At 37.8% G+C, this 72,089-nt stretch overlaps 1 protein-coding gene across 7 annotated transcripts; it reads right to left on the reverse strand.

Annotated features, from left to right (window-relative positions):
• Positions 1-7,342: 7,342 nt before the first annotated feature.
• LOC108695218 (zinc finger protein 236-like) lies at positions 7,343-28,322 on the reverse strand. 7 transcript variants are annotated; one of them, XR_005962283.1, is made up of 5 exons: positions 28,236-28,322; positions 24,162-24,268; positions 19,634-19,773; positions 9,717-9,960; positions 7,347-7,908 (listed from the first exon to the last, which is right to left on the reverse strand). XR_005962283.1 is itself a non-coding variant. In XM_041567774.1 (3 exons), exons 1-3 carry the CDS (start codon positions 28,047-28,049, stop codon positions 7,766-7,768), a joined length of 462 nt encoding a protein of 153 aa, XP_041423708.1. In that variant the 3' UTR covers positions 7,343-7,765. The 7 variants fall into 7 exon arrangements, 2 of the variants coding, with proteins under 2 accessions (XP_041423708.1, XP_041423709.1); XR_005962282.1 differs by having other exon boundaries at positions 28,157-28,282; XR_005962284.1 differs by lacking the exon at positions 19,634-19,773 and having other exon boundaries at positions 7,343-7,908; positions 28,157-28,282.
• Positions 28,323-72,089: the final 43,767 nt, after the last annotated feature.

Here is a 72,089-nt window from a genome sequence, read left to right on the forward strand (position 1 = left end):
TGTTCAGTATTCTCTCTCAACCCAGTTTATTAATTTACTACATAATTTAACTAAATATTATAGGAGCTATATTGTATTAAAAAAAACTATGAGAACAGTTACTCTTGAATATCTTATTATTAAATCTAAGCACTATACACTGGTGAGATGGGCTTGAGGAAGCAGCCCCTGTAATGATATTCATCTTCTGCTGGAGATACATAGGGGCAAATTCGCTAGCGTGAATTCGCCAGCGTTGGGCATTTTCGTTTCTTCGCCGATTCACTAACGGACGCTGGCGTAACTTCGCTAGTGTTACTTCACACCCTTACGCCTGGCGAATTCGCGCAATGGACGTAACTACGCAAATTCACTAATGCGCGCATTTTTATGAACGCTACCTTTTACGCCAGACTTCCTTCGCCACCTCAGACCAGGTGAAGCGCAATAGAGTAGATAGGGATTGCTTCAAAAAAAGTTAACATTTTTTCTAAGTCCCAAAAAAAGTCCCAAAAAACGCTGGCGTTTTTTCTTTATTATGGGTGATAGGCTGAAAAAGATCGAAAAAATTTTTGGGGCTCCCCTCCTTCCCCCCTACATTTCCTAACTCATGGTAACTTAACTATACAGTGGCCACATGTGTAGGGCAAAATACTAATTTTATTTGCTGTTTTGAAGGTTTCCCAGGCTTGTGTAGTTCTGCTACATATTCCTCCATTGTAACTTCAATTTGGCGCCGTATGCAAATTAACCATCGCTAGCGTAACTTCGCTATGCTTGGCGAATTAACGCTAGCGCAACTTCGCAACCTTACGCAACTTCGGATTTTAGTGAATTTGCGCAACTATGATTCTTAGTGAATGTCCCACATAATCTCCCTTGCAACTTGATTATCCTCTTCTTTGTTCACTGGCCTACCATTTGAGTATTGGCACAGCCAGGGCAGTCAGTGTCCTATTCTACACACTGTAGTATTTTAGCTAAGTACCGTGCCTTTGTAAAATTTTAAGATTTACATTTTTATTTGACTAATTTGTCTAGTGAATGTGGATATAAGTTAAAGGATACAGCTCTCACACTGCAGTAAAGGCACCTATACATGGGCAGGTATAACACCCAATATGGTCTAATTTTGACTAAAAACAACAACATTAACACTCGTTCCTAAAAGATATGTGAAAGGGTATTTGGATCAAGAGACTGTACAGATATACAAGGCAACACAGCTCTGCTGGAATACATTCACTAAAGCTTATACAGGAATGGGATCCACTATCCGGAAAACCGTTATCCAGAAAGCTCTGAATTATGGAATGACCAACTTCCATAGTCCATTTTATCAAAATTTGTAAAATGATTTAATTTTACTCTGTAATAATAAAACAGTACTTTGTATTGATCCATACTAGGATATAGTTAAAGGAATACTGTCATGGGAAAACGTGTTTTTTTTTAAAAAAAAGACACATCAGTTAATAGTGGTGCTCCAGCAGAATTCTGCACTGAAATCCAATTCTCAAAAGAGCAAACAGATTTTTTTATATTCAGTTTTGAAATCTGACATGGGGCTAGACATATTGTCAGTTTCCCAGCTGCCCCCAGTCATGTGACTTCTGCTCTGATAAACTGTAGTCACTCTTTACTGCTGTACTGCAAGTTGGAGTGATATCACCCCCTCCCCCCCCCAGCAGCCTAACAAAAGAACAATGGGAAGGTAACCAGATAGCAGCTCCCTAACACAAGATAACAGCTCCCTTGTAGATCTAAAAACAACACTCAATAGTAAAAGCCAAGTCCCACTGAGACTGATTCAGTTACATTAAGTAGGAGAAATAACAAGCCTGCCAGAAAGTAGTTCCATTCTAAAGTGCAGGCACAAGTCACATGACTGGGGCAGCTGGGAAACTGACAATATGTCTAGCTCCATGTCAGATTTCAAAATGAAATATAAAAAAATCTGTTTGCTCTTTTGAAAAATGGATTGCAGTGCAGAAGTCTGCTGGAGCAGCACTATTAACTGATGCGTTTTGAAAAAAACATATTTTGCCATGACAGTATCCCTTTAATTATTTTTGGAAGCAAAACCAGCCTATTGGGTTTATTTAACACTTTAATGATTTTCTAATAGACTTAAGGTATGAAGATCCAAATTATGGAACAATCCGTTATCTGGAATACCCCGGGTCCCGAGCGTTCTGGATAACAGGTCCCATTCCTGTACTGACAATATTTTCTTGCAGGTAACACCAATCTGCCTGTTCAGTCAATGACTAGGACAGGTCCCTTCCAGGTTTAAATATTAGCTTTAGAAAATAATTGATATTAAATGGTTGGTCTCCTTTAAATTAACTTTTAGTTTGATATAGAGAGTTATATTTGTAGCTTTACAGAGCATTTTTGTTAAAATGGGGTCAGAGACCCCAATTTCAAAGCTGGAAAGAGTCAGAAGAAGGCAAATATTATACAAAAAAAGATAAAAAATAAAAAAATGAAGACCAATCAAATGTTTAGAAACAGCCATTCAATAACATACTAAAAGTTACGTACTAAACGTTCAGAAAGGTGAACCACAGATTCTTCCGTTCAGCATAAGCAAATCTAGCACATGGTAACCAAGTTCACTGACCCCTGATGACTGTGCCGCATGGCTCTCCAAAATGACCTGCTGGGGACCTGCTCCATTTGGTCCAGACAAAGGGGTATATTTATCAAAGAGTGAAGTTAATCGTGAAGTTCCGCCACTTGAGTGAAATTCCGCCACTTCCCATTCATTTCTATGGGGTTTTTAAAGGCGTATTTATCAAAGGGTGAAATTTCACTTTCACCCATTGATAAATACGCCTTTCAAAATCCCATAGAAATGAATAGAGAGCTGCGGAATTTGACTCTAGTGGCGGAACTTCACTCTTTGATAAATTTAACCCAAAGTGTGATCAGAAAGGATTCCAGGGAATTGCTGAGCCTAATAAAAAGTAAACGTTAAAATCGAAATGCTCCGTTTTGTTGTAAAAGGAAACAATATACTGTACACACTGAAAATGAGAGTCTATGTTAAACTGGCTCATTTTCTATCTTTAAAATGTTTGTAGGTCCCAAAACCAGTGTTTATATCACTGGGACATTCTGGGTGTAGGGTGCTAAGCAGCGTGATGTAGAGCATAGCAAGTAATATATAAGACGGTTCAACAATAATAAAAAATGGAGAGCAATGTTGGGGCTGATATCTATTTAAATATATATTTAAATAAGAAACATAATGTTTTAACATCAGAACACATTTATAGAAAAATGTACCGCTCTGTTGTACAATATTAGGATAATAGAAGTCACCTGTATAAGATCATGGAACTCCTCAGTGACTTCTAATGATCCTTATACTTTACAATAGAGGTTACATTATTCCCAGTACAAGATTGTGCACATACTGTATAAGGCTACTAGAGTCACGGACTAGTTCTATAATCATATATAGTGATATGTTGAGTTTTTTTACACAGGTCGTAACATTCCAATGTGAATGTCTTTTATATCTTACAAAGGGAGTCAATTATTTTTCACAATACACGTTTAACTGACATCAATTAGCACTAGTTTACAAGAGCAACTGCATCTGATATTTTTGCAAATATTCACAGAATGGATATATCAATGCATCATAATATTTCCAAAATATGTAAGTGTACAGTGATTTCTAAATTAGGTCACAAATGGGCAGGGAAGAGGTTAAACGTGTTCATTATTAAAAAAAACAGTGATCAAAGATGAATTTAATGTTATTGTAGTTCATGAATTATTTTATAATAATCAGTTTTGTAGATCAAATCGTTTCCCCCCATCCCTCAGCAACGACTAATTGCTCTTGCCATAATGACTGTAAAATTGTATGTGTGAAAATAAGCATTAGTTTGTCTAAACCTGCTGAGATAGAAACAAGGCCCCTGCTTAATTATATTTAAAGCCTTGCTTTTTTTGAGTATACACCCCGAGTCTGTCTGACAGAAAGACATCAGGGGGCAAAATATCAGTGGGAATAATGCTTTTTCACTGCTGCTTTACATTTAAAAAAGTAAATTACAAGTCATGGCACTTATAGTTTGACTTCCAATGCTGCTACAGAAACACTTTAGGTTTTTGCACTGTTTCATTTTGTTAATGTAGGGCAGGGGTGTCCAAACTTTTTGCAACAAGGGCCAGATTTGGTGAGGTGAAAATGTGTGGGGGCCGACCTGACATTCTGTGAACCATTAACATAATTTAACTCATTTAAAGTTATCCCGTAGCCGCAGCAGTAATATTTGGGCACATTAGTGAAATGATCTGCCACTTGGTCTATACTGCTGCCTGTGTGCTGAAGGTGTTAACAATAGACACATCCTGGCACGGAGTGACGCGCTGCTCTCTTTAGTTTACTGTTCTGGCACGTCAGAACGTCTATTTACACCTTCAGCCCTGATGCGAGATTAGTGCGTCACTAAGTGCCAGTACGTGTCTATTGCCAACACCTTCAGCACACAGGCAGCAGTATAGACCAAATGGCAGATCATTTCACTAATGTGCCCAAAAATTACTGCTATAGAGACGCGATTTCTAATCGCACTATGCTGGCGGGCCACATTATTATTCATTTCATGATGGAGGCTGAGGGCCGGTGTAAATTTGAAAATGGGCCGTGATTGGCCCCCGGCCTGACATTGGACATGCCTGATGTAGGGGGTTGTTTATTAAAGTCCGAATGAGATTCATTGTGAACAGCACCACAATATCTTGTTGAAATTTAAAATGCCTTTATTGCACACTTTTAGGGCATTACCGCAACGTTTCAGGCCTCATTTGGCCCTTTGTCAAGCTAGATATATTTTTCAAGCTATAATATATATTAAAGACCGAATGCCAAAAACTTGAAAAAGTTTTTTTTACTAAAAAAAACCAAAATTTTAGTGGGAAAAAAACCCTCACATTTTTATGTTTTATTTATTTAAATTTTTTATAATTTATTTTATTTAGATTTATTATACCCCGAGGATGAAAAAAGTATGAATCCGAAAATCCGGCATCCAAGGTTCTATATAAGTCAATTAGAGAGGTCCCAATCCTATTTGGAAGTTTATGTTTTCTGGGCTGGAATTAGCCTGAAAATCTAACTATTTATGACTTTTCGGGCAAAAATCAAATGATTCTGGAAAAAACTCCCAAATCAGATTAGATCATGGTTTTTTTGTAATAAAAATAGGTCTAATAGTGGATTCTAGTTTGGTCTGATTTTTTTTATTTAAATAGTCCGAAAAATTCAGATTTTGGTAAATAAGTGTATGAAAATCAGCTTTGTTTACAACTTCCCCACCTGCATTTCTCCTGCATTTCCATATTACATTTTTACCATATTAGATGAAATGAATACTTAATTAATTGTTTTTACCCACAAGTCTCTTTGAATTAGTACTAATGTCTTCAGCTGCTCCGAGACTAGGATTTCATTTAAGAAGGCTTACTAGAAATGAAACCCTGCAAGCTGTGTCAATTAGCCGAGCCTTGAAAATGTTATTTCTGGGACATATTGAGCAATTCATTTATGTTCAGTCAATATTTTACTGTAATCTCTCTCATTATTTTACTTTACATCAACAAAATCCAAACTGTTACATGCAAAGTAATTGTGTATGATAGAAAAGAAGAGGTAAAGAGACACAGCTGGGGCATATTAATTTATTTTAAAAGCCCTGGATTCCAATTTGTGAGCTCTTCCTGGATGTAAATGTTATCTACAGCTCTTCAAGTTAATGGCTGTGCAAACTAGATTGGTTCTGAGCACTAGCTTCTAAGAAATACTTGCCATGTGCAATACAAAATGATTAGGTACTTATACTGTTTACTGTTAGAATAAAATGGCATGCATAAAAAATGCCTCCTAGAGGGGCAGGGCCCTTTCAAAGTACATACATGTTCTAATTATGGATCAGGATCAGAGTAAATGACCTCAGAAAAAATCAGCCATAATTAGGAACAGACATTTGCTCATTTAAAGAAATACTGATGTTTTTCCCTTAAATGCTCTTTGCAAGGCATGATATTCCAGCCACAAAGGAAAATGGGCAACCATTACAATCCTTATTCTTTCATATTATGAACAAAATAGGTGTAAAGCATGAGTCACTTCAATTTGTTGCTTGAATGAGTAATTTACATGTTAAAGGGAAACTATTACGAAAATGAAAATTTGAATAAGCTTCCTCATACTGAATTAATACATTTTCAAAATACAATCAATTAAAAATTCTGCATTGTTTCTGAAATAATCAAGTTTATATTCACTATTTCTCTCTCAGCATCTGTTTCTCTTCATTCTGTCTTCATGCAGCAGTTGGGTGTCAGATGAATGATCCAATATATCTTATAGGGGGGCTCCTTTTCCTAGCAGATGTATTAGAACTCACTCAAATAACTGATTCCAGTACAAACAAAGTCTAACAAAATAACTGCCTTTTGCACAAATTCTGCATGTAGAGAGACAGGCTTTCTGGTGATTTTAATAGAGTGAGCAATAATACATCTTCTAGGTAAAAGATATATTGTATCATTCATCTGACACCTGACTCCTGAATAAAGACAGAAAGAGGAGAGGGATAGTGAAGATAAACTTGATTATTTCAGAAACGGTACAGAATTAATAATTGATTGTATTAAGAAACTTTCTTATTTCAGAGTGTTGATGCTTATATAAAATTGTCATTTTCGCGATTGTTCCTCTTTAAATTCTGAAAACGAATTTACATACAAATATATACCATTTTTTCATATGAATTGGTACCTGCGAGGTGATATTGAGAGTCATGGCATCAAGACCTCCAGAAAGCATGCTTTGTGTGTCAGACAGTGTTCTGATCATAGTCTATACAAATCTGCTTAAAGCAGACCTGTCACCTACACATAAAAAGCTGTATAACAAAATTCGTTTGCAAATTACACATGGAATCCAAGTTTTTTTCATTTAAGCATCAATACCTGTTATAAAGGCGTTTAAATATCTGAGCTGTTAATCATATAACCTGCCCTCCCTCTATGCCTGAGTCATAGAGGTGGGGCAGTCAGTTACTTTCACTTTCCATTCAGCACTTAATAGATGTCACTGCTCTCCCCACATTCCCCCTCCCTTCTCCCACTCTATAATTGTGTAGGGCACTGCTCATGGGCATTAGGTCCCCCATTGGGGTGCATACACAAGATGTTGGGGTGATACACAACTTGTCTTAATAACAGTGTCCACAAAATGGCTCCTGCCTGCGTGCTGTGATTGTGTAATTCCAAGACTGAAGGAAACCAACATAATAAAAAATTATTTGGAATAATTTCTTAGGGTGGCAGGTCCCCTTTAATGTGAATTTTACTTAAATATATAGTTTAGAAACAAAAAAATAGCTAGCAATAGATAAACTAAATTGACTGAGGTAGTTGTCAAAGTATTGACTTGTGACAGTATTTGATCATTGCTTAATGATAAAGTGGTCTCGAGTGCCTGATTTGTGATTGCTAGTGTGTTCAGTCTCAGATTCCCATTAAGATCATTGTTTCCTGAAGGTCAAAGCTGCATTATATCTAACAGAGTAGACATGGCATGTTACTGTAGAGTTGGTGCTATTTTATTTTTTATTATGCTATTTTGAGGAAAAAGAATGAAAGTGTTATTTCCTGTGGTGATCCAGTGGAGGTTGTGGGCGTGGAACCTGTAGCATGAGCCAGTACGTGGCCGACATTGGAATTATTAATGGTCAATGTGATCTCATGTTGTCCATTAGAAGAAGGCACCAAGCATTGGGAAGCCATCACCTGAGAAAGATCTTGGCCAGCTGAACAGGAAAAAAGGCACAATGCAAATAATTATCCAATTGTGACTTGTTATTCCTCCACAAAGCTGCTTCCATTTCGACTCAAGCACTGCAAAAAAAGAATTTCAACTGATGACTGGTGATTTCACGACTGTATGTTGTGAAAGGACTTGTAAAACACTTTTTAACTGCCCCTGTTTCTAAACAGATATTCCACAGCTGTTAGTGTGCAACCTCACAAAAAACAGAGCAGTATATAAATAGATAAATTGGGTACCGACATGTAAAACAATGTAGGTCAACATTTACAAATCAGAATAAAAAAAAAAACAACTTTATTGGCAAGGCAGAGACATACTTAGGAGGTTATTTATCAAAAAAAATACTACTCAGACCAAATCCACATGGACTTTCCTCCCATTTTAGCAATACATTTTCATGAAACTTTCTTGTGCGGGAAAAGACTCGATAAAATCATGAAAAAATCCAAATTGTACATTTTTCTGATTTCGACTAAAACTTCGACTTTCTTACATTTGATACCCAAAACCATGAGAGCTTCAGATTATTAAACAAAACCCAGCGCAGATCAGGGTATCTTCAAAATGTCAAAGGGACATCAGCCATTGACATCTACATGATCTCAGCAGGTCTGAGTTGGAGTAATTTTTTTATTCTGACTTTTAAAACCATCGGGGTTTAATAAATCTCGAAAAAATTGTTTTTCCCCTTCAAAAGTCAGAACCTGAAAAAAAAATCGGTCTTTAATAAATAACCCCCTAAGTATTAAAGTTTACAAAATTCCAAAAGCAGTACACTTTTTTATTTACATACTTATTACAATAATTACTGCATTCGCATGAATCAATGTATGTATACAATGTACAAATGTACAGAAATTGTAATGTACAAATATACAATAAATGGAGCTCCAGAAATATTTAGCATTTCTTTATTTTGCACTTATATAGGATTTCATCAGCCATTGTTTATTAGAATAAAACAAAAAAACTGCTACCACTCCTACCCTATATTCAGTGTGCATATGGAATTAGCACCTGGTCCTATAATAAAATGAGGCATTGAACAGCAGGACACATCAGCATAAAACAGTGCAGAGCTTTGGGCATCTTGCATACTGTAATGCTTGGAGTGTCTACTTACATTAGATCTAAGTAGTATGCATTGCTGATCATATATTTATCACTAAACACAATGTACATATACTATGTACCTTTACAGTGTTCTAGATATACTGGGTTCTTATAGAATGCTAGTGGGGGGCTCCTTACTGTTCCAGGTTTTTTCTGGGTTACATACTTTTGCACTGTAAGGGGCAGATTTATCAAGGGTCGAATTTTGAATTGAAAAACTTTGAAATTCTAATTCATAAAGACCAACCGAAAAATTATTAAAAAAATAAATCAAAGGGTTTTTTGGCTAAATAGGTCCATTTTAGAGTAAATAGGTTCGTTTTTGATAGCGCAAACAGCAATTAGGCAGGTTTTAGATGGCGAATGGTCGAAGTCAAATTTTTAAAGAGTCAGTACATGATCAATTTCAATATTCGAATTTTTTTCAAATTCAAATCAAATTTCGTATTCGAATAGTCGAAGTACACAAACATTAGCCGAAATTAGAAATTTTTTAATTCTAATTTTCCCTTCGACCTTTGATAAATCTGCCCCTAATTGTTCAGCTGCCCAGTCACTGACTTTTCACCAAATTTTCTTGCTAAATGAGCAACGTAATGGTTGCTCAAAATAAAAATGCATACTAAGCTGTTTACCTGTAACGATGCCCTAAACATTGTCACAAACTTTGGAAAGCAATTTCTCAGTTATGAACTAAAGCTTAAGTTTCACAATAAACTGTTGGAGTCAATCTTTGCGCTTTGAAGGAGTTTCAGTAACTTACGTGAACTGCTGGGGCTCAACACTGACTCCTGCTCAACCATAGGCCTTATTGTCAGACTGGAGGGCGAGGATGTTGCAGGCTGTAGAGACAGGCTTGCTATAGGCTGAATTACATCATTAGCTGGCATAGAGTTGTCACTGGTTTGCAGGCTGCTGCTTGGCTGGTCTGCATTGGGATCTCCAGGAATCTGCTGGGGCATTATACTGGTATGCTGAAGAGTTTGCTGTAAAAGGCTAGGATCAACCTAGCAGGTTCAATGAAAATTAAAGGAAAATATTTATAGAGAATTCTGTTATTATTGGTCTTAAATGAATAAATTATTACTTTACTTAGAGTTGAGTACAGGTATGGGACCTGTTATCCAGAATGCTCGGAAACTGGGTTTTTACGGATAATGGATCTTTCCGTAATTTGGGTCTTCATGCCTTAAGTCTACTAGAAATTCATTTAAACATTAAATAAACCCAATAGGCTGGTTTTGCTTCCAATAAGGATTGATTATATCTTAGTTGGGATCAAGTACAAGCTACTGTTTTATTATTACAGAGAAAAAGGAAATAATTTTTAAAAATATGGACTATTTGGATAAAATGGAGTCTATGGGAGACAGCCATTCCGTAATTCGGAGCTTTCTGGATATCGGGTTTCCAGATAAGGGATCCTATACCTGTAGTGTTATGTTGTTTATGCTTGTGGCATCATCGCCAGAAATCAGAACATTCCGTCCAACAAGGTTAGCAGCAAGCTGTAACTGAATTCCTTCCAGAGTGGCCAAGCTACCATCTTTCTTATTCAGCAAAACATGACATTCTGCCTCATTAACTCTACCATATATACAGTATTGCAGCTAATGCTGAATAGCCTGCACATAATCAAATAGTAAAATGTTAGAAATATTATATTTTTGGCTACATAACAAGAGCATGATATATTCCGAGCATAAACGCACATTAATAAGTAACATAACCATGTCGTTATTTGAAAATATGAAATATAACGAAAATACAAGTCTGTGTTTTTTTCTCAAAGAGTTATGGGGTTCTGGCCAGGTGTGCAAAAGGGTGTCTGAGCAATTTATTGGTAACTTAGTTTTGTAATAATGGAATTTACTAGGCAGCAAATTTCAAATGTCATGAGCATCTTGCTCTTATATATGTTTATCAAGGTACAGAATTTAACAGGAGTTTCTATGGAGCCAACCCTTTAGTTTCCCTTTAAAGGCTACTAGCAAAAGAAACCAGAAATTTCTTTCTTAACATTGTACAGCAACTCTACAGCAACTATAATCCAAACTTTAACAAACGTTAATTTATTTTTCATTTGCTATTTTTATTTTATTTTATCGGTGAATGAAGAGATCCCCCTATTGGCCCTTTCTATTCAAAACACTGCCATGTTTACATTCTACAGAGAGCACATTAAAGCTCTCACTCATAATTATCGGTAATAGCATTGCATGTTTATTTTGAGAGACTTGCGTTTGAGATGGAGATGTAATCAGATGTATTTGCTTGGTGAATTGCTAGCTAAATTATGTTTTGTAACCATCTTGGATTAACACATTGTATAGAGGTGAATGTTTTAGGAAAACATTTACAAATTGTCACTGCTAAACAAATATCATCTTCTAAGCTAATGTATTATTGATGTTAATAAAATACTTCTTAAAAGCTTCTCAAGATAACAATTTTCAGTTTATAAATTTGCATAATTTTAGTAAAGGCAGCAAAATTGTTACTTTTTGCAGCAGATGTGTGGTGGTAGGTTCACACACACACACATATATATATATATATATATACACACCCACACACACTATAGAATATACCTGTGGGACACTTTCTTACAGGTAATGATACACAGAAAATCAGACATATTCCTTAGGAATGAAAGTCATCAGGATACTCTTGACATTTCCTAAAACAGTTCAATTTGAGGAAAATGTTCCTCATTCCTGAGAACAGGTTTCATGTTTATGCATGTGATTATGATTGCAATCATTATTGTAGTGCTTCATGGACCTAATTTGGCAAATAGCTACCATTTGGGAGTTATTTATCTCAATATTTTCTGCTACAAACTCTGCTCTGGTTTTTCTGCTTATTTATTATTACATTTACCCGAAAATTCTTTGCAGGAAAAAATCTGGTTTTCACGATTTATTCGGATTTTTTATCCGATTTTCAAGATTTTTCCGGATTTTTCAGTTGAAAACTGAACGAAACCCAGCGCACATCAAAAAATCATAGGGACTTCTACCATTGACTTATATGCAACCTCAACAGGTCTGAGATGCTGGATTTTCTGATTCAGTCTTTTCCATCCTTTCATGTTCATGATTTTTTAAAAGTCCGATTTTATATAAAAAATAAAATCACGGAGTTTAGTAAATAACCCCCTTAGTGTATTTAGGGAGTCAATGGTTGGTGAATCGGATACAGAATCAACATGAACGTCTGAGTAGTGGTCTGAACATTGACCAGTCAATCAAATATCACTAAAATCCGCTCTGTCTGGCCAGCTTTAATATAAATACACAATAATAAATGGAATATCAATGGCTTGTTTTACCAATATTTTAATGAGATTATTTTGAACTCTAACACCTAACCCCTTTTAATGCAGTCATGTATGAAAGACCCATATTGCAAAGCTGAATAGCAATCAATTTAGGTGGCTGTTACCTGGTTACTTAGAAACAAGTAAATTCTGCAGGATGTTATCTAAATACCATTAAACCGGGCAGCATATGAATTTCATATGTACTTGGTATAAAAGCAAGGAGGTGGCAATGCAAAAGAAGGGTAAGGTTTCTTCAGCTCAGTCAAGTGAAATTTGTCATCCATTTAAAGACTATCCCTTTAAAACTAGATACTAATAACACACAAAGCTGGACACTGAAATATTCAGGGGCCTATTTATCATGTTGCATAAAACAATGGAGAAAAACATCACTGGTGGTGTTGCCCATAGTATTCAGCAAATGTACTGACAGATGCATACAGCTTAAGAATTAAATGGGAATATTTAAGTGAGCAAGTGCCTGCATCAAGGTTATTTTAAAACAATTATGATTTCTTAATGCTAAGACACACAAACCCCCACTTGCAATAAAATGAACTAAGTTTGCCCAAGTGCTGTAACCCATGGTAACCAATATAGTATTTGCTTTTAAACTGGTGACCAGTAATTGATACTTGCTGATTGGTTGCTATTGGTTACTGCAGAGGCACATTTATCAAGCACCGAATTTCTAATTCATTTGAGTTTTTTAAAACTCCCATAAACTCAAAAAAAACTCGAAATTAAAAAAACTAAAATGTCAAGAAGGCTGCAAACATCACTAAATTGATCCCTGGACCTCTATGATTGACAGCAATTTGTCAGGTTTAAGGTGGTGATAAGTCAAATTTGAGTTCGTAAATGGCCAGAGTATAAATATCCAAATTCTAATTAAAACTTGAATTGAGATTGGATAATTCACAATTTGAATTTGAGAGTTTTGACCCAAAAAAAAAATTGAAAATTCGAATTTGAATTTTCACTTCGACCCTTAATAAATCTGCCCCTTACTGTCTTTGTTACATAGCCCCAAAAGTGTTAAATCACATTTCTGGATTACCATAGATCTTCTCAAACTTACTGTAATGGAAAGTGCCTGAAGTAGCTCTCTGGAGGTGACTGACACCTAAAACACTCTCTAACACAATAAAAATAGATAAAAGAAAATATTGTTTGTAAACCTGATTAAATCATTTGGCTTTTTAAAGCTTTTTGGACAGTAAGCACCTTTAGATAGAGCCTTTAAAAAAACAGCTAAAATAAATAGAAAATATTTGTTTAAAAGATATAGTGCTAATACTGATAATATAGAGACCAATATTGATACTATAAAGAACCCAAAGAAAACAAAGAAAGATGAGTCTGAAACTTGATCATGTATACTAACATACAGCCCACAATTTAATCAAATAAGGAATATTATTAAGAAGAATCTAGTTATTTTAGAAACTGGACATTAAAGCAAATCCTTAAAAAAGGGCATAAATATATTCCTAGGAGAACAGAAACATTAGGTAATAAACGAACACCCAGTTTTATTGGATTTAAAGAACAACACAGTACTTGGCTACAAACGAAAGGTTGCTTTAAGTGCGGTGCAAGTAGATGCATCACTTAATTCTTCCACTACAAATAAGACATACAAAATACAACATTACATTAATTGTAATACGAGAAACATGATTTATTTATTAACATATTAACATGCAATAAATGCCAGAAACAATATGTAGGTCAAACCAGTCGGAAATTGAAAGATAGAATTAGGGAACATATACTTAACATTACAAAAGAAAATTGTGTAACTCCTGGATTTACCGCAATTCGTTCGATCGAACAATTAAATCCTTCGAATCGTTCGATTCAAACGATTTTAATCCATCGATCGAACGATTTTTCTTCGACCAAAAAATACTTAGAAAGCCTATGGGGACCTTTCCCATAGGCTAACATTGACTTCGGTAGGTTTTAGGTGGCGAACTAGGGGGTCGAAGTTTTTTTTTAAAGAGACAGTACTTCTACTATCGAATAGTCGAACGATTTTTAGTTTGAATCGTTCAATTCAAAGTCGAAGTCGTAGTCGAAGGTCAAAGTAGCCCATTCGATGGTCGAAGTAGCCAAAAAAATCATTCGAAGTTTTTTATTCTATTCCTTCACTCGGGCTCTCGAGCTAAGTAAATGGGCCCCTAATAATCACAGGTTAAGAAATAAATGGGGAACAGCCCGGGAAGCACAGGGATTGCTAGTGGCAGTCAAGTAGATTAAAATACAGCTTAATTGTTCTGTCACTGATGCAGGAGAGGTAAAACAGTTTAATATGAACAGTTCTGTTGGATTTTGTTTATTCGTTGTATTCATTGTATGTAGGAGACGTCACTTTTTTAAACTCAAATGTCAAAGTGTTCTGGGTACATTATAGAACACCTAATTACTGCACTCTGTTTCCTTGCAGTTCTAAAGTTCTAAACTACAGAAAATAAGATACTTAAACCCTATTCTGTTTTCAAATAGGCCCCTGTTGCGAACGTGAACTTTAAAACATTAAAAAAATATTTTAAGAAATCTGTTCTAAGCAGAAATTCGCCAGTTAATATTTTTGCTGGCACTAGGGTGACCTCTAGTGGTCTACAGCATAGATAAAATTCATTACAGCAAGCACTGTCAGCATAGCAATAGCATAGAATAGGATAGGCTGACAGTCAAAACTGTTCACATGAATGAATACCTGTAGCATCCAGATCAAACAGCAAGGAAGAAGAAAGCATGATTGATATAACAGCTACCACTCCTGATTTCTTTTGTTGCTTAGTCACTATATGAACTTACAGAAAGCTGGGGCCACTTGCATTTCCAGATGATGGCATAATGTTCCATTCTATTCATTCCTATGGATTTTTGGAAGCATATATTATAAAATGGTGAGTTACAATTTTCACCCATTGATAAATATCCTTCTAAAAAATCCCATGGGAATGAATATTTTAAGATTTCTTAAAATCTGAATTTGCATTTTGATAAATCGGCCCCTAAATATTCAACGTTCTTCAAAGCAAAATTTATTCTTCTAAAATATCGACTTATGGGGGGGTATTTATTAAAACTAATTTTTTTCTCATTTTTATAAAAAAAATTAGACCAAACTCCCAACCATGAATGTCCTTAATTTGTTGCTTGAAAACCACAACTTTTTCGGACTGTAGCACAAAATCCATAATCAAAATGCCGAAGCCCTCGAAGACAACATCTCCCAATTGTAAAAGGGACATCTGCCATTGACTTAGACACAGAGCCGGAACTTGGGGTCGGCAGAGTAGGCACGTGCCTAGGGCGCAAAGCTGGGGGGGGGCGCCAGGCACGTACGTCCTCTGTCACCTACCCCAAGTCTGGTTCCCTTATCTGCCCAACTCGATGCTTTTTCTACCTTGTTTGCGCTCCAATTCCAACTCCAATTAGACAGGCTTAAGCTGGAGTACTTTTGGATTCAGATTTGTCTCAGTTTTGTCGCATAAAAAATCCAGAAAAAAGTTGCACTTTTTTTTCCGCAACTTTTTTTTTGCAGATTTTTGGGGACCAAAAGCCTGACCAGAAAAATCCAACCTTTAATACATGTGCCCCATGATGTGGAGGTGTGATATGCATTCGATTTCACACCTGGAGTGAGATATTCAATCCACAACATGGCAGGACCTCACTAATAGAAAACATGTAAGCCTGTAGTACATATGTCAGAACTGCTTATTGCGCAACTTATTTATGTCATCCATTTGTAGCATTATGCAAGGCTGCATAATTTCTATATGACACACCTTCCACTTTTTGCATCATAACATAGATAATAAAGGTTTTCTGGCAAGACCAACCAAATATCAATCTGTATCAATTGACTTTGAACTGAGCCAAAAAACCTGGGCGGTTGCTCCGCCTGTGTCTTTTAGACAGGCGAAGAGAAGCGGATCTAATCTCTTCTGCAGCTCTGTGTACCTACACTGACAAGTACAGCTTCTGCCTGAGTGCAGGTACAAAGAAGAAACAGAGCACAGATCTGCCCCAAAACTGTGAAATCAGGCATTTTCAGGCTGATCTCCACTCCATGTACTGTATCTGCACTGAGGCAGAAACTGTACTTGCCAGTGCAGATATACAAAGCTGGGGAAGAGTGAAAGGGAATCATTTTTATATAGAGCTTTTCTCCCATGGGACACAAAGAGCTTTTACAGCAAGCAAGGCAGCCATTATAGGCGCATACAAGTAGCAGGGACACCAGGAGATTAAGTGACTTGATCAGGTTCACAAGAAGTTGGCAAACACTGATCACTTAACCTCTAAGGCCAGATGATCACTTAACCTCAAGGCCAGCTCCTCCTCCTGACCTGGAAAAGAAAGATAAGCAGATCTGCTTCTCTCTGCCTGCCTACAATACGCAGATAACTGCAAGGGTTTGTTAAAATAAGGCACATGCTGTAGGATTTATATTGTATTATATTGCAAATTTTGTTTTATATTACTTTCTGCATTGTTTTTGATCACTTGTGTTTGTCTGTGAACATTTTGTGTGCAATATTCTATTTTGGGGTCTCTACAAGCCACATACTTTTGTAATCCTATGCATTTTGAGTAACAAACTCTTCAGAAGACTCCAGGCATTAAAAGAAAAACTATACCCCTAACAGATAGTTTACGTCATATTATATGTCATATTAAAGAACCTTACCAAACTGGAATATATATTTAAGTAAATATTGCCCTTTAACATTTTTAGAGCCCCCATTTTATGATATTCTATGTGCTGCCTCAGAGATCACCTGACCAGAAATAATACAGTTATAACAGGTAAAAGTGTGGAAGCAAAAGACAGACCTTTGTCCATAATTGTCTCATGTCACCTAACATGTATGGTTTGTTTGTGTGCATAGGGTCCCAGGGGGCAGCCCTTAGTCTTAAAATGGCAATTTTCTATTTAGCATTACCCAAGGGAACATACTACTAAAAAGTATATCATTATGAAAAAGTTTTATTTACATGAAGCAGGGTTTTTTATATGAGCTGTTTTCTATATATATTTTTTATAGAGTTCTACATTGGCCGGTATAGTTTTCCTTTAAGTTTGACCATTCTAGATAAGGGAATGTGGGACATATGCTACAAATGAAAGATATGAGGTAATTTCCATTTTGGATATTAGGCATCAAACTGACCCCAGGCATTCATATTTATGATGTTTTCCCCTTGGTACATAATGACTCATGGGCGATTAGATGATGTACAAAGTATGTTTTGAGGTGATTTTTCAGAATTTCCAAAAATTCTCAGTTTGCAGTAGAAAGCCATATATACTCTTTTTGAATTTGTAAGAATGTATATGTTACAAAAATACATGGTTTCCTGTGGTAAACTTCATGTTAGTGGAAGTTTTGGCCTTGAACTACTCAACTAATCTTGAAGTGTGTTTTCTTATGCTCTTTGAGTTGTGGTGTAGACTCAACTTGTTTTCTTGCATGACTTGCAACTGTAGGTTTTGCTTCCTGACAGCTCTTGCCTGTGCTCTTTGATATGAAGGGATAAATGATTTGGCAGGGTGAATTCATCCCCACATTCCAAACAGATAAGAGTCTCAAAGCTATGCTATTCTTGTGCATGCAACAGCTACAGTCACATGATCAGCAACTAGTCACCCAGCGAAAAACCCATACATTATAGTGTGTTGCTGTTTTGTAATATATTATTTTGTAGTACAGGTATAGGATCTACAGTATTATCTGGAATTCTTAGGACCTAACATTAATAAGCCAAGTTATTCACATTAATAAACCAAGTTACCTTATTTAACAGTATATTTTTATTTATAAATATTGACAGGATATGTTACATTGCTGTTTCTGTAGGGTAAAATATAGTCCACAGACTTAAACATTGTATCAGTGGCCAAATTCCCAGGAAAATGGCATAATGTTTGAATGAAACACCTCTATAAAGAGTAAGGATGTTTGCTTAGTAAGCAAAAAACAAAAATGTACATAACACACTGTCGGGGAACATAATTAAAGTCTTAAAGAGCAAAAAAATTGGCACCAATAAGACCAAAAATCCACATCTCGCAATGCAATATTGTTCCTTAAACTGTTATTACATTGCGGATTTTAATTGCACATTGCGAATTTTAATTGCACACTATTAAGAAGTGCTTGAAGGTATAGTAATCTTTTGGAGCAAACATAACGACTTTTTCAGTAAGAAGTTTTATTACATTGACTGCGCATTGGTGCAAACTATAAAAGTCGGAAGTGGTCACTAAACAGTTTCCAGGTTCGCGAAAGCTATATTAAATTCGCACAAAGCAAAATTTGTTCGTGGACAAGCATAACTTTTCGCATTACTTTTGCGAATAGTTTTTCTGTTAGTGACTTTTAATACATTCCCCCATTTATGCTTTAAATTTGCATCCCCTGTACTGATAATGCCCAGGGTCATTTTTATGCACCCCACAACCATGTGGTATACTGGATAATCAGGCCAAAGCATGGAAACATTGGCACAGCAATTGGTTTACTGTCTAATGGGCTACATAGTAGTAGTCATCTATGCATGCATGCCTCTATATATACAGGGCCACCAGCAGGGGTACTGAAGTAAGGGGGCCCATGACAGAGGGTATTGCAAAAGAAGTAAAAGTGCAATCACAACAGCTTGATCAGCAACCCAAACTATTTCTGCTAGCCTTAATACAAAAAAAACTTCTGCCAGCCTTAATACAAAAAAAGTTATTATATTATTGTATTATACCAGGCCAGAGGTTCAGCAGCCCTTTAACAGTAATGACATATGCCTTCAAAGCTCTGCACATCAGATCCCCATTTTGTATCTTGTTAGGCCATCTTCTGAGTGTCGGTGATACCATACATGCTCAGTGTGCTTTAGGCTGCTGTTGAGAAGCTAAAGGTTAAAGGATTGTCAGAAATCATCAAGGAGAAAATTAGGTTACAGCTGTCATAGAAACTGATGCTACAAGGCTGATGGTTATGCAATTGTGATGCAGAATGCACTGGTTTATATGTTGTGAAACTAAATTAATCATTAATCATTCAGCCTTAGAAGGTAATATTTATTATGTATATACAGTATATTGACAGTAGGGTCATCCACATAATGTGTTGCTTTATGAAGTGTCAGGTTAAACTCAATATTAAAGGACATTGGGCACTGGCCACATCGATGAGGCTGTGTGGCAATAAACAAACATATTTACGGTTAAGCAGAGTCCATAAACAAGATCAATAGCCTATAGCATTCATAATGTAAATTATGCCTTCCTAGGTCTAGGACTAGATTTACTAGTCATAATTTTTAGACATGTATACCTTATGATTTCACTTATGGTTCTGCATGTGTCGCTGGTACTGAGTTCCTTTAGGAAGGGAGAGCAAACAGATATCACGCTTGTGGGTTGGACCATGATAGGCATAAATATTATTCTCACTGTTTGCCGTTAAAACTCCATCTGCAAAGAATGGGAAGACATCCAGTCATTTGTAGGTGTACGATATACAAAATTGTTTTGTTATATTGTTTTTTGCTTGTGTAATTTAATTTATGTGATAACTTTATTATTATTTTTCATTTACCTTTAACAGCCTTTGCAAGGTGTTGCAGGCTCAGCTTAATTTTGTCCCATTTGCCATTGTCTCTAAGGATGGTTGACCACACTTTTTATCAACTCCCACAATATTTGTATTGCGTTTTACATGACAAGGAAAATGTCATTCACTGGGGGTGCTCTGTTACTGTTAAACACCGCCATTGAATACAATTGCTAACCCTTGAAATTTACTGCACATACCTAACAGATTGTAATCCCCCAGTGAATTACAATCCTTGTCCTTTAATGCCCTACTATGAAGAAAGAACAAGCAGGGCCTAACAGTCCAGGGGGTGTGGTGCTGACATCAGTGCAGGAATGGTCAAGTGCTATAAACCATACTGTTTACAGCACAGGCAATAGCCACAGTTGTTATACATAGTGTACAGAAAGATACAATAAAGTTAAAGGGATACTGTAATGGGAAAAAATGTTTTTGTTTTTTTTTCAAAATGCTTCAGTTAATAGTGCTGCAGAATTCTACACTGAAATCTGTTTCTCAAAAGAGCAAACATATGTTTTTATTTTTAATTTTGAAATCTGACTTGGGGCTAGACATATTGCCAGTTTCCCAGCTGCCCCCAGTCATGTGACTTGTGCTCTGATAAAAAACAGTCACTCTTTACTGCTGTATAGCAGCCTAACAACAGAACAATGGAAAGGTAACCAGATAGCAGCTCCCTAAAACAAGATAACAGCTGCCTGGTAGATGTAAGAACAACACTCAATAGTAAAAACCCATGTCTGACTGAGACACATTCAGTTACATTGAGAAGGAAAAACAGCAGCCTGCAAGAAAGCAGTTCCATCCTAAAGTGCTGGTTCTTCCTGAAAGCACACGACCAGGAAAAATCACCTTAGATGGCTGCCTACACAACAATATTACAACTAAATAAATAAACGTGCTAGTCCAGGAATGTAGAGTGAAATATTTGCAGTGTAAACAGTGTAATTTAGAAATAAAATCTACATCAGAAAAATCATGACAGAATCCCTTTAAGTCAGCATTATATCATGCACAATTCTGAACCAATATTTAAGAGCTAACTGTTGTTTACTTGTTGTTTTAGAACCTAAATTTTCCTTGATGATATTTGCTGAAAAGGATTGTAATCTCTTTGGGAAAAGGACCTCATTTCAACTGTATTTCTAGCACTTATGTATCTATTCTATCTCTTGCATACCACACATACAAACATACTGGTGTCAATATGTAAGGATGGACTTTATTCTCTTGTATTAAAGTAATTGATATAGTACTTTTAAACATTACGTTCATATAGTACTTTTAAACATTATGATATATGATTTGCTACACATAGAAGCTGAAGATGAAAAAAAACACACACATCAAAGTTTAGCCTCTTTCTCAAATAATTTAGAATTAAAAAAATAAACCCTATCTATAGCTTTCTCTAATTTGCCTCAAAAAAGTTCCAGCCTGGCTTCATAACAGCAATAAAACCAGTCCCTGGGCCAACAATGTACTATTATATTATTATTATCAGCTGCAATGTTATATATGGACCACAACTTTCTGTCGACTGTCCTTTTTTTATCTTAGAACTTAAGAAGGCTGATGCTTGAGCAAGTTAACCATTACCAATAATGCAGCAAAATGAACTACAAGCATGATGGCACCACCAAGGTTTTGAGTTTAATTTCTGTCAGGACACTATTTGCATGCATTCCCATATTTGAAATTTTTTTTTATCACACACCAAAACATATTTTTAGGGGAAAAAATAAGTTCTATTTACCACATAAAAATCATGGATACCGTATCTCTACAATTTCACAATAATTAAGTCCTCTGACCTGTTAAACCGGAGTTAGCCAATATTAGAAACAATAGTCTGTTTTTTTATAAAGTCTCATTCTTGCAAGAGCTTTAAAAAAATGCTCAGATATGATTTTGGCTCAACAAAATATCCAGTGTTGAATTAGAGCGCAATACTGCAAATATGCATTCAGTTAAAGCTTTACATAAAATGCAGTTTACTTTAGGTCAGACAGTTGAGCTGTTTGGGTAGCTAGCCTAACAGACTAAACAATGAACAATACTGATCAATTCCAATATAAGAGGCTTAAGCTGAATCTAAATAACTCAACCCACAATCCTGTCCAGTATTAAGCTGGCTATAGACGCAAAGATCCAATCGTACGAAACGGGGATTCGTGCCATTTTCAAACCGTGTATGGAGAGTCCCGTCATTTTGCGTCCCGCGGAGATCGGACGTTTGGTCGATCAGACAGGTTCAAAGATTTCTGTCAGCTGCCGATAATTTCTCTGCATGTATTGCCGATCATACGACGGTCACCAGCTTTGTCGGCCATAACTTTCGTATAATTGCTGTCAGGGTCAGAACATTGGCTGATCTGTTCTTCAACTACTTTATTTGATCTGAATGGTTAGTGGCAGGTCGGGAGATGGGGAAGTCCAATCGTTCGAGGATTCAAACGATCGGATCTTTGCATCTATGGCCAGCTTTAATCAACCGAGCCCTCTGACCAAAGTTGCAATATGCTAAAACTTTAGCTCAAATGTCTGAGGCTAACAAAACCTCATGTGGTTTTGATTTTCTAAGAAACTATGGCCAGCAATGTGTGCATCATTTGTTGTGTAAAGCAATGTTTGGATCTTGATAGATCTCATCAGTGCAAAATATTGGAACATAGCTTCTGAGTAGGTAGGACTTGGAGAGTAGTGAAGCAGAGAAACCAACATGGTTAGGGTGAGGGGGGCTAAAAGAACTCAAAAAGCCCATCACAATGCTAGACATGCAGTGTAAAGTCTTCTGAAAACAGAAGAACTTTTTGGCTCCTTTTAGTCTGTATCGCAGGTTGGTTTTTTCTGCTTTGCTGCTCTACTACCTACTCGGAAGCCAGGTTCCAATATCTCGCACTGAAGAAATCTAAAAGATCGAAATGGGCTGTATCTGTGCTATAAAACCAGCTAGATGCATAATTGGCCACAAGGACAAAGGAGTGATTTGCAGGTCTCCACCCATAATGTTTTATGTGAGAATTAAAATCTCACTTTTTGGTATTTAGGCAGTTCTATGTATGTAGCATGAGGCATGTAAATACCTTCATTTCTTTGCATTGTGATGGCTTTTTAGCCTACCTCCCCTAACCAGGTTTGTTTCCCTGCTTCAAATAATTTGTTGTAAGACCATAAAGTTCAGAAACGCCTGCTTTAATTGAGTGTTATACTTTACTTGAATATATTTACTATTTTTCCCCAAAAACAATTATTTAAACTATCAAGTCTTAAAAAACCTATACAATCAACAATACAAACAAAACAATAACACAATATTTATATTTATCCTTGTTCTAATTGTACAAGTATCATTCTGTATATCATACATTATTAAAAAGAACATTCACAAAAATTCAGATTTTGGTCTCCTGGACAAAGAAAATTAAATTGTTTGCTACTTTTTTTTTTTGTCTTTCTTGAGGATTAAAGGGTCCAAATGTCTGCTTTCCATTAGAAGTGTGTAATATGGCTTCCCTTAACTAAAATACCAGGCTGATGTTGGAGCCTTCCTTCACATCTGTTAAAGCTAACAATATCATCTGGATAGCTTCTTTTTTAGACCTGACAGAAAATATAAATGTCGGACAACAACAGGGATACTTTACTTCAGTATCCTTCATATATATTTCTGTGTAAGTTTTTAAAATTGAAATGAAAAACTACACACATTTCTTTAGCATTTTAGCAGGTATAAACAACTGAAAACAAAGCTGGTGAAACTTAACCCTGCTTTAACAGAAGACAGTGTATTGTCTTGCTAACAAATAGATGCAGGGCAATCATGGAGTAAGTAGCAGGCAGTCATTAGGGAGCCACAGGCATTAAATAAATGGTTTCTACCCTGCGGCATATGGACTTTTATTCCCTGTGACTGAATGACAAGAGTAGTTATATACTGAGAAGAGTGGTGATTGCTGTTAAATTTGAAAAGATGAATAGATAACAATTTGCATATCTTTTCTAGTGGAAATATTTGTAAAACACTTGATTCATGTATTTGCGACAGTATTACTGTACAAAATCCTAGTAGCCATCGTGATGCCATAATTGCTTGACTTCCCGTAAACCTTTAAAGTGATAGTGACAGGCTCTAGGGTTTTACAGAAACTTGTCAGTACTACTTTAAAAAAAACCTTCCTGTAGCTCTTATTTTTTTAAAATAAGCCCTTGCATATCCCAACCCCCTCCTCCATTCATTACTTACCAGTGTCAGTCTCAAACATGCCTTCTAGCTGCTGCATCCGTGACGTCTGGTTTTGGGGTGGAATAAAAACCTGGAGGCACTGTCCAGCAATGGTAAGCAACTGGGTTCTGGGAAGTGGAATGATTTTTAAAAAGGATGTAAAGCATTTGGAAGGTTTTATGTGATATTATTCCTGTAAAATCAGGAATATGTCAGTAACTCTAAAAGGCGACCGTCATGCTAAAAATCCACCAAACTGCAGTGAATGTTCAATGTCTAGATAACAGACAGAGATGGCACTTACTGTTATTCTTATATTTATTCTTACAAGTTGTTGAGTTCATAGTAATGTGTTTCTTTTTCTTGCTAAAAAATTTACATAACAGAATAATAATAATGAGTAATTGGTTGCACCAGGGACAAATGTTAGCTTGATGTATGTGTAAAGTAAGTTAGTTCACAAACTCATTGTATGAATTATTGCTTTGTTATGCCCATTTGGCAAACTGATGGTATATTGAGGGTGTGCACTAACAGAACATTTAGGGGCAGATTTATCAAAGGTCGAATAGTAAACAGTCCTAATATGAATATTCAACACCTAAAATCTGCCAAGTTCATGTACAAGAGGTCTGTTGAGCCATTTGGAGATGTTAATAGCTTTCATGACATTCAAGTTTTTTTTCGGGAGAAAAACATTATTCGTACGAATCAAATACGAATTGACTACGATTTGAATTTGCGGGTCGGAACTATTTGATCAAATATTTTCAATATTCAAATTTTTTCTTAACCTCCCAGTCTAATTGTGAGTATATTCAAATTAAAAAAAATTTGCATGAATTCGAAATTCAACCTTTGATAAATGGGCTTTTAACTGTCTCAAATTCTAAAATAAAAAATGTGTAAAGTTATTAGCTATGCCTGCAGCTGTATTAAAATTACTTCATTTTGATAAGCAATCCATCCCTGGCAACTATAATTTTTCAAATATAATAAATGAGATCAATGGCTATAAAGGATAAGGCCAAAGAATATTGCAAGCAGATTCTTCTGGCCCACACATTGACATCTATTTCCCATCCCCTAGTTATTTAAAGGTGAAGAAAAGATTATGCCCAGAGGAGTTCACGGGCACCATCTTCAGCCACTACGATAATCTTCGGAATGAGACCGGCGCTATTTTCGTGAGTTTCAGCGCATGCGCAGTTGTTACGACATGGAAAATTGTTCCAACTGCGCATGCACCGATACACCGGTCTCCTTCCGAAGATTACCGAAGAGAAGAAGATGGCTGCTGTGAACTCTGCTGGACAGAATCTGCACGGAGGGGTAAGTAACGAGTTAGGGGCATTTGCCCGGGGTAGAAGCTAGGCTGGGGGGGAGGTGCTGTTTGAAAATCATAACTTCTTTGAAAACCATATGATGTTTTAGGTCACATTCAAATAAAAATATAGGGTTCACAAACTTTTATACACCAGTATATGTTGTTAAAAAAGTCTGTACCATTGGAATACTACTATCTGCAATATTTTTGAGCCAATAAGTTGACCAGATACTGAACTATAATTTCTCCAGTGCATTCTAAAAAAGACCCCATTAAAAATCAGTCCTGTATCATAAGCTTCTAATGCAGATGTAAACTCACTTTCAGCTCATGCTTAAATGCTTTCTGACATCCCAACTAGGGTTGCCAACTTTTTGGTTTTGACTCGAACTGTTTGGTTTTTCTTAGGGCCTATTCAGGGCTAAACTATTTGTTTGGTTTTTGGCCTTGTGAAACCCGAATAATAATTTGGCCAATAAATGATACACATTTAAACATTGTGATACTCACTGTGATTTTTATATATCAATATGGCAAAGTTTTTTTTATTATTGCAGAAAGAAAAAGCAAATCACTCAAAAATTAACTGGCATTGCCGTATTTAAGAACTTTTGGATAACTTTTTTTTGTATAATAGATCCCATAGTTTTAATTAAAGCATTGGGCTTACTTATCAGGCACAATATAGACAGAACTATGGTTGCCACCTGTCCAGATAACCGACCAACCCTGTTTTTTCAAAGGACTGCCGTTCAAAATTTTCTGTCTGGTTTAAAATATTGAGAAAACTGGACAGAAATCCATCGTACTTCATCTCAATGATGTAATAACCCCAGCACCATATCCTCTCAACATCATTATGCCTGCCCCTGACATCATTATGCACACCTCCAGCATCACTGCCCCACCTCCGATGCTATCAGTCCCACCCTATTTTTTCGGGTTAAGCAATTGGAAATGGTGGCAAAACTAGTTGCATCTCCAATGCATAAGCAGATTCAAGCTGATTTCAGCTAGGCATATTCTTTTTATTTTCCCATACTCCATAACAATTATCAGTAAATACTTGTTCCCCATGATGCATTTTGTCATTATGCTTGCATAATGAAGCTGGGCTCATTAATGACAAGATACCATGCTACAGGTAATGACAATGACACAGTCTTGTGTGGTTTTTTTTTATCACCACCAATGTATTATTTTAATAATCTATAGGTCCCTGTCATGTTTTTTTTAAAAAAATATTCTCTGGGCCCCCAATTTTTTTTTAACTTGTAAGGGGGGCCCTGGCACCAATGTTTTTTTTTTCAACTTGCAGGGGGGTCCTGACCACCAATTTTAAAAAGAAAACTTTTATTGGGGGTCCTGGCACCACAGTTTTTTTTAACTTATAAGGGGGCCCTGACCATCAATAGCTTTTTATAACTTGTGTGTGGGGGGGTTACCTTTTTTAGCGCTGATGTCTGTGTGGTCTGGAGTGGGTGGGATCTGGGATGGGGCTTGTGAGCCAGGGTGGGCGGGGCCCCCAAAAGTTTTGTTGTATGGGGCCCCGTGATTTCTAATGGCGGCCCTGACCACACTACTCCAAACTGACAGACATAGCAATGTCCTGACACAGAGCAGATATATGCAGAACTATGCATTCTCATACTAATATGCACACAGAGCATCTGCACATAGGCCAAGGCTAAAGCTGGCCATAGATGTTGAGATTTTTAAAAGATCCGATCATCATCGCGAGACCATGATTATCTCGGAACGATCTTACGAATTGTCCATCAACTAAAAAGACCAATTTGCCAGGAAAACAAAGGGGAGCTGCCTGCTTGGCCCTGCAAACATAGATAGATTGCACTGGGACCAACAAAGATTTTTTAACCTGGCCGATCAATTTCCTGACAGATGTCTGCCGAAAAATCGTAAGATGTACGATCGTTAGAATCCCACTAACCACACGATCAATTCGACTTCGCTAAAATCGGTCTTTCGGAAAGAGAAATCGTTGCATCTATGGGGACCTTAAGTCTGTCAGTGCAGAGGAACAGCTTGGCCTCATACAAAGGTCACTTTAGTGACTTAAACCACTGCTTATAGTGCCAAACTGTTATAGCACTTTCCTATCCTAGCAATCTTACGCTTATAACAGCAGTTACACAACTAACAAAAGAAACTGAGGCTAGTACAGTCTACAGTAATAAGGGTCATTCTTACATCAACTACCCCTTAAACCAGGGATTACCCATTCAGAACAAATGCTGGTCTCCCAGGCTATTTAGGGGTAGTCTCCACAGTCCTTTCCTCTGAAAACTTCTTACTGCAATATAAAGGCAGGCTCAATACCATTTCTATTTAACTTTAATATATCCACTGCAAGGAACAATATTACCAATACAGAGTTATAGCCAGACGCAACTCAGCATTGCAATACGTGGCCATTTACTAAACTACAACTCCCAGAATGCCTTTCCAATCAACACAATAGCGCTGTGTATGTTAGCACTTCACACCTGTACTCCACAAGCTAACATTCTCTCACTCTCTTCTTTTTGTAGTTCCGGTGCTGCGCCTTCCACCCATATCATTCCGCACTCTCACTACACTGGGACTATATGAATTACCACACGAAAACATAACCTAAAGTACATCGTGATGTCGCACCGCCGCTCCCACAAAACGTAACAATGATTACTTTTTGACCTGGCTCAGGTCCTCCCCGTGTTTTAGGGGGTCGACCCCGCGGCATTGAAACTCGGATTATTTTTTCTTACGGGTTAAATCTCCTTCCTCTAGTTTTTAGCAGCGGCGGAAGCAGCAGGCAGAGGGGAAGAAAGGGACGCGTCCGCGGCGGAGGGAGCGATGTGGGTGCGAATGTTTGAATTACGTCACTAGTAGGGTTGAAAGCTAATTCTTCAGAGAGCCTGCAGACGATTTGAAATGAGAATTGGCGACGGGGACACCTCTTTGGAGCCGTGTAACAGAAAGCACGGGGGAATTAATTATCGAAAACAACTGGACGCTACCGAATTGTTATGATTTTTGTGTGAGGGCATGTACTCTGATCCGCCATGTCAACTACTGGCAATAGTCCTTAGTCACATTGGAATACGGTCTGATACTGCACACCTTTCAAGTCCTGGAATGTTGGCTGAAAATTAAAATTGCGATGACCTTCCCCTAAAAAGTGCATTGTTTTGCTTTGAGTCTGACAGCTAAAGAAAATGGCTTTGCAGATTTATGTTGTTTCACGTATAAAGTGATAGTTGTGTGGACTATTTGTATATTTTACTGTCTGTTGGGGTTTGTGCTGTGAAGAGGAATGTTTTATGTATTTGATACAGTGGCAAGTTGTCTCCTACTTTAGCAAATGATAATTCTATCCTGTGTGTCTTTCCTATAAAGAGCATTGCCATCAATTATTGTGCTCACCAATGCGGTGATGGTTAAATACTGGCTGGACAAACCCCAATTATATGAAGTTGGGGACTTTGTAATGTATTTTGAGGGCAGACATGAATTGCCAGGTAGTTACAGTAACTTGGACCACTGCTGGCAGCTGCGCAAACATTATATATAGGGTTGCCACCTTTTCTGGAAAAAAAAATACTGACCTTCCTATATTGTTACCATTTTTTCATATCAATAACATTGGCATCAAGCATAAATTTTTACCGGCCAGGTGGCAACCCTAATTATATATGTGAACCACAACCTTTTTTTAGGATCAGGGCACACACTCGGATTCAGGGAGATTAGTCGTCTGGCAACAAATCCACTCTTCTTCGGGGGGGGGACGACTAATCTCCCCGAACTGCCTCACAAGTAAACGGTGGGAGGCAGTTCGGGGGGATTAGTCTCCCAGTAGAAGAGTTGATTTGTTGCCGGGCGACTAATCTCCCTGAATCTGAGTTTGTGCCCTGACCCTTATAGGAACGTCAACTCCAAACAATAAAAGTGCTTTAAAGGAGAAGGAAAGATTAAAACTAAGTAAGCCTTATCAGAAAGGTCCATCTAAATATACCAGTAAATCCCCAAAGTAATGTTGCTCTGAGTCCCCTGTCAAAAGAAACACTGCTTTTCTTTCCTTCTATTGTGTACACATGGGCTTCTGTATCAGACTTCCTGTTTTCAGCTTAAACCTCATTGCCCTGGGCAAGAGCATGCTCAGTTTGCTCCTCTTCCCCCCCCTCCCTTCTCTACTGTAATCAGAGCAGGGAGAGACTCAGGGAGGAAGTGATGTCACACCATGTTAATACTGCAGCTCCTATCCTAAACAAACAGAGAGTTTCTAGAGCTTTTTACTCAGGTATGGTAAAACATTCTACATAATAAATATAGCATTCTAGCTTGCACTATTGCAGCTAATCTATTGGCAATAAAATGCCTCCGTAGCTTTCCTTCTCCTTTAAGGGCAGGACTCCACGGACGATTCCGACGCTCTGCGCAAAAACGCAGGCGTCACGTCGGATGCAACGGAAATAAGGTAAGTAATTCTATTGTTGGATCGCGTCGCAGAGTTGATGCGACACGACTGTCGGAGCAGCGTCTGCATCCGACAGTCGTGTTGCATCAACAATGCGACATGATCCGACAATAGAAGAACTTACCCTATTTCCGTCGTATCCGATGTGACGCCTGTGTTTTTGCACAGTGCAGCGGAATCGTCCGTAGAGTCCTTCCCTAAAAGGATGACCATATAATGTACTTTTCTATTGCAATGGTAAAAATGGCGTGTTTGCTTTAGAAACAAAACTAATTTTTTATAACTTTTCATTTGAAGCACAATGAGGAACAAGCTATTGAATAACAAATAATATGATTAATCAGAAAACGTTAAAGAGAATGGAAAAGCATATTACATCTGTCATGATGGTTTCAGGTTCCTACACAATAACAACTTTCAATTATTCGCATATAGGTAACTGTAAATAATAGCAATACTGTATATCCAATAAACAAAGTCATTTGAAAGGAACAGTAAGGAACGGGAAAAGAAGAGGTAAGATAGGTAAGAGAACAGGGACCTGAATCTGGACTCCTCATCCTGCACACCCTCCCAAGTCCGCAGGTAAGTGGATAGGTGTGTCTTGTATTCTACTTTTATACCACTTGGTGGCATGGAAGCGGTTACATATATGTTTTTGTTCTTTTAATGGTAGAGTGTAGCTTTCCAAGGTTGAAAAGAGGTTTCCTTTTGTAAGGATGCTTCTACCCATCCATTAGGAATGCATGGATATGCATGAATGGAGGTGGGCTAGTGTGTATCCACCATTGGAGTATTGTTTTTTTTTTTTTAGCTACCACAGATATAACCGTCAGAAGTGTTTTGCTCCCACTTGTAAGTATTGATTGGCATTGGGAGTATGAGTTAAATATTGCATACTCAGGGGACAGTGGCACATAGTTCACCCAAACAGACGTGACCCAAACTCTGATTTGTATCCAGAAGTGTTTTATGTGCGGCAGTCCCATAAACAGTGGAACAGATGGCACAATATGCTTTAAACACAATATGGCACATTAAATGTACATTTACCTATGTCTGATCTTATTGTTCCTACAGAGTTTACTTAGTATGTAAACTGATTTGGGGTCTTGAACCCATAATTAAATCCTTGTTTCACTGGGTTTTATATTTGGACTGGTGTCCCTCTTCCAAATGACACTATTGTTTGGGTTTCTATCTACCACAGCTCAGTTAGACTTATATAGTTGTAGAATTGTCAGCAAATGTACATGCACAAGGTTACCAGCCTAAGTGAAGGTGTAATATGGCAGTACTGTGATTGATACGACATCGGGCTAAAGTTTTTCCAGAGGAGGAACACTGACCCAAAGAGATACTTATACAATTAATTTCACTTGGGGTAGTTGTCTTAAATATTGGCACCCCCCCCCCCCATGTACATAACAAATGTAAAAGTGCTTTCTCACCAGCTGGGATCACCTCTCCCACAGATAACAATATGTCCAAAAGTACCTTTTAATCAGAACATTCTGGATCACCACATTTAAAATGTTTTACAATGTGGCAATCCTTATTCTTCTGGATTAAAAGTTATTTTTGGATGCTTTGTTTCCCTCAGTTGATGTGATTTACCATAGATAACAAAGTCTTAGGTGTGTCACCTTAGTTTATCCAGAATGAGCAGATTTAATCTGTGTGATTTTTTACTAGCATTGTGAATCATTATACTGTTAGCTATCATACTGAAATCGTATTAATGTGCCAGAATGGGGAACCTGGTACCCATGCACTGGCTATACAATGAGATGATGAGGAGACAGATGGAATGGTCGGAATAGTGATGGGCGAATCTGACCCGTCTCGCTTTGCCAAAAATTTGCAAAACGGTGAAAGTTTTCCAAAATGCATTTATGTCTATGAGCGGCAATTTTTTTCAGTTTTTCAGTTTTGCGGCGAAACATTTCGCTCATCGCTAGTGGGGAGTGCAGTGACACCTAGGAAGTGCAGATGGAAAGTGAAAGTAATTGCCTGCCCAGCCTCTATGTCTAAGTTATAGAGGAGGGTTAGGCAATGTATGATTGACAGTTGAGACTTTTAAATGAGTTTAAAACAGGTATGGCTTATTTATTGAAAAAAATAATTATTTGGGTTTCATGTTTAATTTGAAAAGGACTTTTATTATACAACTTTTTATGTCTAGGTGACAGGTCCACTTTAATTCAATGCCATTATTGGATTACATGTTATTTAGCCATGTCCAAAATGAAAATGTCTGGAGAATAAGGCAGTTCCTGACCACCAGATCACTCAGAGGTAGGTGTAGTTGTGTTTGTTTTCTAGTTACTGGCCATTGTTTCCTTTTGAAATTTTCAGAAATGTGCAGTATTGTTTTTCTTAATTTTGTTTTCTAAATTTGTTTTCTAAGTACAGAGACTGTACATTATTTATATTTAGGTTTGTCACCTTTTGTAAAAAAAATACCAGCCTGTTTGTGAGGTCGGGTAGGCCAATGATGTAGTTGGGTGTGTCAATGACATCAGAGGGACAGGACAATGGTGTGATGGGGTTATGATGTTGATGGGCGCTGATGCTGATGGGTGGGAAATGGGTTGGATCTGGGCAGAACAAGAGGTTATTACAAGTTTACCAGCAAATGCATTGCTAATAAATTTATTATGTTGGCACTGGGTGCTATTTTACTGGTTAAGCTGATAAAATAGACAGTTACTTGCCTAGAATCTAACCTAGACCACAGCAAAGTAGTAATGCTAACTGTGTCGCCATATGTGTAGTTCTCTATTTTAATAAATTCTAAGACCATAAAAATGCTGCATGTTGCAGTGAAAAAACCCCCAAATGCAGCTGTGCTAAAACAGCAAATGCTCATGAACATGTTCATGGCAGAATAAACAAGACTTAATTGTGCTTTAGGTGTGTACATAAAGCATTGTTATATGTGTTCAACAAAAATCATATGTAAAGGTCCTAATGGTATAATGCTTCAAGCACAGTAATTTATAATGAACTAGACACTGTGGTGAGTGACCTCTTTAATTAGCACATGTTTTTCAAACGAGGGTAAAAACCCATAGAGAAACAAGTAAAATGCAACAGAGTTCCCCTAAAGAGAACTAGGGATAAGTAACAGAGAGACATTCCAGAGTTGGATAAGGAGAAATGGAAGGATGCTCTAAAGCTTGTCATGAACTGTCTATTTATATGAGGGACAGAGTACAGATAATTTCTAAACAGAGTCTATTTACCGTAATCCCTTACCGCCTGGCAAAAATCTTCGTCAGATGGGTCAGATCAATGCCCCAAATGCAGAGACTGCACTATCACTATGTTTCATGTATTCTGGTCCTGCCTTGTAATTTAGCAATTCTGGAGTGTGGTACTACAATACTTAAATGAAAAGCTCACATTCCCAAATATCCACTCACCAGAACTGTGTGCTGGGGTTAACAGGGGCCCTGCAACTCTGCTCCCACTCCAGAATATGCACATACAGCTGCTATATTATGAAAAAAAAAGCAATCTTAATGCATTGTAAATCCCTCAACCCCCCTTCAATACAACTTGTGAATGACTCTCTTTCAAACCAGAAACTGCAAGAGGCTGCCCAGAAAAATTTGTAGCCATCTGTGATACCTGGCTAGACCTTCAAACTGTTTAAGTGCATGCAACCTCACATATGGTATATGGCAACCAATACCTCTACCTCACTTCTCCATACGTCTTTCTCTTTTTCCCCTTCCTCTGTTTTGTAATAATTTACGTTTTGAAAATACACAATTAAAAATAAAACTTTAAAAAAAAATGTAACAGAGTGTAACCCCTTTTTGGCCACCTCCTGTGACAAAGGTTATACATCACATCATTTCTTGCCAATTACAGGTCTTGAGTTCCCTTTGCAAGGTGAAAGGGTACTGGGAAAACTCTTCTCTGGCAGTGCATCCACCTAATAGGATCCGGGAACACATCTGTGGGTGGCCCCATTAGGAGAAACATTCAATACACACACTTGCTTTATACAAATATCAACTTTATACAAAGAAGTGCAGATTAAAGTCTAAGTTAACTGTAAAAGTACAAATATGCATTCAATACTATGACCCACTACCCTGGTGACCCTGTGCCAGTCCTATCCTGGTAATTCCCTACCAGGCACTGTCCTGCACTACTCCAATGGAAGAATCAGAGTCTCAGTCCCTTATCCCCAATGAGCACAATTGGTCCAGGTAGTGCTACTTTCCCAAGTACCTTTCCCGATGGACAAGGTATTGGCTCCCACGTGGCAGGCACACAAAAAGCCTGTGACACAATAGAAACCGTGAAGCATCACTCACCAGCAATGTTGGATAGACCGAATGAAAAAACCTTTTATACTTTTCAATGTAAGATCTGCAGATCATGAAATAACTTGTTTTATTGTCTTATGTAAGTGCAATATTTACAGGTGATAAATGAGTAGCATGTTGTGAGCATTTTGGTCATTTACTTATTGAGAAAGGGGAGTATTCTTCCAATTTTTGAGATAAAGTTGGCAAGACCGATTGGATGTGCGTAATGAAGGGGAATACAGAATCAAAAGTCACACCCATACAGCGAACTGTGATAAATGATAGTGTTTACACTTATCAATAGAGTGAGTGTAATCAGCATAAAGATGATACTCTGTGAGATGTACTGTATATTGAGAAAAGTAGGGGCCTAAGGATGGACCTATCTGGGACCTGAACAGTTGTGATAAGGATTAGTCCAGTTAAAAAACAAGAGCAGTTAGATTTGAGCCAGGACTATGCTTTACCCCTTATAGTGAGAGTAGAATGGCAAAAAGGAGCTGAAGATCCAGTGAGTCAAACGTAGCAGGGAGAATTGCCCTTTGTATCTGGGCAAAAGCCAGACTGAAGTGGGCCAAGTAGAGAGTTTGTTGGATCAGGAGGGCAGGTACCTGTAAGTGTGCATGAAGTGGAAAGAGGAAGCTACATTTTAAGTGACAGGGGAGAGTGGCATGAGTGTTGCTGGTGATGGGCAGAGAAGAGAGTTGAAAGGGTGGAGCGTTTTGTATTAGACAACTGTGGAGATGCCAACATAGGTTACTGAACTGTAGGCTATGGCAGAATTTAAAATACAAAAACTCATTCTGCTATTTACAATTTTATTTTCTAACTTTGATAATTTTGGCCCCTAAAGACTAAATTCTGAAATTTCTTTTGCCAATTTGTGTCTCTCTCTGTAGGAGCAAATGGGACTGAGCCCCTCCTGTGTTGGGCATTGGAACATAATCAATGCCTATAAACTGGAATGGGTGAGAGTCTGTGCCAGATTTTTAGGAAGTGTTTTGCAATCGGTTTATTCATTGGTCAAAATCACAGTTTAATAACCTTTCATCTATACTTTTGAAAGTCAAAACTGTTTTGCTTATAAATTAGCCCACAAGACAAATTATTATGTAAATAATAATAGTAATACATGTAAAATAATGTCTAATACCTATTTTCTGTCTGTGTGTGAGTATGTAAAGGATGCAATTTGCACCATGGTTTGTGAAACAACATTTATTTGTTTCCCATTTGGTTGTAAATTTCATAAATTCCAACACCAGGTAAATGCCAAAATTGGTGAATGAGGGACTATTCTAACTAAATATCTATCTGTGGGAATAATGTTTGATTAGATACCCTATTAAACCTACAAACTAGAACAATCCCATCTTTGTTTTACCAACCGAATCCCTCGATGTAACCTGCTGTTATATCCAAATACTGCTATAGTATAAGTTCCCTGCTTCTGAAAACACACACACACATCTCCTTTAATCTCACTTCTCTGTTTCAAGATTGTTCTTAAGTCATCTACAAAACTGTCATAAAAAATCCACCAATCTAAACTGTTGCAGATGTTCAATAAATGTATTTCATAAATTGCCTTTGCCAATTTTTTTGACAGCTGCAACCGCAACTGCAATACAGTCATGCTATGATTTGCCGATGTATTGCACCTGCTGTAACTGGCTGATTAAAGAATGAGTCAGCTATTTGCAAAGACCCACTTACAAAGAGCATGGTTGAATTGTTTGCAGCAGGAAACACATATTAGGTTGAAGAAGCACACTGATAAACCATTTATATTTCATAAACAAAAAACAAATCTGTGAAAAATAATTATTGTAGGGTGCAGGCTGCAGCAGCAGAAGCCTCCAAATGAAACCTGTTTTTCAAAAGTGCAAACAGTTTGTTTATTTATTTTATTTAATTTTGAAATCTGACATAGGGCTAGGTATGTTATTAGTTTTCCAGGTGCCCTCAGTTATGTGACTTGTGCTCTGAAAAACTTCAGTCACTCTTTTACTGCTGCACTGCAAATTAGAGTGATATCACCCCCTTCCCGTTCCCTCCAGCTGGCCAACAGCAGAACAGTGTGAATGTAACAGGATCACTGCTCCATGGCACCTGCATTGCTAGGTGTATTCATGAGAATAGAACTCAATAGTAAAAATCCAAGTCCCACCCAACTCCTCCAGTTACATTGAGTAGGAGAAACAATAGTTTATCTGAAAGTAGATCTATTCTGAAGTGCTGGCCCTTGAAAGCTCAAAATCAGGCACAAGATGGCTGCCTATACACCAATATTACTGCTAAAAAATATACATTTGTTTGTTCAGGTCAATTAACCATTTATCATTAGGATCTTGACTTCATAGTTGTAGTAATATTTTAGATTATTGGTACAATTAGCTGCCTTTGCCATTGTATTGCAATAATAAAGGAGATCCATTTTATATAAATATTATTAGCATCTCTAACTTTCCTACAGAACTGCTATTGCCTCCTGTATTGGTTCACTGAACAGACTGTATTCTAAAGAAATACATATAAAGTACCATTGACTAAGTTCACATAATGCATTGCAGCTGTGGAAATAAAGATACATTGTAACCAAAACTACCATTCTAAAATATTTATGTGACAAATGACTAGCATATCACCCTGGCCTTTTTACTGATTGATCTCAGCTACCTGTTATTTCCTTACTTAAAGTGCTAATGCTTTTAAAATGTCTTAATGGACAATATTTATGGAGTATAATGTTTAAAAAAAAGTCACAATAATCAACTATATGGATATTCTACAGCTCAATAAAAATCTGTTTTACATTTTATTACTGCCATAAAGCTCAAACTGGGCATTTGTCTGTTTATACATATGATTAATATTACACGTATAAAAGAGAATACAGAGAGTATTTATTGTTCTTCAGCTGAAAAAAGATGGTGTAAGTCGTAAAAGAAATTATACAGAAGCATTTACTGCTATAAAAAAACAAAGCCAATAATTTTTTGCTCATGCTCTCGTTTTAAACAGTATTAAAAGACAAAGAAACCTGAATACACTGCAGGGTGGCAATATGTTATCCACCCTTTATAACTTTGATCTGTAAGATTTTTCCTCTGGGTCAGTGTTCCTTTTTGGAAACAAAACCAAAATACAACAGTCCATGGAACTTTCCTCAGCATTAAGGAGGATGTTCACCTTCAAACACTTTTTTAAGTTAAGTTGATTTCAGATTCTTCACCAGAAATAAAAAGACTTTTCCAAATTACTTTCTATTTGTGGCCGTTTTTTTAATTTTGAAGTTTGATTTTTCAGATTTGCTGCTTGGTGCTTTGGAGTAGAAAGACATGCATACCCAATTTGGATTCGGGGGAATGTGTACCTTCCGAAAATATATGGTTTTCTGGGGTGTACCTACTTTTTTATACTTTTGCCCCCCCCCCCCCCAAATGATGTAAATGTGTTGATTTTGAAATATCTGGAATTACAGAACTAATAGCTCAAATGGTGTGTCTACATTTTGGGGCCCCTATATGCCACATATTGGTCCTCAAACTGTTCAGTGGACTCCTGGCGTTCATATTTAGGGTGTTTTACTGTTTTACATTGGGACCTAATAATATGTAAGATATGTGATGCTGTAGATTAGAGGCTTTGAGGTTATTTTTCAAAAAATTCACCAATTTCTATATAAAATTCTAACTTTAGAAAAGAATTGCAACTTGGTAGTTTTGATTTGCCAAATCTGCTCTTTCTGAATAGTTTTCTAGGGTAACCTGTTAGTGGAATGTTTGGCCTTGAAATTCAGAAGTATGCCGTTTTGTGGAGCGGTGCTTTTGAAATTTGGAAGTGTACTGCTTAGAGATTTTGATCTAGACAAGTGAGAAATCTCCAAAAAACTATATATATTTAGTATTGGCACATTCATGAGACATACAACTTTCCAAATCTGCAGTGTTCTCATACATAAAATACATTTTCATTTTATTAGATACTTAGAAGCCTATATCTTTTTACAGAATTGGAATTACATTCTATTCATATTTTGAAAGCTCAGGTTTCAATATATTGTTGAAACAACTGCGCATGCGCAGTAGGAACATTTACAGGTACGGATCTACTGCGCATGTGCCGAATGTCACGAAGTTTTCGGCGCATGCAACACAGGGAAGGAGGGAGGGGTTTTGCGCCCAGGGGGTTTCCTTTTCCTTTAATGCTGCAATATGGACATCAATGTTCAGGGCATGCAGATGTGCATACAAGTGGTAAGATTTAATTCATTTTAGGTGGGGATGTTTTGTCTCAACAGCCCGCACTGTAGAAGTGCAACAAATTGTGTACTGAATGCTGCATTTTTATGTAAAAGTATGTGCACCTTGCTGCCAAATACTGCCCTACTTTACCACTATCAGCAATGCTAGCGAGCCTCAAGGCAGCAAATAGGGGATTTCCACCTAAAACCCAATTCTACACAAAAACACAATATGTAACCTTGCAGTATACATTAATTAAAATGTTCACTAATTTTAAAGTTATTTGTACATGCAATAGCATTTGTAAGCAGTATTTCTTTAACCCTTTCTGTTCTCAGCTTGTCAGGGGCGATCCAGGCCCCTCCGCCGCCTGAGGCAGCAGCAGTTGCTGCTGCCCCTCCCCCGGAAATTCGCTCTTAAAGTACCAGGAGCAGCATTTTTGCTGCCCCTGGTACCTAGTGGGGCGCTGCCGCCTGAGGCAACAGCCTCAACTTGCCTCACTGGCGAAGCTCCCCTGCAGCTTGTGACTCTTGAAACAATGCAAAGTCAGTTCTTCTTCAGGTCTGGCTTCTGCTACTAGGGTTGCCAATTTTTCTTAAAGGTTTTACCGGCTGACGGATTGGAACAAAAGGGGGTGTTCTGCAATGCAAAAGGGGCAGGGCAACACATTGTGCCGTAAAAGGGGCGGGGCCACACCGCGAGATGGCAAGATGGCCGAAAAAAAGGTACGTTGTGAGCGAATTGGGCGCGGGCCAAGGGCTTTTTTTTAAGGGTATTACAAATTTACTGGCAACTACCGGCCCTGGCCTTGGCAGGTATTTTACCGGCTAGGCTGGTAAAATACCGGTTGGGTGCCAACCCTGTGTGCTAAAGTCAAAACCAGTAGTGCAGAGAATATATACAGACAGATATCTCTTTCAGTAGCAATTACATTTATAAAAACAATTGAAATTAATCATGCATACTGGGATTACGTGTTCTTAAAAAAGAAAATAGTTTTTGGGTAGAGAGATCCAATTTAAAAGTGAAGAGTATTAATATGAATATCATAATCCAATATTAAAAAGCCATCAACTAGTTGGGTATTTTTTGTCCCCTCAGTGTGAATGCATTCAAATGCATGATTTATACTGGTTTTTTTTTGTTTGTTTTTCTAGTGCAAGTGACTTATTCATGCCAAGGGAAACGGAGCTGATAGTTATATTGGTGCTAATGCAATGTAGATCAGAATGCACGACTAAGGGTAAGGTCACACCTGGAGATACGGGGAGATTTAGTCGCTCGGCGACTAATCGCCTCTTCTTTGGGGCGACTAATCTCCCTGAACCTCTCCTGTGCAAAAACATATACTGTACTAATAGGGCTGGGCATCAGTATATTCACAGGAGCCAATGTGCTGAATAATTTCAAGGTGTTTAATAAACAAAAATATGCATAGACCTTTGCAGATAGATTTGAACAGCAGCAAAAAACACAAGTCCAGGTACAGGCTGAAATTCCAGGGCAGGCAGCAGACACACAGTTGAGAGCCTGGCCAAAGGTGGAGATGGGCAGAGTTCATATTAGGCTGAAGTCAATAACAGGAGATCCAAAATTCAGGAGTAACAAGGAGCAGATAAGAAACAGAGCAGGGAAAACACAAGGCAGGAACGAGACAAGATTTTCCAGATTCAAGATTTCAGGAACAAGATAAGAAACCAAAACAGGATCAGGAACACGATCAGGATATCACGGGGCTTGGAGTCAGCAGTAGGGCTAGTAATACAGCACAGGGTGTTGGGGAATCAGGCTTAAATAGTCCTCAAATGAGCAATTGCCCTCAGCTGGACAGAAGGTGTGTACTTGCAGAAAATGACATGAAGGCATCAAAACAAAAGGCATCCTGTCAAAGTTAGGGTGCCACCATACTGCCTCCTGTGGCTCAAGCAGGAGGAGCAGTGCCTGGAACATAACAGATCTCTGGTTCGAAACCAGGGAGTTTCTCACAGTTGAGTCACTATTGGATGAAAAATCTGGCACTGTGTGCATATGTGATCCTTTGTACAAGCAGTCGGCAGTTAAAGGAAAACTATACCCCCAAACAATGGAGGTCTCTATAAAAAGATATTGCGAAAACAGCTCATATGGAAAACCCTTCATGTAAATAAACCATTTTTATAATAATATACTTTTTTACTTTACTTTTTTGCCATTTTAAAAAATAAGGGCCACCCTCTGGGATCCTTAGATTTATAGTGCAAACAAAAAAACACACGTTAGGCCACATGAACCAATTAACAGAGAGAGTTCTGTATTTTGCTTCCCACACTTCTTCCTGTTACAGTTAGAGCTGGAGTATTTCTGGTCACCTGATCTCTGAGACAGTACAGAGACCATCACAAAATGGTGGTTCAAGGCAAGAGATGTAAAAGGACAATATTTACTTAAATATATATACCAGTTTGGTAAGATTCTTTAATATGCCACTTAATTTGATATAAACTATCTGTTGATTTAGTATTAATTGTGGGGGTATAGTTTTCCTTTAACTACAACTTTTCCTGTCTGAGAATGTGCTTCATTGCACGTAACATAGTGATCAGTTGTTTTCACAGCAATTTTTTCAAAGAATGGCTGCCATTGTAGAATGCTGTAATGATCAGGAAGTATTTCTGTCTAATTGCCAAATACCTCTTAATTTTCCTCAAATACTACAGTCATTTAAAGATGGTAATTTTTCAATATACCACCCAGGCACAGTTTGTCTTTATATATGATGCTACAGTACATCAGGATTGTATAATGCATTTGACCCATTGGACTATAATGTCTAACAAATGGCAAAAATTGTAAATTAGGGAATGAAATGGTGGCAGTGCTTTTTTATAGGGTTTTACATTCTAAAATTAATTTCAGATTTAATTCGTAAGGGGATTATTCAATTACAGATCCTAAAATCAAAGGTTTAATACTATATACGTTTCAATAAAATGTTTCTTATTTAACAGGAATATATACTGCATTTGCACTGCATTTTCTCCCATTAATGTTTCCTTAAACACAGAGTAATGTATACCTTTGTGTAAAATACTCCCTGGAGAATACATTCCTACAAATTTCTATATATGTGACAGCAGCCTTGTTATTAGCCTTGGCTGAGGCATTTTCCAGAGAGTTTATTTTCTTTGATTGTGATAACTACATGGTGTTTTTCTGTGTCTACGCTGATGGTCATTGCCACTGGTGTGCAACTAGGCAGAAAAAAGAATTCTGTGCACTTATTTAAGTTACGCTCTCCTGCAAAGGAGAACTAACGAATGGTTTGTTTAATCTCTTGGCCTTTAACGCATACTGCACGTATACGTCAAGGTAATCATCACTTTTATCTGTTCAACCTGCCTATGTTTTGTCGCCCATGTTTAATCTCTGCCAGTGCAGGAAACAAAGGGACAGATTCAATTAATTGAGAAAAAGTTATCTCATGGTTTATCATGTGTAAAGTCACGGACAAGATTCAATTCAAGGAGAAAAACTTTTCTCCTAATCCTATTCTATTCATGAAAATCCATGGCCGAGATTCAAATTCAGATGCATTTCAATTCAGAAAAAAGTATCTCATGGTTTATCACATGAAAATTCTATTAAAGGGGAACTAAACTCTAAAATAGAATAATGATAGATATGCTGTATTTTGTATACTAAATATAAACATGAATTTACTGCACCACAAGCCTAATCAAACAAATGATTAATGCTTTCAAAGTTGGCCACAGAGGGTCACCATCTTGTAACTTTGTTACACATCTTTGCAAAACCAAGACTACGCATATGCTCAGTGTGGTCTGGGCTGCTTAGGGATCGTCATAAATTATCAAAACAGCACAAGTGTAATAATATCTGCCAGAAGCCGATACAGCAAGTCTGATTAATAATCAGAATATACAGACTGCACTGGGTCATATGTTGTCATGTAATATAATGTGGATTTTATAGTTTTTGTATTGTGTATTACAAACCTTTTCCAACTCTGCAGAACCAGTGGCTACAGCAAAGTAATCCTCCAAATAGAATCCCAGTTTATCTCTTTAAATCTGACTCCATGATCGTTGTCCCCGCAGCTGGAAACAGTAAAAATAAAATAAAATGTAAAATAAAATCCAATACAAATCTCTAAACAGTCACAGACTGCTCTACAGGAAAACAAACAAAGCTGCTTGAGTTCTGCATGGCTGGGAAGTAAGGCGGGGGCTCCCCCTGCTGTTCATAAGTATGATTGTTTCCCTGCAGATCAGTTAGCGACCGTCTGACAATTCCTATCCCCAGCAGTAAATGAAGGGAGAATTTCTAGTCCCCATATACTGTATTCTTCTCAAACACGTGATTCTCATTATGTGGCAAGTCATCTCCCTTGAAATGCCATGCTTTTCTCCGCAGTCTGAATTTAAATAAACACAAAAAGAAATACTTGCTTTGCCATGTTTCACAGAGGCTTGGGGAACAGATGCTCTTTCAATTAGTAGAAATGTTTATCTGTACATACAGTTTTCCTTACATTTATTTACGTGATGGCTCTGGCTCTGGTACATTAAGTAGCTTTCTTGTCTGGTAAGTAGAATATGCAAACTACATCAAAACACTGATTGCCTTTCAAGAAGGAGTAAAGACGCCACAGTATATCAGTGCAATAGTAAAGACATTTATTGAGCAATTACAGCTATTTAATGCATCTAAATATTAATTCTAACTATACAATTTACCTCTTATTTCCTTGAGTGCCACCTTATAAATGTCCCAGGATTCTGTTCCTCTATAACCGGAGGTGTAGAGATTTGAGTTTTTCAAACTATGAATCATAAAGGACTAGTGAAGGAAATTTAATAAAAGTTAAAAAGAGCAAAACAATTTGCACAAATAAGAATACAAATTTGCATTTTGCAATGTAATATTCTTCCTTAAACTGTTATTTCATTGCAAATTTTAATTCGCATTGCCCTCTTTTAAGAAGTGCTTGATGGTGTTGTAATCTTTTGGAGCAAACATAGCAGCTTTTTCAGTAAGAAGTTTTATTACATTCACTGCACACTGGCACAAACTATAAAATTTGCAAACCTTCTTCCACTTTAAGAAGAGGTCACTAAACATTTTCCGGGTTCACAAAAACTAAATTAAATTTGGTCAAAGGAAAATTGTTCACACAAAGGCATAACTTTGTGCAATGCAAATATTTTTTCTGTTACCGACTTTTATTACATTCCCCCATAGGTGTCCCCCTTTAACCCATAATATGCACATCCAGGGGGTTATTTATCAAAGGTTGAATTTTAAAATAATGTGAATTTTTTTAAACTTTAATAAATTAGATTATATTCACAATTCCAATGGTATGTTATTTATGAAAAAAATTTGAACGTCTAAAATCTAATCCAATAGTCCAAACCCAAAAACTCAAATTGAATTTGTATCGAGTCTTGCTCCGAAAAAGAATGTGCCAAATTATTTTGACGCGTGACATTTCAAAGCGAAACTTATACAATTCATTCAAGAATACAATTAACATCTTCAATAGTTCAAGGACCTCTGCCATTGACTTCTATGTGTTCTACAGGTTTTAGGTGGAGAATAGTTGAGGTGTGATAAATCTCACATTCAAATTTGAGTTGATGGTTTTAAATTGAACTTGTGAGTTTTGAAAAAAAAAAAATTATATATATATATATATATATATATATATATATATAAAAACCAAAATAAAGTCCAGACAACTTATCTTGTGAAGAAAACGAAAATTCTTTATCAAGCAAAAAATGCAAGAATATGCAACGTTTCGAAGCTCCCGCTTCTTTGTCAAGCAATCTAGTATACAATGTTCACACATCCTTAAAAAGGTTACAGCTGTAAACACGCCCCCCTGGGGGGTGGTACAAATTCAAACACATATTAGTATAGAGTATTTAACCCATTTAAGCATTATACATAGAAACAATCATAAGATTACACGAATATGTCATAATAGGTACAAAAGCAATATGTGTTACAAAGTATATGCTGAAAATATCCCAATGATTCAAGGATGCATTTATGTCCCAACCTCTACTCTATATGCATAGGTTATCCCATAACCTCATTATACCTCATTATATAAAGGCATGCAAGTCATACTCTCTATTTAACCCTTTAGGGTATAATGTTTGCAGAGTATGTATCCAAAATTTCTCTCGTTTCTGAAGTTGTAGGAGTCTATTGCCCCTCGACGTGGGGGGGCAATAGACTCCAATACAAGGAATCTGAGGGTTGCTACAGAATGTCGCGCTGAGTGAAAGTGAGCTGGAACTGGTAATTTGAGTACTTCCTTTCGAATTGTGGACTTATGCTGACTAATGCGATCACGTATGGGTTGAATTGTTTCCCCAATGTAAGCTAAGCCACATGGGCATTTGAGCATGTAGACTACATACTCTGTATCACACGTGAAGTGTCCTCGCAGCTCAAATTTCCTCCCTGTTTGTGGATGAGTGAATATATTGGTGCGAATCACACTGGAGCATTGATTACACCTCCCACATGGAAACATACCATTCTTTAAGGGAGCTAAAACCCTCTGTACCTGAACCTTCTGGGTACCAAGGTCAGCCTTGACCAATCTATCTCTAAGGTTCCGTGTTCGTTTATACGATAACCAGTAAACCCCCGATTCTCTAAAGAATCGTTAATGAAAGAATGGTAACAACAGTGAGGCAGCAAAATGCGATGGGTGCTGATTCACTCTCCATCCCCAGGCAGCAACTGGCGACGCTAATTTGTGGGGATGTAGAGTGAATCTGTGCCGATTGCTTGTTATTACCTATCTGCTATTAGAATTCTTAAATTTTGAGTTTATTGGTAGTAAAGTGTTACTGAAAAATTTCTTTATAAACAACATTTTTGGTGAAAATGTTCTCCTGTCCTTGAATGAGTTCTCCCTGGTGAGCTGTACTTAAAATCTTGACTTTAACATCAGATGAACGCTGCACTCTTGAAAATGCAACATAAAGTTGACCATGACCAAACACAGGCTCAGATAGGTAAATGCCGACTTTATCCAATGTTTGTCCTTGTGATTTGTTGATTGTCATGGCAAATGCAGCCTTAATGGGGAATTGTCGTCGTTTAAGTTTAAAAGGTAATTCCTGGTCAGAACTGGTAAGGTCAATTCTGGGAATCAAAATGGTATCACCGCTATGGGATCCTGTAAGCACTTCTGCCTTGATAACATTTTGTCTCATGGTCTTCACAACCAACCGTGTACCGTTACATAAACCTTGCTTAGTGTTAAGGTTTCTTAACAGCATGACTATTGTTCCTACTTTGAGTATAAGATTGTGTTGTGGTAATCCAGCAGGGTTGATAGTGTTTAAATATTCTAATGGGAAATTAAGTTTCTCACTTTCGTCTTCAGAATCAATACAGTCTGTACTCAGAAAGACACAGCTTTGTCCAGGAAGTAATGCAATCACTTGGTTGTTATCATGTCAACATCAATATTTTTTGGAGATAATATAGCCCGTTTTGCTAAAAATGGCCACCCACGCAGGTACGCAACCGGTTCCCCTCCTAGAGTGACGCGAGTGCCGCCATTAGACAAATTTGCAAAGGAGTAGCAAGATGGCCGACGCTTATACAGACTTTAGTGGGCGGATGACAAACTCGCAGAGGAGTAGCAAGATGGCCGACGCTTATACAGACTTTAGTGGGCGGATTTGGCAGTGGGCGGATGACAAAGTTGCAGAGGAGTAGCAAGATGGCCGACGCTTATACAGACTTTCGTGCAGGTACGCAACCGGTTCCCCTAGTGTGACGGTGAGCGCATCTGCCTCCCTAGATCCTAACCTTCCAGCGCATCTGCCTCCCCGATCCTAACCTGTTCTGATCCTAACCTTCCAGCACATCTGCTAATCGAAGGCCGCATCTATGTCTTTCGGCTGAAGTTGCGCGTGCATCTCATAGATCCTAACCGAAGTTGCGTGCGCATCTGCCTCCCCTCCACTCGGGACATAGATAGGCCTTCGATTAGTATATAGGATAGTGGTGGTTCCTGAAAATCAGGAATAGTAGGATAGGCTTTACGTAATAATGGCCAGTGCTTGTAAATAATGTGATGAATTTTGCGAGTACACGGATGGTATGTATGTACAAATGGTATGCGTGTCTTTTTAGATATATCACGTGTTCTGTCCTGTATGATAGAGGTGCGATCCAATTCCTTCACTCTGGCTACCTCCTGATCAAGTATCTGTCTGGGATAGCCTCTCTGTGTAAACTTCATGGTCATCTCATCCAAACGTGTATTGAGCTGTTCCTCCTCTGTAACTATGCGTTTAACTCGCAACATTTGAGATCTGGGGAGAGAGGAAATGTTAGCCCTCGGGTGTGCACTGTCAAAGCATAATAAATTATTGCGATCTGTAGATTTAACATATAGGTCCGTGTATAGACGTCTGCCCTTGCGATACACACTGGTATCTAAAAATGTCACTCTTTCCTCACTATAAGTGAGGGTAAATCCTATGGTGGGAACACATGTGTCTATATGTAGTTTGAACTCCAAAAGGGGGGAACGCGAAGGAGGCGCCCCAGAACCTGGCGCGGCAGCTGCGACCAAACCACGGCAGACGAGAGTCACTCACAAGGCGGCACCCAAGAAGGGACTTCAATCGTGATTAATATCTCTAAAAAGGTACTGTCACAATCCGAACTGAATTTGTTACAGAAGGGTTTATCTTTTTGTCCATCCACTAAGTTGGATACCTTTTCATTGGACATTGACCTGCAGAGGTTCTATAGACTCTTACGTTTAAAAGTTCAGTTCATGGATAAAGAAACTAGAGGGACTAAGGCTGCTATTGGAGCATTAACTCCACAACAATTTGATTTGTATAAAAAGAGTAAATACCTTCCCCCTACTTCTTTCCATCCAGTGGAAACTGTTATATCTCTCATGTCTAGGGATATTAATCAGTTTATACAAGACCCTAAGGCTAAGGCCACACTAGGCGATAGCGCCGCGATTTGACTCGCGGCGACTTTTCGCCGCGACTTTTAAGACGCAATCACTGGGGAAACTTTTGCGCTGGCGTCTATGGGGAATCGCGAAAAATCGCCAGCGTAAAAACACACGCGGCGATCTTTTCTCTACTGTCGCTCGAAATTGCCTCGCTAGGCGATTTCGAGCGACAATAGAAAAAAGATCGCCGCGTGTGTTTTTACGCTGGCGATTTTTCGCGATTCCCCATAGACGCCAGCGCAAAAGTTTCCCCAGCGATTGCGGCTTAAAAGTCGCGGCGAAAAGTCGCAGCGAGTCAAATCGCGGCGCTATCGCCTAGTGTGGCCTTAGCCTAAGGGGCTTAGGAATATGCGGTACAATAACAACTTAACTAAAATTGAACGGGAGTCCCTTAAAGTGTTGATGGGAGATAAAGATGTGATATACAAACCAGCTGATAAGGGGGGAGCATTGGTCATCTTGGATAAGGAATACTATATACAGGAGATAGTGAGCCAATTGAGTAGTAGAGATACCTATATACCTATATACAGCTTTATAAAGATCCTACTGACGAAATTACTGGCTTAATATCTGAGGTATTGTCTCGCTATCATGAACAGGGTGTAGTGACTGATAGTTTGAAGGATTATCTCACAAAAGAATTTCCATGTATACCAGTGTTCTACACCCTCCCCAAGATACACAAGAATCTTCAATCCCCTCCAGGACGTCCCATAGTGGCAGGTGTTGATTCGGTCTTATCCCCGTTATCAATTTTTTTGGATAAGGTACTAGCGCCTTTTGTCCAGTGTGGTGAGTCATATTTCAAAGATACATCTCATTTTCTACGCTTAATTGGGGATATAGACTTGGGAGAGGGTACTGTGTTATTGGCAGCATTCGATGTTAATAGCCTGTACACTTCAATTCCGCATGATTTGGGCTCACAGGCAGCACGATTAACCCTTGAGGGTACACGATATAGTACGGCGGAGATTAAATTTTTCATGGAATTACTGGCCCTGGTTTTGCACAAAAATTACTTCTTGTTTCAAGATACTTTTTTTCTACAGGTACAGGGGACAGCTATGGGATCCAATGTCGCCCCCACCTATGCCAACATATTTATGAATTACTTTGAACATAATTTTGTCTACAACAATGAATTATACAAAAAACATTGTTTAAGATGGTGGCGTTATATCGATGATTTGTTGGTATTGTGGGGGGGTGACGTTGGATCCCTTTTGGAGTTCAAACTACATATAGACACATGTGTTCCCACCATAGGATTTACCCTCACTTATAGTGAGGAAAGAGTGACATTTTTAGATACCAGTGTGTATCGCAAGGGCAGACGTCTATACACGGACCTATATGTTAAATCTACAGATCGCAATAATTTATTATGCTTTGACAGTGCACACCCGAGGGCTAACATTTCCTCTCTCCCCAGATCTCAAATGTTGCGAGTTAAACGCATAGCTCAATACACGTTTGGGTGAGATGACCATGAAGTTTACACAGAGAGGCTATCCCAGACAGATACTTGATCAGGAGGTAGCCAGAGTGAAGGAATTGGATCGCACCTCTATCATACAGGACAGAACACGTGATATATCTAAAAAGACACGCATACCATTTGTACATACATACCATCCATGTACTCGCAAAATTAATCACATTATTTACAAGCACTGGCCATTATTACGTAAAGCCTATCCTACTATTCCTGATTTTCAGGAACCACCACTATTATCGTATAAACGAACACGGAACCTTAGAGATAGATTGGTCAAGGCTGACCTTGGTACCCAGAAGGTTCAGGTACAGAGGGTTTTAGCTCCCTTAAAGAATGGTATGTTTCCATGTGGGAGGTGTAATCAATGCTCCAGTGTGATTCGCACCAATATATTCACTCATCCACAAACAGGGAGGAAATTTGAGCTGCGAGGACACTTCACGTGTGATACAGAGTATGTAGTCTACATGCTCAAATGCCCATGTGGCTTAGCTTACATTGGGGAAACAATTCAACCCATACGTGATCGCATTAGTCCGCATAAGTCCACAATTCGAAAGGAAGTACTCAAATTACCAGTTCCAGCTCACTTTCACTCAGCGCGACATTCTGTAGCAACCCTCAGATTCCTTGTATTGGAGTCTATTGCCCCCCCACGTCGAGGGGCAATAGACTCCTACAACTTCAGAAACGGGAGAAATTTTGGATACATACTCTGCAAACATTATACCCTAAAGGGTTAAATAGAGAGTATGACTTGCATGCCTTTATATAATGAGGTTATGGGATAACCTATGCATATAGAGTAGAGGTTGGGACATAAATGCATCCTTGAATCATTGGGATATTTTCAGCATATACTTTGTAACACATATTGCTTTTGTACCTATTATGACATATTCGTGTAATCTTATGATTGTTTCTATGTATAATGCTTAAATGGGTTAAATACTCTATACTAATATGTGTTTGAATTTGTACCACCCCCCAGGGGGGCGTGTTTACAGCTGTAACCTTTTTAAGGATGTGTGAACATTGTATACTAGATTGCTTGACAAAGAAGCGGGAGCTTCGAAACGTTGCATATTCTTGCATTTTTTGCTTGATAAAGAATTTTCGTTTTCTTCACAAGATAAGTTGTCTGGACTTTATTTTGGTTTTTTATACATTGTGTCCTTAAGTGGACTAAGTCACAGACCGGTGCATACTCCACTCCATTTTGTTTTGATATATATATATATATATATATATATATATATATATATATATATATAAAATAGGTTGTATAGTAATAGTAGCCTGAATAAATACATCACAGCATAAATTGCTATTTATGAGTGCGCTCCTCATTCTTGGAAATCTTTAAGTATATATCGGGATAGCGGTGTACCCGTGGAGGATTGGATGCTTTCTACTACCCAGCTGAGGCAGTGCGGGGAACGTTCCTAGAAATAATAGGTTGTATATAGGTTGTTAATGCAATATGGTAAACCGAAGCCTTGCATACTAAAGAGAACATTTGTAATGTTTAGAATCATACATGTCCAACTATACTTAATCTCTCCCGAACTGCTCCAAAGAAAGACAAACTTCTTTAAGTATTCCATTTTGCAGTAAAAAAGAATTCCTTCCTGATGTGTTTGCATTAGCTGCTGGGCGAGATTCATCAAAGGTGCATTCGGAGCTGTGATATAATTACCTGCACTGCTGCTGTGGTAGGCAGCCACACATCGCATTACAGTGCTAGAAGGAAAAAGAATGAACGTGTATGTTTCATTGAACTGATTTTAATTGGCTCACGATTAAGAGCTCTGCAAACGTATTCTGATGGAAGCTCCTTTTGTACGCACAAACCGTGGTTAGAAATCCACTCTGTGCCATTGCAAAAACCTGCATAACAGCTTCCTTTCAAACGCAGTTCAGAGTTTTCAACTCTCTGTCAGTGTTTAACATGAACGTTAATACATTACCACATTGAAATGTTAGAACTACTTTAGCTAGAAGATGAATGAAAATGTATTCAAGAGCATGAATAGTGTTGATTATAAGTGCCAAATGCATTGGTAATTTTACAAAGTTTTATGTCTGTGCCACCAAAAGAAAGAAAGAAAACTAACCAAAAAAAGTCAGTCTTGACTCTTTAAAGGACACATTTACAAATGCAGCATGCATTGACACTATTCACACAAATGCTGCCATTTAGCCTGCTCTGATTAAAATGCACACAATTGCATACATAGGGGCACATTTACTTAGGGTCGAATATCGAGGGTTAATTAACTTGAATATCGAAGTCGAAGGATTTACCGCAAATCGTTAGAACGATTCGAAGGATTTTAATCCATCGATCGAAGGATTTTTCTTTGACCAGAAAATTGTTAGAAAGCCTATGGGGACCTTCCCCATAGGCTAACATTGCACCTCAGTAGATTTTACTTGCCGAAGTAGGGGGTCGAAGATTTATATAAAGAGACAGTACTTCGACTATCGAATAGTCGAATGATTTTTAGTTCAAATCGTTCGATTCGCAGTCGAAGGTTGAATTAGCCAATTTGATGGTCGAAGTAGCCAAAAAAATCATTCAAAATTCAAAGTTTTTTTATTCTATTCCTTCACTCGAAGGAATAGAATGTGCCCCATAAACACTAGGGACCCCTGGAATTTCCAGTAGCCTGACAGTAACATTACAGTTCTGCTAGTTGGTTGTATACACACTACTCAAAAATGGTGTGTGCCATGGTCAAATGAATAGGATGATAATGAAGCTATTATTAATAATTATATTACATTACGCAGTGCTGTACAATAAACGGGTTTATACATTTGTAGGGACCCGTAGGGTTAATATGCCCCTATGGCTTTAATTATCTACACTTCCTGATCTCCCTAGTTGCTGGGCAGATGCCCATGTAGCTAGATATAATTTGCATATCCAAGTTATTGGCCAGGAGGCGCTGTGACCACACCCTGTTACACTTTGGTATAGTGAGAGAGAAGGGGTGGATCTTCCTCTTTGGCTTCTGGTTGCTGACCCAGCTGGATGTTCCAGGGAGCCTGTGTGCAACAAGGTCCAGTAAAGCCATGTGCCCTAGTGGGACCAGTACCTCTAGACAGATAAGTCTGTGAGCAGGGACACCCCGAATGAGGCCAGCTAGAGATAGATTGCAAGGGTGAAAGAGACTGATTTCAGCCACGTGACACCATGCCCATATCAAAGCTATATCTTCAAAATAAATTATGTTCTGAGGTATTTTTAAACAAGAAGAGTTTGAAATAGGCATGTTGTTTGTCTAGAGTGAATTGTATAGGTTGTTTTAGTATTAATTAGGATCCATTATGGTCTTAGCATGCACTTATTAAGCCTTTATGTACAGACCTGAAATTATCTTCATAACTATAGGCTTGCTTGTATTTATATAGGTCTGAAATTAACCTGCTAAACATGGGTTTGCTCACAATGCAACTTTGTTCCATCTGAGAATGGATGCTATAAATTGAATGCTAGTGTTCAGATCAGTACAACACACAAGCGTCTGATACATTTTGCTTATTTTGGATGTAAATTTAGAATATATAATCTAGTTACAGCATACTACAGATTTGGTCTGAGAAGCCTGGTCAGGTTATCGCTTCAGTAAAAGTCAATGAAAAACCTTTACATTTTCAGCAATAGTGGCTGAGAGCTCAGCATTCCTATAAATATTCAGGATTCTCACCACTACAGTGTTATTGCTGGTCTCCTGCTGGCCAGTCTCCTATAGCGTAAAGCTTGCAATAGTGTTTGAGAGGTCAACATTCCTAAATGTAATTTTTGTAAATTAATTCAGAATTCTCACTGTGTTGCAGGCTAATGCCAGACGTAGCAGATCTCATCCTGTGGAGAAATGCAGGCTGAGAATCCTCTTCTACACTTCTTGGATGTGATTGCACCCAGATCAAGTACATCAGACCAGGTGCAGACCCACATGGGGGCTTTCTGCGCCAATTCTCGAGTTTTAGTGCTTTGTCATTAGGCTTTGTCCCCAGCTGACCAGTCTCCAACAGTCAGTGACGTAACTAGGTGGGGACGGCTGCAGCCGACTCCAGTGGGCGCGTGACTGCCGGGGGCCCTGCGGGGGTGCGGGCCCTGGCCCAATTTCACCCCCTGCTCCCCCGGTAGTTACGCCACTGCCAACAGTAGGCCAAAAAAGGGAATAGGTAGGAAATATCTTCCACAAATATTTTTTCATGCACAAATAAGTGGCCTCTTTATCGGTATCGGACTTGTTATCCAGAATGCTCGGGACCTGGGGTTTTCTGGATAACATCTTTCTGTAATTTGGATCTTCATACCTTAAGTCTACTAGAAAATCATGTCAACTATAAATAAACCCAATAGGCTGGTTTTGCTTCCAATAAGGATTCATTATATCTTAGTTTGGATCAAGTACAAGCTACTGTTTTATTATTACAGAGATTAAAGTATTTGGGTTATTTGGATGAAATGGAGTCTATTTGAGATAGCCTTTTGGACCTTTCTGTATAACTGGTTTCGGATAACAGACCCCATGCATGCATAAGATCAGATTTGCTGAAAGAAACTTGCAGTTACCTGAAAACCCCAGTCAGTTTCCAAATCTTTCCCCCAAATCTCCTTAGATTGCTCAATCTATTGTATTCAGTAATCATCTTTACTTGTGTATAAAAGTGTATAAAAATGTAACAGACATGAATTAATAATCACTGCAAGTTTATGCCAAATGATAGTTTAATGCTAAGCTCTAATATTAGTTATCACTCAGTTTGACAGCCACATTTCCTTAATATACTGAATCCTATGAATTTGTCCTGAAACATATTGGATTCTCATTCAAGATAATTAATATAGAGATAAAAGTCAACAAAGGATTGGCTTCCCTTGATTGTGCCAAGTACATTCTTGTGAATTTCTCCACCTAGTTCCCTCTGAAAATTTATATTCTTGAAGTTCATTGTTGCCGTGATATAGAAATATTACATAAAAACAACATTGCTTAGATGATTTAAAAGAATTACAGCAGAACTGATGTAACTAGAAGAACTAAAAATAGATATAGATTTACAGCTTCTGGTGACCTGCTTTAGCCTTGGTATAACAGATATGTCTATATACTATAAAAATAAAACATATACACAGTAACAGAAATTGAGAATTATCAAGGGCTAATTCATGAACGTTTATGGTCCCTTGAACTATTAAAATATTTCTGTAGGGCAGATGTTCTCAATTTCAGGAATTAGAGGCTACACAAAGGTCGCATTGTAGGCATTTTACTGTATGGTTAAAATTCTAAAGCTATACAACTAGTGTATCTATTGTATTAACAATATTGTACATTGTTTGCTGGAAAGCCTTTTTTTTATTTTGGTGACAGTATCTATTGATACAAAGATTCTCTCATTTTGATTGATGTTCAGGTGTTTAACATAACGAAAGAACCAGGGAAGTTAAAGGAACAGTAACACCAAAAATGAAAGTGTTTTAAAGGAATTACAATATAATCTATTGTTGCCCTGCACTGGTGAAATGTGTGTGTTTGCTTCACAAATTTTACTGTAGTTTATAAAAAGCTGCTGTGAAGTCATGGGGGCAGTCATTTCAGCACAGGATGCACAGTAGATAAAAGAAAAGTTCTGAAGAATCCCTTTGTCATGGGATCCAAGGCCCTTTGTATACTACGAGGTTGATCTATCAAAAGTAGGATTTTCCTTTTTTCACGATTCGAGGAAGAAAACATTGAAAAAACACGAGTATGAATATACTCAGTATATTCTTTGGAAATTGAATAGTCGCCATTTATTAAAGAATCAAGCCATGAAAAGTCGCCAGAAAAAACTCGCCAAGTAAAAGCTGACGAGGTTCAATAGGAGTCATTAGGAAATGTCTCTAACAACTTTAATTTTATATTTATTTTCCCAGTTCACTAAAACATTTGAGTGTTTTAGCCTCCTTGAAAATGAATGGAACAATGCGTTTTTTTTTAAATAAAAATGTCACACAAGTTTTGTCGCAGTTTATTTCTTGGAGCTTGCATCTGGTACAACTGGTGTGTTTGCTTCAGAAACACTACTATAGTTTATATAAACAAGCTGCTGTGCAGCCATTGAGGGCAAAGACACATGTGGTGATACATCTCCACAAGTCACTGTAACTTTTAAAAAACTGTGATCAAGGCATCTTAGCAACCATAGGTTAATGTACAAGTGCAACAAATGGTCAAATACTAGCATGTTCTGTATTTTATACATTGTGCCCTGCACCTTCAAAAATTGCTGCTGGCCTTTGATCTCCAAAATGGAGTCTGTGTCTCCCCATAAATAAAATGCTTACTTTGTTCGCAGTGCTATACTCATGATGGGAAGGCTGGTGGAGGCATGTGGGCAGCATTCACACACACAATTTAGGGTGCACTGGAAGATGGAGACTGCAAGACAGCCCTATACTTGCTGCTTACCATGTTGTATTGCTTTTATGCCCCTTAGTGCACCTGATTCACAATCCAATATTCCCAGCACCCAAAACGGAGATTCCCTTATTCATCCAATATATTCAGAGCTGACATAAATTCAGTAAGGACTTTAAATCCCTTGGCCGCTCACCATTTAAACTGTGTGGTTCAGGTACATCCTGCCCCGAACCTAGCGCTTGAAATTTAAGGCGGCCCCACTCTCACAAGCCTTCACCGTAGTTAAGCAAAAAAAGGATAATCTTAAATCTTACCCGATCGGCACTGTGATTACACATTTGTTAGCATACGTAATGTTGCTACATTCAGTCCAAAGCAAAGGAAATTCAGTCCAAATAAGGAATAAATTAAATTATTAATGAAAGCAACATGTCCAGCCTTTCAGCGGTGAGCTCCAAGCCAAAGCGTGACTATAGAGCAATAAAGTCAGCCATGAAGCAGTAGGGAGCTGCTGGCATAGAATTTTAGAAGTCACTGTGAATACTAAATGCTGCTCTGATGTGGAAAATGAGAATTGTGTGTAGGCTGTTGGAATATTTCACTGATAATTATATTCAGCTTTTTAAAACTCTGACATGAAGTAGGAGCATTTTTGTTTATCATGTTCTCTTTGTTGTTGCTCTTTGGAAAGAAATGTTCCATGCGTTTAATGTAACTGGTTATATTGCTTTAGTTAGCAAACATTTCAGGCACATTAAACACTATAGAAACATATATAGATGTGCTGTTTATTTTAATAACCATTTGGTATGCTGTTGTCATGGTTATAATACTCTGGCTAGAGCAGAGAGTTAGCCATGAATGGGCTGACTTTAGCCTTCTCTGAAATAAGCTATTTGACCAGGTACACCAATGGGCAAATATTGTCTGGAAAGAAAGTTTCTGAAAGGAAAGGGGAGCTGATGCCATTTTGTTGGCACTTGGATGGAACATCAATTTGAAATACTGATTGTAATTTGATAAGATAACATGATGGTCTATCAGAACTCCCATAGATGGTTAGACTGGACAGTAAGGGGCAGATTTACTTAGGGTCGAATATCGAGGGTTAATTAACCCTCGCTATTCGACTGTCGAAGTTAAATCCTTCAACTTCGAATATTGAAGTCGAAGGATTTAGCGCTATTCTATTCGAAAAATTGTTCGATCCAACGATTAAATCCTTTGAATCGTTTGGTTCGAAGGATTTTAAACCATCGATCCAACGATTTTTCTTTGACCAAAAAATGCTTATTAAGCCTATGGGGACCTTCCCCATAGGCTAACATTGACCTCGGTAGCTTTTAGGTGGCGAACTAGGGGATCGAAGCTTAAAGAGACAGTACTTTGACTATCGAATGGTCGAATAGTCGAACGATTTTTAGTTCGTATCGTTTGATTCAAAGTCGTAGTCGAAGGTTGAAGTAGCCCATTCGATGGTCGAAGTAGCCAAAAAAAAAACATTCGAAAAGTTTTTTTCCTCTATTCCTTCACTCGAGCTAAGTAAATGGGCCCCTAAGTTTTCAATTGCCACAACTACCTCTCATTTGTCATTGAAAGCAGCCGCATGAACACGTGTAAACAGATATACTAAGGTTATTGGCCCATTTATGGGACTCTCCGATGTGCCAGCCTTACTAATATCTGGCTAATAATCAGCCGGAGATCAGATATGTTTTTAAAAATCCATCCTGGTGAAGGCAGTTGACGCAGTTCTTGACCCGACAGCCTAAATTTCCATTTGGCCAAAATATCCTCTTATTTGTTCAGCTTTACCCACGCACTTAGACTAATGTGAAATAGGGACCTCCAGGCTTTTTTTTAAAAATGAGTATATAAACGTGAATGTCATTGTGTTTTTGTATTAACAATAGAACTCCCCTGTTATGTTTTTTAGGGGGCCAGAAAAAAATGGTTTAAAATCTGGGAAATGTGATGCATTATAAATTGATGGGAGCAGAACAACAGTGTACAATGCAGGAAAACCTAAAATCATGACATGTTTCACTATTTTTTATTTTGTTTTATGTATTGTCTTAATGTACAATGTACAGTGCTGTTACAATACAATTAGCACTATAGAATAAACAAAAGTAGAGTGCCATAACTGGGTGGCAGTTAAAGTATAAATTACAAAGGCTCAGAATTTGCTCAACGAAAATAAAGAAATGTGCTGAATTAGTTTAATGCGTTGGTCACTAAATATGACCTTCCTTAGGGACAAGCAAACAGGGGAAACAAGGTTAGAGGAGGCAGACATTTTAAACAGTTCCAAGTGTGGCATCAAAGGAGTTCTGTTGTATAGATAAGCAATGGGAATGGTCAGTAGTCAATTTAATCACAGAGCTAAATGACTGGTAGGGTTATGACGGAGAGGAAATGTGCAGCATTTTTTTTTATAGATATTAACCAATGACTACATTTGTTACAGCTCAGATCTTTATTTCTATCTTTGATTTAACATTTTTGTATGCATCGATATTTCATGTCTGAGAGATAATGATCTGGAGCACAGAAATGCTTTCCAACTGGTGGCCATGTTAAGCTTTAGCTGATTGTGTGGCAGTGCAGGTTCATGTGTTTATTTGATTGTTGTTATTCTTTATTTACTGTATATAGTGTCTAACTATTTTGTAGCATTTTTAGATTATACATCACTCACATTATGTGACTTAAAGGAGAACTAAACTCTAAATGAATAAAATGAATATGGCTAAAAATCCCATGTTTTATATACTGAACTTATTGCCTACAGTTTCAGCTTCTTAATAGCAGCAATGATCCAGAACTTCTCACTTGTCACAAGGGGTCACCATCTTGGAAAGTGTTTGCTACACGCACATGCTCAGTGGGCTCTGAGCAGCTGTTGAGAAGCTAAGCTTAGGGGTCGTCACAAATTATCATGCAGAAAATGAGGTTGGCCTGTAGTATAAGCTGACGCTACAGGGCTGATTATTAAATTATGATGCTAGTTGCACTGTTTTTTGTGCTGCCATGTAGTAATTATCTGTATTAATTACTAATCAGCCTTTTATTGAGACATTTATATGTGGACTGTATATTGTGAGTTGGTCCCTAAGCTCAATAAGTGACAGCAGCACAAAGCATGTGCAGTGAATCAGCAAAAAAAGAAGATGAGAAGCTACTGGGGCATCTTTGGAGACATAAATCTTCCCTGCTAAAGGGCTGTCGTTGCCTCGAAAGCCCAAAACATAACGTACAAGCCTACTTAGTTAGACTTTACTTCCCCTTTACCTAGATGTTATTGGGCCCCACAGCAAATTCATTTTAGGGCCCCCAACATATCCAGAGGTTATCCAGTTTTAGCATATACGTTGAAATTGCTCATTACTTGGTTCCATGGGCCCCTTATATCTCCTGGGCCCCCTCCAGCTGCAGGGTCTGCTTCTTCTATAGTTACGCCCCTGCTCACATTAGTTGGTACTCTGGTGGAGCTTACAATTGGTGGTCCCTATCACATTTTTATTGTGTAACCCTTGTTTTTTAAATTAATGTGGAACCATGTTATAAATTTATGATCATATTCACATACACTGTGGTGAACTTTATTAGCAACCAATTAACCTGCCTTTTTTGTTGTAGAGTGTGGGTGGAAACTAAAAGAAAACCCATAGAAAACACACAAACTCCTTGCATACAAGTTTCCATAGCGTGCCTCTGCTCAGCGTTACTGACAAAGCAAAATGGAAAATAGGCTTCAAATGGCTGCTTGCCTACAGTTTCTAGCTATTTATTTTCAATAAACATTGAGAGAATATTGACATAGTCTGTCCTACATATGGAGCACATACCTCCCAACATTTTGGAAGTAAAAAGAGGGACAAAAATTTTTTTCCCGCACGTATCGCACCAATTTTTTGACCACACCCCTTTCTGTGGCCACACCCCCTAATTACCATGTTTGTTTTACAAAATTTGGCAGGTTATGAAAGTTTGAAAATATTTCTCCTTATCTAAACTGTGTTTTTGTGTCTCAAAATTGTTACAAAGTATCTTATTTGCACCTGTGGCTGTTCTGGGCTCTCTGCTAAAAGCCAATTAAGTGAGAAACTTTGTTTCTTTTTCTGGCTGTTCAGTGCATAGAAAAGAGGGACTTTCCAGTACAAATGAGGGACTGCGGGTTGAGCTGTCAAAAGAGGGAACTGCAATATTACAGGATTTAAACCAAACCCTATGATCAGTTAACATTTAAGCTGCTGACCAAGTAGCAATGAAAGAGAAGGCCGAGCTGAAAGCCTGGTATTAGCAGTTGATACCCCACATATGAAATGACTGGCACTAAATCCTATGCCTTTAAATTCATTAAAATGGGAATTTTGAGAATGTGTACCTCTTTTGTTTTTGGTGTTATCATTGCCTCGTTTTAGAATGGTGAAGGTTGCGTGATTGACCCCGACCGATTGAAAGTCAATCAGCAAGTCAACTTTTTATTTTAAATTGCACTACATTGTGCAATTTAAAAATGTATATGGTTCTCCCGAGTGATACTGTTGCTGATTGGTGAAGTTTAGTGTAACGGTTGGCATCCAACACCAGAACAAACGCCAAGCACCCTGGTCTCGGCTCGTGCTTCGCCTGTAGTGTGACCACCTTTGGCCTTGGGAGGAGCCCTCAGCTACTTGGATGCCACCAGGACTTAAACAAGAGGTGCAAGGCTATAGGTTCTGCATAGGCAGAGGGGCACGACTGTAAAGCAAAGTCTTTGGGCAGAAGGTCGTAGTACAAGGCTTAGGCAATAGAGTAGTCAGATCAGGCCGGGTTGAGGCAGGCAGAGAATAAACGTAGTCAGGCAGGGCAAGGGTCAAACCAGGAAGTCAATCAGAGGGTTAAGCAGAAGAGGTAGTCGGTATTCAGGCAGGGGTCAGGATCCAGAAGTCAGAATAGTCAAAAGCCAAGCAGGGGTCACAACAGGAATCAAACAGGTTCAAAACAGGAATAGCTAAAGCTCAGGAAGCACCAGGAACAAACTCCTATAACGGGCAATGTGATAAAAGAAAATGTACCTTTAAGTACTTTTAAATTTCACACCATTTTCGCACGCCTTTAAGACGCAAGGAGGCGCGCCGTGCGCGCCCTAGGAGCCGGCGAAGAACATCATGGCAGGCGTCCCAGTGTGGAGTGCGGCGGGCGTCCCCGCCGACCCCCGCCGGGGTAATATTTTATTACATTTAGAAGGTCTGCCAGTGCCTAACTCTGTATGAGGAACCCATTTACAAGAATAACAGGGCAGACTATCACCTACATCCCGCTGATAAGCAGACTTAATGGTGATGGCTGACTGAAGCTTCCTAGTGAGGCAATTTCTAACGACTTCGGTAAGCTGAAGCAATGCATACTGTATGTTTTCCAACCAGCGATTTACATTGCCAGTGGAAAAACATTTGCACTACACTTTTTTTTGCAATACACTTGCTGGTTGAGGAATTCAATTTTATATGGTACAGTGAATTATTTGCAGTGTAAACAGTACAATTTAGAAATAAAAATGATATCATAAAAATCATGACAGAATCTCTTTAAACATGACATAAACATCACAATCAAGGAAGTCTAATTGTCAGGTTATTGTGGCAACAAGCAGTTCAGGGTGGTGTGAGCAGGTAAGACAGATCATATTTTATATAACACATTTACATTCATATGTGTCACTTACCAATATCAAAATATCCTTCTATATCCTTGTCATTGTATCATAGGAATTGTTATAATGAAGTCACTTTAATGAATGTCCCTCTTATTTAATTCTGGCTTCACACGATCAGGTTTAGAAGAGCCTGAAATATGAAAGTGTCTGTATTGCTTAAACATATCATCGACAGCAGCAAATTAGCTGATTATATGGATTAGCAAGCACAATCACGTCAGTGTCAGGCAGATGCATAGGAAATCAGGAGCCAGCAAGAACAAATTATGGCTAGAAGTGGCCTCTTTATTTAAAGCCAAGAGATATTTCATGAGGCTTTTATGGAATCTGAAGAACAAAATGATTAACCATTGTAGTTTTCTAGTGTCAATTTCACATAACTATTTTTTCAGATTAGAGAGGAGAGACAGCATGCTAAATTGATATTTTAGAGCCGTTTTTTATATATAATTGTATGTTCAGAAATGTTATATGTTTTAAGTGGAATTATTAATGTATGCTTAATCTCTACTACAATATTCCCCTCTCAGCTTGCTACATTTGCCTGTGGAATTTTAGTTTTAATTATTGTATTGAGAACAATTATTATTGTCGTGAGAACAATATGTTGATTCTTCTTAAGGACCATGAGTAATAAGGCTCAGTCTAGCACCATAGATACAAGCTCTTACTTCAAGCACAGTGCAGGTGTATATATACATATAATTATAAAAAATGCCAATCGAACACCATATTACAATATGTTTCATTTGGTCCTATTAATCATATGCTAATGGCGAATTACACAATTACAACGTATTAAAACTTATGTCCACCAATCACATTTGTTTTATCATTAATCAATCAGAGGTTATGCTGAAAGGCCTACCAATCTGAGTGGTTCTTTTGTTGAAAATAGGAAGGAAATAAGAAGGAGGGCCATATTTGTACTCTCCTTGTGCTGAGAAAACAACTTTATTCATAGTGACACTGAGGGGCACATTTATTAAGCTCGAGTGAAGGATTCGAATGAAAAAAACTTTGAATTTTAAAGTATTATTTTGGGTACTTCGACCATCAAATAGGCTACTACGACCTTCAACTTCGATTCGAACGTTTCGAACTAAAAATCGTTCGACTATTCGATAGTCGAAGTACTGTCTCTTTAAAAAATACTTTGACTACATACTTCGGCAGTTTAAACCTACCGAGGTACAAGTAACCTATGTTAGCCTATGAGGACCTTCCCCAGCACTTTTCATACATTTTTTTGATCGAAGAAAAATCCTTCGATCGATCGCTTAAAATCGTTCGAATCATTCGATTCGAACGATTTTATCCTTTTGATCGCACGATTTTTACTTCAATCGATCAAACTCAGGATTTAAATCCTTCGAATTCAATATTCGAATTCGAAGGATTTAAATTCGAGGGTTTATTAACCCTCGAAATTCGACCCTTGATAAATGTGCCTCTGAGTGACAAAAAAAACAAAATTAAAATCAGAAAGTTACATTTCATATTTTTGCTTACAAAGAGAATAAATTGTATCTTATTACCCACAAGCACTACTACTAAGATACAATTTACCGTAGAACCCCCATTTTACGTTTTTCAGGGGACCAGAAAAAAAAATGGTGTAAAATCCAGGAAAATGTAAAATCAGGGAAAAATGTATTATGCATAATATATAGGTGGGACCACAAAACCACAATGTAAAATTGGGAAAACGTAAAATTAGTGGATGTAAATTTGAGGTTTCACTGTATTCTCTTTTTAAGCAAAAATATGAAATGTAACTTTCTGGTTTTAATGATGAAGAAATTGAGGTGCACTGGCAACTCCTTCTAGGTGATTTTACTATTGTATGTGGTTCCATGTGCAGACAAATTTAGGCAGGGGTATGGGGCACATGGCAATACAGTGAAATGCACCATTTAGACTAATATGTATATTATGTAATGTGATCCCTTGGTGTGCTCCCATTCTTTACTGGACTCTGTATTTGATTTATCTCATGATCATTACATGTTATAAAATACTAATCTTAATTTACCAATGTTCATACTCCCCTCCACAGCCGCATAGAATTCGGTGTTCTTGTGGCCTTTCCACAAATCCGGGCCTGTGTAGGTGTATGAATGATGTACAAGTTAGGGGACTGATAAGGGAAGTTGGCATGCCCCTCACCAATACTGTGCTGACTTACATTGTATGCCAAAGGTCTTCGATCCATTGCAGAAACTTGCAACTTTACAGGACAGGCATAATAAAGTGCAAAAAAAAATGGTTGATTTTGCTGCTTTTTTGCACTTTGAACACTGCATTCTGCTCCATAAATGGCCCTTATGGGCAGATTTATCAAGGGTCGAAGTGAAAATTCTAATTTCGAAATTCGTTTTTTAAAGTGAAATTCTACTAGGGAATGGTTAAAATTCGATTAAAATTTAATTAGATTTTTGTAATTTAGCATGTACTGGCCCTTTAAGAATTCTAATTCGACTATTCACCACCTTAAACTTGCCGAATTGACATTTTAGCCTATAGGGGAAGTCCTGGGATCAACATGGAGTTGTTTGCAACCTTAAAATTCTAAAAAAAACCTCTAAATTCGACCCTTGATAAATCTGCCCCAAATTGTGTTATACCCCAGTCTCCTGATATATCCAGTGGGGGGTGTATTTGATTGCATATCAAATATAACCAACATTTCTAAATGCAAAGCAAATGCCATACCTGCATGTACCTTTATTTGCACAAGGCCAGCTCATGAAGTCATCTTATACCTGTGATCATTGAATCCCTCATTATAAATTACACAGGATGATTTCACTACTAGTAAGCAATTCATTTGCTCATTCAAGCAGAAAACCGACTCAAGTCTTTATTTAATTACTTACTGGAAAATATTGTATTTTATCATCTGTCTCGATTATATCTATTTTTCAGAAGGCTTTTGCTGTTCCACTTCAGAAACATCAAAAACCAAATCAATAATTTAAAATGCTACTGAAACATAGTGCCAAACTGATTAAATTTTAAAGCACTATCATATGCAACATGATGTACAACTACAGCTGAAACCATTATTTGCTGTATATACAATACGTAATGTATTCTCTCTAACTGCTTACCCTTACGTTATATACCGTATGCATGCAATCACTCGGAGGTCTGTTAGGGTTTTTTTCTGTTATTATTTCAGCCGTATCATCCATGACCAAAGGTTAGATGCAAAAGTACTTTCTGATCTTAAAGGGGAATCTGTGATCTGTGAGCTGATAAGAAAGTTCATTTGGACTGGTGTCATATGTTTAGGGCAGCTGCATTATCTTGTAATACTTGTAATGACCAAATTATCCTGTATTTCACAGAATGAAAACATTAATGAACACTTGTCAATGCTAAAAATGTGTTTGAGATCTGTTTTTATTTAAAACGTGAAAACAAATGATATTAGGGGGCCGATTCACTAACTTCGAGTGAAGGATTCGAAGTTAAAAAACTTCGAAGTATTTTTTGGGCTACTTCGACCATCGAATGGGCTACTAAGACTTCGAATCGAAGGATTCGTAGTGAAAATCGTTCGACTATTCGACCATTCGATAGTCGAAGTACTGTCTCTTTAAAAAAAACTTCGACCCCCTAGTTCGCCATCTAAAAGCTACCGAAGTCAATGTTAGCCTATGGGGAAGGTCCCCATAGGCTTGGCTAACTTTTTTTGATCGAAGGATATTCCTTCGATCGTTGGATTAAAATCCTTCGAATCGTTCGATTAGAAGGATTTTATCATTCGATCGAAGGAATTATCCTTCGATCGAACTATGTGCGGTAAATCCTTCGACTTCGATATTCGAAGTCGAAGGATTTTAATTCCTAGTCGAATATCGAGGGTTAATTAACCCTCGATATTCGACCTATAGTGAATCGACCCCTTATTGTGTTTAAAAAGCAGGAAAACCTCTAATACAAAACTGTTAAAGGGGTCAAGGTCCCATAGAAGTCAATGGGAGCTGCAATGGTCCATTTCTAATCAATTTGGACTTTGAGGTGGGTATTTATTAAAACTCAAATTTTCTCTTTATATAAAAAATAAAAATTTGACCTAACTCCCAACCGCGATTTGCTTAATTTGCTAAAAAAATCAGAATGAAAATTATTCACGCTGGAAAAAAAATTGTGCGACAATTCAAATTGTGTGACTTTTTCCAATTGTCGTCCAAAAACCAAATTTTTTTCATTATTTCAAGCGAAAACCAGTGTCAAACAGGCCAAAACCCTCGAAAAAGCATGAAGGCAAAAAACATCTTCCAATTATAAAAGGGAAATCTGCCATTGACTTTTATTTTTGGATTCTGATTTTTAGCAGATTTGGAGCAAAAAAATTCTCCTCTAAAAATTCTGATTTTTCCCCTTAAAAACTCAACCACAAAAATACTTAATAAATAGGCCCCTCAGAGTTTTGTTTTCAATTTTTTTTCAATTCAATTTTTAGAGGATTTTGTTCATTTTTCAAAAATTTTTCTGTTTTTTTTGTGGTTTTAGAGGAAATAGAGTTTATTTGTGGTTTCAAAAACCGCTAAAACCACTAAAATTTGACCTTTAATAAATAGGCTTCCACGTGAAAATAAAAGCAACTTAAAGTGAAAATATACTCCTGGGACGGAGGCAGGATTTCTGAAAATGCAGAATATCAGCTTTGTATTTAACAATATATGAGGTTTTTTTTGTGTTACTTTCTCTTTGTCTCTTGTAATCCATAGCAACCAATCAGGGATGTGGTTTTATTGGTGACAGTGTGTGATAGGTCAATTTTAATGCTGCTTATGGACTGTAGCAAATGTGTAAATTTATATATGAACCTGTAAGGCTCTTAAATGGATACTGCAGAATGGTTAGCCACTACAATAAACTCAGTGGGGCTCATTTATAAACTTTGTGCAGGCAGATTGGTTCGCACAGTGAATATATTTGCCCTTCACATGGTTATATTTAGAAAGCAAATTTTTTTTTTCACACTGCGAACGTCTATGAGCTTTTTAAATATGGCAATCGCAAATTGCGAACATTATGTGCACACTCTGCGCTTGAATTACGCTACAACTTTGGTGGTGGAGAAAATATTCGCAAAACAATTTCACAAATTGCGAATTTAAGTTACTGTCACACACAACAACCTCGCACAGTGGACACACTCACGCCACACCTGTCTCATTTGCGAAAATATATTCTCAATGCAAATTCGCAAAAACTAGAAAGACGAGCACAGCAGTGCAGTATTTTAGGTTTCAGGAAAAAACATGGGCAATACAACCATTTGTGAATAAATATGCGCTGTGCGAACTTTATAAATGACCCCCAGTGTCCATAGATTCTATGAGTGTTTGGAAGTCTACTTAAGGGACATGAAACTAATCTTCTACAAAAATCCTGTTACTTGATGTTTTGTGCATGGTATTAGGAGGCAGGGGTGTTAGACCCATATTACACTTGGGAAGAGAATGGAATTTCTATTATAGTCAAAGGATATTGCAGCTGGTATTGTTGAGGGCAGTGCTTATGTGACAGGTGCTATATGTGACAATTGTCTTAGTATTTGTGTCTTTTTGACTTTTGGGTGATCAGCTCCATTAGCTTTGTTTTTACACAATGAATCATTATTTCACATAACAGCATATTTACACATGCAAAATATTGGAGCGAACAACATATGGGAATTGCGAGGTGGAGTTGAATAGCATGAAATAAGCCAAGTGCTTTGGTAATGTGTTGGTGTAAGAACAGGGGCTGCTTTGTGTATAATGTATTAATTAGCAGTTGTACTTCCATTAGTAAGTAACTTAATAACAGTGATGTAACTAGATTTTACTGGGCCCCACAGCAAATACATTTTAGAGCCCCCAACATATCCAGAGATTATCCTGTTTTACCATTATATGTTGAAATCACTAATTATTTGGGCCTCGTGGGACCCCGTATACCTCCTTGTCCCTCCTGCAGCCGTAGGGTCTGCTTCCTCTGTAGTTATGTCCATGGTTAATAAGTAAATAACTTAACTAACATATATACAGGCCCAATTACTAAAACAAACTCAAAAGCAAAATATTAAAATGGACACAAAATTGACAGTATTTACAGAGGCACGTTGTGCCTGTTTAGCCTGCTCTGATGAATGCTGTGCAATTCCTAATGCATCACATTCCCAGTCCTGACACCTGAGAAGCTAAAGATGTCGGCCAGCGTCATATTAAGAGGAATTATTGCTGGTGTACAAAATCCATTAAACTGAAGTGGATGATTAGTATGAATTTTAAAAAAAAAAACTTAAACATCCAGTATATATCTTTGGTGCATGTTTATAATAAAGGCAGATCCCCCATTGAGAATGTAAGCTCTTTTGTGGGATGGGCCCTCTTCTACTTCAATTATTGGTTGCTTTGTATGTAAATCAGTATGTTCAATATATGCATCCATTTATTTTTGTTAAATATGCTGGCTGTTTTATAAATACACGTTAATTACACAGTCATATAAAAAACCACTGACAAAGTTTGGGGACCCTGGTTTTAATAGAATGGCAGCAATTTAAATGTCCCCACTAAAAGACAATGACTGACATCTGATCGATGGTTGGTGGTTCCGTCCCACAGTGACCAGCTGTGAAAAGTTTGGGGTCCTTGGCATAAATACTATGAGAATGGCAGCATTTTAAATTTACACTAATGAAATGTAATGGGGAAAATCTGACTGGCTGTTGATGGCTCTGCCCACTTTTTCTAACCTTGAACCATAGATTCCCAGTGGCTAATTCAGTTTGGGGACCCTGGGATAAATATTAAAGGAATGGAAGCAGCTTACATAAAACCAATGAATCTGTTTTTTGGTGACATCTGATTGGCTCTTGGTGGTTCCACCCACTTTTTCTAATGTTGAATATTGGTCACCCAGTGACAGATTGTATAACCATTGGAAACCCCGGTATAAATAACGCAAGAATGGCAGAATTTTAAATTTAAACCAATGAAATTCAAGGGGTAAAATCTGATTGGCTGTTGGTGGCTCCACCCACTTTTCCACCTGAATCTATTGTCGACCATTGACAAACTGCAAAGTTGAAAATTAAATGAAATGGCAGCAGTTTATATTTCTCCATTGAATTGAGTAAAATAGTGTGATTGACTGTTTATGGCTCCATCTGCTTTTTCTAAATGTGCATCTGTAGTCATCCAGTTACAAACTGTGCAAAGTTGGACATCCTGGTATAAATAGTGTGAGAATGACAGCATTTTAAATTTGAATCAATGAAATTCAATAGATGAAATCCGATTGGCTTCTGGTGACTCCACCCACTTGATAACCTTGAACTGCAGTCCACCTGTGACTCTGAAAAATGCTGTGAGAAAGGCAGCAGTATAAATATAAACTAATTTTAATGGGTAAAATCTGATTGGCTGTTGGTGGCTCTGCCCACTTTTTCTAACCTTTATCCTTAGTCCCCCAGTGACCAATGGTGAAAGTTTGTGGACACTGGCATTAAACTTGTGAGAATGGCAGCAGTTTAAATTTCCCCATTAAAATCAGTTATATAAATCTGATAGGCTGTTGGTGTTGGTACACTTTTTCAAACCTTGAATTATTGCCACACAGTGACTCTGCAAAGTCTGGGGACCCTGGCATAAATAGTATGAATGACAGCATTTTAAATTCAAACCAATAAAATTCAGTCAGTGAAATCTGATTGGCTGTTGGTGGCTCCATCTACTTTTTCACACCTAAATCTGCAGTCCCCGCCAACTGTGAAGAGTTCCTGGTGTGAATACTTTTAGAATCGCAGCTGGTTCTATTTCCCCATTGAAAGTCAATAGGTAAAATTGGATTGGGTGACTCTGCCCACTTTTCCTAACCTTAAACCGGAGTTAACTGGTGATAAGTCCTGCGCGGGTCCAGTTGGGCAGACCCATTAGCCCTCTGAATCCCCCTTCCTGTAGTGCCTTAGTTTTAGGCCGGACCCGGGACCTGTAAAAGTGGAAGTGATGTCACTGGCGGACGGAAGTCCAAAATCCGAATTTATCCCTTTATTTTCTGAAATATATTCTATTTTTTAAATGGCAATTTTCTATTTATGATTACCCAATGGCACATACTACTAGAAAAGTATATTATGAAAATGGTTTATTTACATGAAACAGGATTTTACATATGAGCTGTTTTATGCAATATCTTTTTATAGAGACCTACATTGTTTGGGGGGTATAGTTTTCCTTTAAAAGAGTTGCAAATGATTAGAAAACCATTCCCTTTTAGTATTTTCTTTTTACTGCTCGTAAAGAAAATAAAGATGGAATCATAACTCTGACCCTAACTGTTCAAAATGTCAAACAAGAATGTATTTCAATTGACTTTTCTTACTAGATTGATTAACATTCTGCTGTAATTGGATCTGAGGTTATTTTGTGGCTGAATATCTTATGTGAATGATCACTGCCATTTGCTGCAGTATAATATAAGTGGTCATTGAGCTTCTACTAAGGGGATAGTGAAATATAGATTTGCTTATTATTTACTCATTGATGGTGTGCTAGGCAAAATGAAGGCATTGGTGATTAGATTTAAAGGCAGCACGGGATCAGCTTAAAGGGTTATTTCAACTGAAAATGAACATTCCCAGCTATCTGTTTGCTAAGGCCCATGAAAGCAGATTGATTGCAATACTAAAATGTTATTATTTTCCCAATTCATATATTCTTTTCATCTTCTGTTATAATACCAATGCATTTAGACAACAGTCCAGTGTCAATTATTTAATAAATAGAAAATATTTAAAATTGCACTCACAGCCATAGAGAAGCGTCAGGCATGTAAATGAAAACATTACCAGCAAAAAGATGTTTTTCTGCAACAGTTCTACACTGCTTTCTGTCCCTTGTATCCATGGATATAACCAACACATTCAAAATTATAATAATATAGAAATAAAATAATTAATGTAGCACACCCAAGGTGGGCCTGAGATGTGTGGAAATAGTGTGACTTGTTGGTAGTGTATCCCGGACACCCCATGGCGATGGGCAACTCCCTGCTACTCCCAGCAGTGTGTAGTGGCCCCTTTAAGCACCTCACCCTCAGGTGGATCGTGTGTGTCTCCTGGTTCCCAAATCACTCAGTTTGGAAATAACCACAGTCCAGGGGTTGTCTCAAACCAAGAACTTATTTATTGAACAGTGTAGTAATCTTGATCACAGCTTTCACACAATAGCATCTTCAAAGACATTCAGCGCAAATAGTGAAAATAACTAATTAAAAAACAAATACAAGAAGTATTGTAGAAATGATACCTACTGTATATTTGCGCACAATAAAAATACATTGCAAGCTTTCAGAGCACCAAGGTCCCTTGGTCAGGCAAAATAATTTCATTTGTATTTTGCCTGATTAGGAGACCTTGGTACTCTGAAACCTTGTAATGTATTTTTATTGTTAGCCAATATAGGTATCGCTTCCATAATAACTTTGTATTTGTTTGTTTTTTTAATGTTATTTTTGCTACTGGCTAACACGGTACCACAGTTTTTGTTTAGTGCAAATAATGGAAAGCCTTCACACTAAGGGGCACATTTACTTAGGGTCGAATATCGAGGGTTACTTAACCCTCGCTATTTGACCGTCGAAGTAAAATCCTTCAACTTCGAATATCGAAGTCAAAGGATTTACCACATTTAGTACGATCGAGCAATCGAAGGAAAAATCGTTCGATCGAACGTTTAAATCCTTTGAATCGAACGATTTTAATCCATCGATCGAACGATTTTCCTTCTATCACAAATTGGCTAGAAAGCCTATGGGGACCTTCCCCATAGGCTAACATTGATGTTCGGTAGGTTTTAGGTGGCGAAGTAGTTGGTTGAAGTTTTTTTTTTTTTAAAGAGACAGTACGAATGGTCAAACGATTTTTAGTTCGAATCGTTCGATTCGAAGGTCGAAGTAGCTAAAAAAATATTTCGAAATTCGAAGTATTTTTTATTCTAATCCTTCACTCGAGCTAAGTAAATGTGCCCCTTAGTATACTTAGTAGTAATAACTCAGATCAATCCCACTAAGGGGTAGAACAACCCGTCTTGGTGATTTTCCCCAGCACTAGGGATGTATATTACTCCTTTGCACTTTCCCTGCTCCTGATCTCACACACTTGTATCCCTGTCTGGCAGCTTTATCACCACAAGGGTGCTAACCCCAACTACTCTCCTTGTTGGAGCAGGATAGCTGCTCACTAAATAAACTGCCTCTAACTTTTGCTCCTAGAGCAACTATTACATAAAATTCTGACACTTAATAAAACTGTCCCTACTTTGGGGCCTGACACCTGCTCAGATCCACTCTTGTACCCACCTCCCCGCAAAGTGGGATCCAGGCAGGTCCGGACTGAGAATGAAAATAGGCCCTAGCATTTCAGGTACACAGAGGCCCAATCAGCCCACACGGAGGCCCAAACAGCTCCCACCAGCCCACTAAATACTGGGACTTTATAGCAGCCCCTCTGGCATTTGCCAGAACCCACAGATTGCCAGTCCAGGCCTGGATCCAGGAATAGAGCCCTGAGCATGTGTGTTCTCCCTTTTAAACCATTAAACACTGCCACCTTGAACTGCAATGGACCCAGTAAAAGGGACATAGCTGCCTGCGTAAATGTGAGGATCACTGCCTGAGTTAAATGACTAACCCTCAGGGTCTCTACATTAATATCACATTCCACTAATATCTTGATTTGACCAGACAAAAAGGTAACAAAATCAGTTTCCTTGTGCTAAAACAGGCCATACTTTTCCTAGAATAATCTGTATCTGTATACTGACCCATTTAACTTAAATAGTATCTAGGTGCTAGGAGGCACAATGCTGGGTATTTTATAAGCACACAAGGAAAAGCCAAAGCTCTGATT

Source organism: Xenopus laevis, chromosome 6S (assembly GCF_017654675.1).
Source record: "Xenopus laevis strain J_2021 chromosome 6S, Xenopus_laevis_v10.1, whole genome shotgun sequence".
In the NCBI taxonomy this organism is placed as follows: domain Eukaryota; kingdom Metazoa; phylum Chordata; class Amphibia; order Anura; family Pipidae; genus Xenopus; species Xenopus laevis.

Bases quoted from the DNA above. Each gene is read 5' to 3' on its own strand.
- LOC108695218 (XM_041567774.1), bottom strand. From the start codon at position 28,049: ATGATATGGGTGGAAGGCGCAGCACCGGAACTACAAAAAGAAGAGAGT. The intron at 9,961-27,974 runs GTGTGAAGTGCT...TGAACCTGCTAG, and splicing joins TGTTAGCTTGTGGAGTACAG to GTTGATCCTAGCCTTTTACA. The intron at 7,909-9,716 runs GTAAGTTACTGA...CTTTTTTTGCAG, and splicing joins GTTGAGCCCCAGCAGTTCAC to TGCTTGAGTCGAAATGGAAG.